Source organism: Labeo rohita, chromosome 2, assembly GCF_022985175.1.
Source record: "Labeo rohita strain BAU-BD-2019 chromosome 2, IGBB_LRoh.1.0, whole genome shotgun sequence".
NCBI lineage: Eukaryota > Metazoa > Chordata > Actinopteri > Cypriniformes > Cyprinidae > Labeo > Labeo rohita.
Genome location: NC_066870.1, coordinates 1 through 59793, shown reverse-complemented (window position 1 = coordinate 59793; position 59793 = coordinate 1). Strand labels below are relative to the sequence as shown.

The 59793-nt window shown below is 39.1% G+C and overlaps 1 pseudogene; it reads right to left on the bottom strand.

The window, feature by feature from the left end:
- Nucleotides 1-4952: 4952 nt before the first annotated feature.
- LOC127176300 (GTPase IMAP family member 8-like) lies at nucleotides 4953-44415 on the bottom strand (annotated as a pseudogene).
- Nucleotides 44416-59793: the final 15378 nt, after the last annotated feature.

The following is a 59793-nucleotide window of genomic DNA, read 5'->3' as shown; positions in this document are numbered from 1 at the left end:
TGATGAAGTTTGAAGCAAATCGGGTAAAAATGACCATGTGATATCAAAGCATTTTTAAAAGAGACACACTTCCTGTTGCCAGTTGGTGGCGCTATAACTTTGACTCCTAATAGTCACATCTATGTGATCGGCATCATACAACGAACAAACCACTAAAGTTTCATCCCAATCAGACAATGTGTGCAGTAGTTATTAGCCATTTCCTGTTTCTCATTTCTCGCCATCATTTCAACGCCTCGCCACGGCCAAACCGTTCGAGATATCAAAAATCCCCTCACAATTTTTCATCCCCAATGTCTTGAAATCAGGTTGACCGAGTTTGGTGGCAATTGGGTAAAAAACCTAGGACGAGTATATCAAATTCCAGAGCATGCGTTTTTGACAAAACCCAGAATAACCAACTTCCTGTTGGGATTAGCTAATGACATAGAGGGCAAAAGTTGTTCAACTTGATGAGTTCTATATGTGTACCGAGTTTCATATGTGTACGTGCAAGTATGTGTGCTACATGACCCTCCAAATTCCAGGGGGCGCTGTAGAGTCCCCTTGCCACGCCCATGTACCAGTGTCTGCCCGGCCCTAATGGCCGCGGATTCCAAGGTGTGTGCCAATTTTCAAGAGTTTTTGAGCATGTTAAGGGCCCCAAAACCCCCCAAAACCTTGAACAAAAAAAGTCGTAATAATAACTAGATAAAAAAGTTCGTCAAGACAAACTTTAAGTTGGCTTGAGAAAGCCGGACCAGAAAGTTTTAAAAAGTTTGAAAATTGTAAACCGTGATTAGCATGATTAGCATGTTTCTAGCATGATTAGCAAAGTCACTAGCATGTTTCTAGCACGATTAGCAAGTTGCTAGCATGTTTCTAGCATGATTAGCAAAGTCGCTAGCATGTTTCTAGCATGATTAGCAAGTTGCTAGCATGTTTCTAGCATGGTTAGCAAAGTCGCTAGCATGTTTCTAGCATGATTAGCAAGTCGCTAGCATGTTTCTAGCATGATTAGCAAGTCGCTAGCATGTTTCTAGCATGATTAGCATGTTTCTAGCATGATTAGCAAGTCGCTAGCATGTTTCTAGCATGATTAGCAAAGTTGCTAGCATGTTTCTAGCATGATTAGCAAGTCGCTAGCATGTTTCTAACATGATTAGCATGTTTCTAGCATGATTAGCAAGTCGCTAGCATGTTTCTAGCATGATTAACAAAGTCGCTAGCATGTTTCTAGCATGATTAGCATGTTTCTAGCATGATTAACAAGTCGCTAGCATGTTTCTAGCATGATTAGCAAGTCGCTAGCATGTTTCTAGCATGATTAGCATGTTTCTAGCATGATTAGCAAGTCGCTAGCATGTTTCTAGCATGATTAGCAAAGTTGCTAGCATGTTTCTAGCATGATTAGCAAGTCGCTAGCATGTTTCTAACATGATTAGCATGTTTCTCGCATGATTAGCAAGTCGCTAGCATGTTTCTAGCATGATTGATAGATAGATAGATAGATAGATAGATAGATAGATAGATAAAGGTTTGAAGATAGATAGATAGATAGATAGATAGACAGATAGATAGATAGATAAGGTTTGAAGATAGATAGATAGATAGATAGATAGATAGATTAGTTATTAGTTAGTAAGAACATAGATAGCTTAAAGCTTAATTGAGTATCAATGGCTTCTAGCAGTTTACATTAAACATAGTTCAAACAGACATGGACTTTTGGTCAATGAAAGTCTATGGGATTTTTTATGATTTTTAATATTAATTTTTAAGAAAACCGTAACTCAAACTAGTCTGAAAAGATATAGCACACTAAGTCAGAACAGTATGAAGATCTGACCCGAGTTTGGAGTATGTAGCTTGAACGGTCTAGGAGGAGTTAGTGTCCAAAAAATTTGCGGTCAGAAAAATAAGAAGAAGAAGAAGAAGAAGAAGAAGAAGAAGTTTAAATAGGATTTCAGTAAGTTGGCTTTCCCAAGCCAACTTAATAATAACAAAGAATCCTTCGAAAAACAATAGGGCTCTTGCCCTTTCAGGGCTCGTGCCCTAATCATAATAAAAAATCCTAAGAAAAACAATAGGGCTCTAGCCCCTTTCAGGGCTCGGGCCCTAATAATAATCCTTAGAAAAACAATAGGGCCTTCGCCCTTTTAGGGCTCGGGCCCTAATAATCCTAAGAAAAACAATAGGGCTCTTGCCCTTTCAGGGCTCGTGCCCTAATAATAATAATAATAATCCTTCGAAAAACAATAGGGCCTTTGCCCTTTTGGGCTCAGGCCGTAATAATAATAATAATCCTTAGGGGATCAATAGGGCCTTCGCCCTTTTAGGGCTCGGGCCCTAATAATAAACGGAGCAATTCCAATAGGGTCCTCGCACCACCGGTGCTCGGGCCCTAACTAAAGCAAATTGTAAGAATACAAGAAAATACAAAGACCATTCAGGTGCATAATTCATGTTGCACTGCATTCCGGGAGCCATGAATGAGTTTTGATTGGTTCACCCAGAATGCACTGCAGCCTGAAGCTTTTTGTTTATTGTTATCATTGTTGAGATTCAAATGCTGATTCTTGATGAATGTTTGCATCTAAATCACACAGGTGTTCAAAATGTTTTTAAAATCAATCAACTTATCTGATTTCAACAGTACATTTAACAACAATATTGATATAACATATCAAATGCAACCACAAATTCTTGCTTTTGGTTCTTGTTGTGAATCAGATATTATACAAGTAAATCTCTATTAATGACCAGCCAAAACCGCTCATGTTTTGCCATAATAAATGTTCTTCTCTTTTTTTCTGTTTTTTTTTCTTCAGTAATTTTGCTTGTTAACATTTTCATTAAGTTCAACTCAGCTTAAAATAAAATGAACACAAAATGTGTTGTCCTTAACTAGACACACAGATGTGTTAAGATATAACACGTTGTGTTGTTTTTTAACACATCCGTTTAAACAGTGCATGATTGTTCATAGCAACTGGCATTCCCTGGCATACAGCTTTTCTAACATAAAAAGTGATTTACAAAAATAAAATCAGTATATTGTTTTCTGTGAATAAGTGGGCAGGATAGTTTTCATATAATTTTGTACCAAAACTCTAGTTTAGAAGATCCAGTGCTCAAAAGTGTTAAATCATGTCTTCATGACAGATATATCAGATCCAGCCCCAGCTGCCAAATCTTGTCAAAAAAAATATTTTTTTTTTTTTTTTTTTTTATCTTGGTAACAGAACAACTAGACAGCAAAGTTGTCTAACACCCAAAACCCATTAACGGCAAGTCTTTTCTGGTAACTAAAACTGTACTGAAGTCCTTTATCAGTCAACAAATTGAATGAGTGAAGCCAGGAAAGAGCAGAAGCAGGAGACGAAGTGATGGTGATAAAAAGGAGTTTATTGAACAAACTTAGTTGCATATGTTTTAATGCTCAGACTTTGACTAGCACAAATCCAACAATTGTTACTGTACCACAAGCAACAGCAATGAAACTGCTTCATAACATCATCTTGTGAAGTTAAAAACCTTGAAATGAGACATTCTCTGATCTCTTACTCATGAAACCATATCCATTAAAAACCATAATCATAATACTAATCAACAATGGAAAAATAAAATATAGTAATATATAAATGACAAATCAATGAAAAAGTCAATGAAATGAGTATACACAGCAATAAATCCAGTGTGAAATTAACTCTCCTGGGAGTACATGTGAGACCACACTCAAAAGTGTGAGAGTTTTAAAATCAGAGTGTCAAATTAACACTGAGGCAGAGTTAAAGTTAATGAGGTCATTAAGTGATTAACTGAGTACTGATTGACCATTATTGAAGACACCTGATGTTAACAAGCAGAATCACCAAAGACGAAAATCACAATTTTTGTCACCATTACAGTGGTCAGTGTTTGCTTTAGACATATCTGACTTTTTTTTTTTTTTTGTCTTGTCATGTGCTGATGGGTAAGCACACAGTGTAGGCTGCGTAATTTGATTTGCATGCTATTCATGCAGTTAGGGTTAGTTAATATGTTTAGGGGAAATATATCGCTTTAACGCTCAGAGCGTGTGATATTTATATTTATATTTATTTTTTATACACAGCAAAAAGTCTAGTTTTAAATTAACTCTCCTGGGAGTTTATTTGACTCCACACTCAAGTGTTAAAAGTAACACTGAAGCAGAGTTAAAGTTAATGAGATAATTAGTGATTAATTAAGTGATGATTGACCATTATTGAAGACACCTGATGTTAACAAGCAGAATCACCAAAGGAGAAAAACAAAATTTTTAAGTAACCATTATAGTGGTCAGTGTTTGCATTAGTTGGGCTCTTGATCCTTAACATTAGATATTATTTGAGTTATAACAGCCAGACAAACCAGATGAAAGGTGATTATGTGGTTTTGATCATGTTTTGCTGTAAGATTCATGTAGTAACCTGTAAAACTGAGTTAACTGATTAAATCAACCCTGTGAATAATAAAGTATCTATAATCAGACAAATGTTTTTAAAACTTTAGATGAAAAATGTATTTACTTAAGACACACAGACATGAAGAATCAGTGTCAGAATCACAACAACGGTGACCATCAAAAAAGCATGTTGTAGCCAATCAGAACTTATCCATGGCTCCCATCATGCATTGCGGCATGGATAAATTATGAGCTGAATTGTCTTTGTAATTTCTTTTATTCTTACTATTTTCTTTTGTTTTTGCTGTTTTTATGTGACTTTTTAGTTGTTTTGTGATGTTCTGAGTTGATCTGTTTATCTGAATATGCCGTTTGTCACCATTGTTGAGATTCATATGCCTGTGTGTGCCCAAACAAAATACTTTTTCAGTAGTCTTCTTCTTCATTTATTATTTTTTAATTTTTTTAAATCACAACAAGCAATCTGTCAAAGTGATGGACTGCCTTCAGATTTTTATGTCACTGATCAATGGAAAATTTTCACTTAATGCAACCTTACACATTTTGTCTTTAATAATGGCATAAATGAGGGGTATCTACACCCCATCCCCCTGCAAACTACACCCTTGTTTGTTGTCTCTCACAGAATTACACAATGCAACTTTTCATACCATTCAGATTTTTTGATGCATTGCTCTGGTTTATTTTCCATCAATTTCTCATCAGGTTTCTGTTTCCAGATTGTCTTAAAGTATTCCTCTGTTCCCAGGGAAATGTCATGTCTGAAGTGTCCTCCATTTTCTTCCACCATCTTGTCTATTATACTAATCAGATCTTTGAACTGTGGGAAACTGGCAGAGTTGTTGTCTAAACAGAATAATTTGTTTTTATAAGGCTGAATTAGGGTTTGAAGACCAGGATCACTTTCCTGTAAAAACTCGTTAATGGTTTTCTTTTCCTTCACTAACTGATCGTTATGAGTGAAGATGATCATGGTGTATTTTTCTAACTGTTCTCCAAAAATTACTTTGAGATCTTCTACCAGATTTTTGTCCTCCTCAGTGAATCGACCAACATTAATCACAAAGATAAAGGCATGTGGTTGAAGGGGCGAGTATGTTAGATATTTCAGTATTTCAGAAATAGGGTTCTCGTTACTGAGTTCAGTATTATAAAATCCAGGAGTGTCGATTACTAAGATCTCTTTACCAAACCTAACCACAGTTTCTGACTGACACTGTTTTGTCTCTGAGCTGATGGAGGATTGGAAGACATTTCTGCCGATGATTGTGTTTCCAGTGGAACTTTTCCCAGATCCAGTTTTTCCCAGCAGAACCAGCCTGATCTGGTCGTTACTTTCAGGAGTCAGAAGTAAAACTTCATCTGTTTTTCCTGAAACTACAACAGAAAACTCAAATTAGGCATCTCATGAGTGTGATATTTCAATACAACACCTCTTCTCTTTCTAGACCAGGGATGGGCAAATGGCAGCTCGAGGGTCAGGGCCCGTATTCACAAAACATCTTAAGGCTAAAAGTAGCTCATAACTTGCTGATTTAGGAGAAAATCTTAAAAATAATAGGTGTGTCAGCCCTAAATTTAGGACTCCTCATGTCACATGTCACAAAGCATTTTAGGCTTAAAACTAGCTCCCAAAGCTGTGAAACATTAGGAGTAGTGAAGAGGACTCCTAAGACCAAATCCCAAACTATCCTAAAATGGCTGTTGCCAGCAATCTGCCTTGGAACATAAACATTTTAGAAACATTTGATGATAATGAGTTTTTAAAAAGGTATCACCCTAATTGTGGGGGTATTATGACTGTTGTAGAATTTGTCAGGGACAGTTTTCCTTTGATTATATAGAAGGTGACCAATTACCAATAGAAACCAACAGGCACCATTACAGTTACCATTAAAACCAGTATAATTCCCATTATATTCAGTAATAGTCGGGTTTGGACCAAGCAAGCGAACCAAGTGTGAAAGCACCCTCAGACTTTTATACTATATATATGTATATATTAAACATTTTCTAGTGATATATGTCCAAATGTAGGACATCACAAGGCGAACACTCGTCGCGGGTTCCCTCTTACGTATTCCGGGGTTCTCTTGTGGTGCACTCTTCACTATTGTGCCCAAGAGCAGAACTTACTTAAGCCCATATGTCTTACTAACAAGAAGCTATGCTTAACCACAGGTCAACAGCTGTAGTTCCAACCACATAAGATTGTGACCCTGTTTGTGAATGATCGTTTAAACTATGGTTTCGGGAAACTCTGAATCATTTATCTATTTTGGTAATGACAAAACTTGCGACCATAGTTGGCTAAAGATGCTTTTGGCAAACATACCCCTGGGCTGGAGTGGGACTCATTTTCAGCCCTGGAGTTTCATGCCTTAGACCAGCGAAAAGGCATATGTCTTTTTAGCTTTTCTGTTTCTAATATTGTGCAAAATAGTACAATATTGTTTAGTTCTTTTCTTTTCTTTTCTTTTCATTTGGCCTTAACACTTTTTTTTACATATGAATATGAAATTTTCCAAGGAAAATAACTAATTGTAGAATATACTTGTAGAATCACAAAATCAATGTTTCCCTGCCTTGCCAAATGTTGGGCTCATGATCAATAAGTTGCATTTGGCCAAACTGATTTGCCAGAATCAAAACGCGGATGGTGGGAATTGCAGTTAGCGCGAGTCCCGCTCGCTGTGAAGGGGTCGTAAAGCCTTTCTCAAATTTCTACGTTCACAAATAAAACAATAATTTGTGCAAAAAGAATGATTAATTATTAATTGAGAATTTGTCATATGGTGTATGCCTGTGAGTACGGGACAATCTGTGTTATAGCTTTCATACGGGATGCTTCTTTGATGCCTTAATTATGGGCATCATGTTTTAACCCCAGTGGCATGACAGTATAATAATAATAATAATAATAATAATAATAATAATAATAATAATAATAATAAAAGTACATTCCTAAAAAAAATAAACAAATATAAATGAAAAAAAAAAAAAAAAGAATATTAATTCATGGCCAATATAGCATAATTTTTTAGAACAAGATTTTGGCCAAATGTTTTAAATGAATGGGGAAACTTTCAACAAAATTAAGTATTTTTTTCAAGATACTTAAAATGTTTAAATGCATGCAAATGTTTTGAGAGGGGGGAAAAAAAGATAAGTCACGTAGGCCTTGCGTCACATTTTATTAATACATTCAGAAATTATGTAGGCTAAAATACCAGTAAATAAAGCAGAATGTTTACAAAAATTATAAACATTATAAAGATATCTATTGTTACAATCACCAGCTGGATTGCACATGAACTCCATTAGAGCGCACTCCAGCCCAGACTCTTGCTATCGATTTCTGGACTCCATTTCCAAAGTGTTTCTTGCCCCTCATGTGATCTTGTCATGTGTTACCCTTGTCTGTGTGTCATGTTTTGATTGGTTCCTTGGTTGCATGTGTCTTGTTCTCATTAGTTGGTTTTGTCATGTGTTCTCCCTGTTTAGTATAAAAGTGGCCCTCACACACTCCTAGGTGCTGATTATTGTTAGTCTGTAGTGTGTTCCCAGTGTCTGTGTTTTCCCCTGTTTCCCTAGTTTCTAGTTTTATTGCCTTGCCTTTGTGTTTTGATCTTGGACTGTTATCTGGTTTTTGTGATCTATTGCTACCTGCCCTGACCTCTGCCTGTTTTTGGATTACCCCTTTCAGATTACTTTGAATGTTTCTGTTTGCTGTTACTGACCCTGCCTGTTTTGACGACGCTTGTCCTGCATTTGGATCCACACCTCAGTTGTCACAACTCCTATGTAACATCTATAGGCTAGTTGCCTTAACCTTTTATAGCCTTTACAGCCTTTTTTTTTTTTTTTTTTGTATCTGTAAATGATTTAAGTGAAATATAGTTTGTGTATGGGGCCATATATTTATTTTGATTTCTATAGTTTTATTCTGTTTTCTCTGTTCAGAGAAAACAACACTAAACAAAATAGTTTCATTCTGTTATATACAATTTTATTACATAGCAGTAAAATAATGCTTAAATTATGCTTAAAATATATTAAATGAAAGAATTCATACAGACCTGCCATTGCTATATTTATTTATTTATCTATTTATTTATTTATTCAGTTATTCAGTTTTTTTGTTAGTTAGTTGGTTAATTGATTTATTTCCATCTGTTCATGCAAAATTAACGCTAATGAAATCCTAGTGTTACTGACTTTTAGAGTAAAGAGTTAAAGTTTTGGTGTTGAATTTTAGAGGATTAACACTAGCGGGTGTAAACTGTGCCCTCTGGCCGGTGTAAATATGGAGAGTAACCCTTATTAACACTATTGAGTGTTATTTATTCACATCTGGGACATTTGCTCTCTGTGCGCGCCTCATCCATCTGAAATATTTTTCACAGTCACTGATTTCTTTGTTCGTGATGCGGAGCATATAAGGACGGGAGACAGTGAAATAAAGTGTTTATTCTTACTCACAAAATGTGCTTTATAATATCATATCGTTTTATTTACCGTTAACGGTATTTGTGTACTTTGTGTAGCTAAACTTTTCTCAAAGACATTGTCAAAGACTCCAAAACATTGTTCAGTGGAATGAGAAGAGCTTCGTTAGGACGAGATCAGTATCGTGACTATTTCTGTTATTAAAAGACCCATTTTCCAGTAAGACTGACTTTTCTTTTTTACTAATATATATATATATATATATATATATATATATGCTTTCTCTAAAGGATAGTTCACCCAAAAATGAAAATTGAGTTATCATGTCTAATGCCGTATGCCTTTCTTTCTTTCTTGGACCAAAAAAGGAGAGCAAAAAAATGTCCGACGTCAAGCTATTTAACAAGATGCAAAAGTGGTCCTATGTGCTAAGTGCTGTATATTCAAGTATTCTGCGGGTATACAAAAAGGTCTGGTGAGAAACAAACTGAAATTTGACACATTATTTTGCAAATAACCCAACTTGGTGGTTGGTTTCTGTGTGTTCTTTTTTTTTTTTTTTTTTTGTATTGTAATTCATACTCGTTGCTGACATTTCACCTGAAAAATGAATGTTAAATTATTTTTTGTTTTGTTTGGTTTTGTTTTTTTCTCCAATTTTACAGGATCACATTTGTGATGCTACAAGTGGGAGTGGACATCTTGCTTGGCTGAAAACTGCAAAGAAGCACATTTTGTCGTGCTGAAAACTCTCCAAAGAGGTCCAAACACCATTAGCAAAGACTTTGTTTAATGAGCATTAACATGCATTCAGTGTGGATGGCAGTGAATGGGATGTTGTTGTTTAAGCTGATAAATGTAAGCATTATAAACCGTATAACATTAAGAGTACATTTGGACCAAAGACGAATATGTATTTTGTACTGATTTGCTTTAACAGTATGATGTTTTAATTTAATTAAATGTTTAAACATGTTCTTTACATGTATTGAAAACACTGAATGTGAAAACTTTTTGGTTCATGGAAAAAGATTTACAATATTTCAGTTAAAATAATAATAATAATTGTAAACGTGTATTGTTTTGTGGGTTTATTCATCTGCATTAAAAGAAGTATTTACAATATTTACATTAAATCAACATTAAATAAATACACTAGGTTTGTAGGATTAATCACCATAAAGTTTTAAATGTGTACACTTGCGAGTAATAATTTCTCAACACCTTGAGTGATTAAAATGAAACACTAACACAGTGTTTGTATAATAAACACTTTTATCAGTGTTGTTTCGACACTAACAAAGATGAACCTGTATGTTTACCCGGAAAGTGATCATTTTAACACCCATGGTGACAAATCTCCCATATTTTTTGCTGTGTAGCATTAACGAAAACTTGTAGTTACTCACTAAGCAACTCTTTTCTGACTGAAAAAAAAGTACATTTGTTAATACTTTGTTCTCTTAGTGTAAACAGCCTTCACCAGCAACACGAGATATTTAAACTTTTAAATTAAACTGAATTGCTTTTATGGTCTCATTAGTTTGTCTGTGTCTGGTTTGTAGTAAATTATGCACAAGACAAGGGGAGTGTGGTAAAAATACTGTATGTTGGTTTTCTGGTCGTAGTTCTTACCACATTAAGCTATGTTTTAGATTGCATTTTTAGATGATCCCCAACGTATCAAAGCATGAGAAAAATAGACTGTAGAGTAATAGCCTACTTTTTCAATGATTTTTCCGTGATCAAATTGTCATGATAAACACGTGATAATACTATTGATAACGGTATCATGAATATTTTATTGGCCTTCGCGTAGTAACCCTAACCCGCTTCAGTTCAGTACATTACATGACAGCAAAGTTTCCCATTTAAATGAGCATAACTGCACAAGTTTTAGTTTTTAAAATGTTTAAAAACAAAAACATGAAGGGGAGTCACGTGACGCGTTAATGGTGGTGCAGCTTTGAAAAGACACTCTCCACGCCACTCACTTATTTCCAGGTCTTCGAAGGACAACTTAATGCTAAATTACGTGAAATCATCGAAAATGTCGACCCAGACCACACTTGTTCATACTCGGGATGACACAACCTCTCCTATTAAGAAGAAACTCAGGGAGTCCTCCACCGCTATCTCCCGAGCTGAGCTGGATGACGCCATTTTGGCCGGAGTGAAACAAGCCTTGAGCGAACAACAGACTGATTTAGACAGAATCGTTACTGCCGCTATCAAATCTGCCATAGATGACGTGCTGATGCCTCAGATTTTAGATCTGAAATGCGAGATTGAAAACACCAATAAAGCAGTCACCGCCGTAACCGGACAGATTGAGCAAGTGGGAAAATCGGTATCTCTGCTCCAATCCAGATGCGATTCCATTCAAACTGCTGTCCGTAAAGAGATCTGAAATCTAAAGTCGAGGACATTACATTAAAGATTGCTGATATTGAAGACCGAAGCAGAAGATCCAATGTGCGGCTAGTCGGCCTCAGAGAAGGTGTTGAGGGAGATGACTGTATCGCCTTTTTAAAGGCGAACCTGTCCAAATGGATACCTTCCATCGCGAACAGAGAGATAAAAATTGAACGTGCACATCGCATCTACTCAGACAAGCCGTCTAACCGCCCTCGGTTAGATTCAAACTGCTGGACTACACCGATAGACAAGCCATCCTCAAAGGGGCGAGGGCCGTATACCCGGTCAAGTTCAGCAGCGAAACGCTTCACTTCTTTCCGGATTACAGCGCAGACACTACTAAGAAAAGGAAGGTAAAGCACACTCGTTGTTTGGAATTTTTGCGACGGAAAGATATATCCATTGCTCTACTCCAAGAAACCCACTTAAAAGACGGAGATGTTCATCATTTTCAAAATAAATATTATAAGATTTTGGCATGTTCATGTGCGCTTAACAAATCTAAGGGTGTTTTGATTCTACATAAGAGATCATTAAATTTGACTTTGGATACTTTGGGAAAAGATGATTGTGGTCAATTTGTATATGCAGCTATTAGAATGAATCATACTAAAGTCCTCCTACACAGTAAAATTCACAGAGTAAAATTAACTCTATTCAGAGAACATTTGGTCCCTCTCTAAATAGAGTTAAATTAACACTGAAGCAGAGTTAAAATTAATGAGATAATTAAGTGATCAATTAAAAGGTGATTGAGCATTAGTGATGAATAACAAGCAGAATCAATGAAGAAAAGAGAAACACAAGAACTACAACTGACTTCAGACACAGATTAAATCAACTGAAATAAAAGACATTAAATCTCTCAAAATCTGATTAAACAACTCCACAAACAGCATCACCAGCTTCAGTCATTACTAAGCAGACTGGCTTAATTGTAATAATAATAATTAAAAAAAAAAAAAAAAAAAAAAAAAAAAAAAAAAAACATGATGCCACCATAATTGTGGTCAAGGTTTGCTTTAGTTTGACTCTTGACCCTTTTAATGACTCACAATAATTTTGCTTCTAAGCAAATGTAGTATTGTTTCACAGCAAATATTTGTGTGTTGCTGAATCAAATGTTTGAAACAACAGATTATTTTACACTTTCTGCTTATAGCTCATTTGTGTGAACATTATAAAGTGATCTTTCTCTTTGGTTTATTGCTGAAAAAAGGTCCTATTAAACAATCACCGCCATAAGAGGTGCATTGGCTCAGGATTTTAGACATGAACACTTATCATATGATCCTCAACAGTGGTGACAATAATTATTCATACTGCAGTGCATGATGGGAGTTTTTACTATGTTGTTACCCAGCATGCATTGCAGCATGAAGCATTTTGTTGATTGTCACCATTGTTGAGATTCATATGCTGGTACTTGATGTCTGTCTGTCTCTGAGTAATAGTGGTGTTTACTTATGCTTTACATGAACTTAAAATAATTATTTACTATTATATCATTTTTTTTTCTTTTGACTGCTTAAGTTTCACGGGGTTGGTTATGGTTATCTAAATGCATAAATTGAGAAAAAGGTACCTTGGATGTAGTCAAATCATTTCACAATTAAAATCTCAACATATAAAATCAATTAAAATATGCTTAACGTAAAGCACTGACCACTCTGTTTTACAACATCACATGTACAGTTAAACAGAGATCTAACACAAAAACTGAAGGGTCAAGAGCTAAACTAAAGCAAATGCTGATCTTCATGATGGTGGCATCATTTTAACCACTAAAACATCAACTTTTGATCCTCTGTAAATCTCAATAAGATCTTCTGTAGACGTGTGACAGAAATAAAGTCAGTCTGGTTAATAATGAGTGAAGCTGTTTGTGGAGTTGTTTAATCATCATCTGCTGAGATCTTGAGAGATTTAATCACTTATTTTATTTCAGTTGATTTAATCTGTGGCTGAAATCAGTTGTAGTTCTTGTGTTTGTCTTTTCTTCAGTGATTCTGTTTGTTAACAGCAGGTGTTCATCACTAATGCACAATCACCTTTTAATTGATCACTTCATTATCTCATTAACTTTAACTCTGCTTCAGTGTTAATTTAACTCTGTTTAGAGAGGGACCAAATGTTCTCTGAATAGAGTTGATTTTACTCTGTGGATTTTACTGTGTAACATCCATATACGCATCCATATACGCACCAAACGTATGTGACCACCAATTTATGGACAATATTTGTGGAACCTTGATTAATTTCAATGACTATCAGATTATTCTAGGTGCAGACTTCAATGCTTGTGTTCACCCTGAGTTAGACCGCTCTTCCACTGACCCCACTGTGGCAACGCCATCTTCAGTAGCTCTTAAGAATTTAATTGCAGAGCTTAATCTTGCAGACCCATGGCGTATTAAAAATGGTAATGCTAAAGCCTACACATTTTATTCTACCCGTCACAAGTGATTTTCTAGAATTGATTATTTTTTGGTTGATCCCTCTTTGGTCCAACACATTAGTACTATTGCCATTTTGCCTATTTTGATATCGGATCATTCACTGGTTACTTGTAATATCACTATAGGTGTTAAATTCTTTAAAATCAATAGATGGTGCTTTAATAACACACTATTATATGACATCTCCTTCTTAGATCAACTTAGACGAGAATTAATTATTTTTCTGGAAATTAATTCCAACTGCCATAATCCACAGATGTTATAGGAAGTTACAAAATGTTTTTTAAGGGGTAACTGCATTTCATACTCTTCCAAACTTAAAGTCTCTAGGAATAAACAGTTTGAGGAGTTAGAAAAAAAGATTCATGATCTAGAACGCCAACTGGCTCGTGCTTTTTCTGATAAGCTTAATCAGGAGCTCTCTTTATTGAAAGCAGAATATACTTCTCTATAACTATATCTAAAGCTGAGTTTATTATTCACAGAACAAAGCAAAAATACTATTTTAATGCAGATAGGTCTAGTAGATTGCTTGCATTGAAACTCAAAGAGTGCAAATCTAAAGCCAGCATTGACTCTATTAAAACTGGCTCTGGTGAAATCACAAAGGCTGTTAATGATGAGTTTAAACAATTTTATTCTACACTGTATTCATCTGAGGTTTCCCTTGACAGAGGAAAATGTAGTGATTTTCTTAGTTACTTGAATCTTCCCACTTTACCAATATCTGCTCAAGAATTGCTAGATGCTCCTTTAACATTGGAGGAACTCCACAATGCAGCTAAACTATTGCAGAAAGGTAAATCACCTGGCCCTGATGGAATTCCTCCAGAGCTCTATTTATCTATCTGGGACATTGTGGGCCCCCTAATTTTGAAGTCCATGAATTATGGCATTGATCACGGTACACTTCACAGAGATCAAAATGTAGCCATCATTACTCTTTTGGTTAAAAAGGGTAAAGATCCATTAAGTTGCTCTAGTTATTGTCCAATATCTTTGATATCAGCTGACGTTAAGATCCTGGCCAAAGCATTGGTTTTATGATTAGAACCATATATTGACAATCTGATCCATTATGACCAGACTGGCTTTTTGAAGGGCCATCTAGCATCCGATAACATGCACCGATTGTTACACATTATTGATCATGCCCGCACTAGTAATGTTACCTCTGCCATTTTTTCTTTGGACTCTCTCAAAGCATTTGATAGACTTGAATGGGACTATCTATGGGCTGTTCTGGAGCGATTTGGATTTGGCCCCAAGTTCCTAAATATTATTTGACTGTTATATCAAGGTCCTTCTGCTTCTGTAACAACAGGTTCCTGTCAATCACAACCTTTTTCACTTCAAAGGGGCTGCCGGCAAGGTTGTCCCTTATCACCAATTTTGTTTGCAGTCTCATTAGAGCCTCTTGCACAAGTTCTTAGACAAAGCCAAACAATAACACCTATAACTATCAATAACTCCCATCATCACATCTCATTGTATGCTGATGATATTATGCTTTATCTCTCAGATTTAAATTCCTCTCTACCAGAGGTTTTGCAATTGTTCAGTTCCTTTAGCACTATGTCTGGCTACAAAATAAATTGGGATAAGTCATCCTTAATGGCACTTAACAGTATTACTAAAGCAACATCTTTACCTAGTGGCCTTGCCTTTGCTAATTCATGTACTTATCTTGGTATTAAAATTGTTGATTCTCTGTCTAGGGTTGCTCAGACAAATTTCTCTGAAATCAGTCAAAAAATTAAGCAGGATATACAGAGGTGGGACAACTTAAAAATGTCAATGCAAGCTAGAATCAGTACGGTTAAAATGAACATTTTACCTAGAGTTAATTTTTTATTTTTCATGCTCCCCTGTTTTCCTCCCTGCAAATTTTTTAAAGAAATGAATACATTGATCTCTAAATTCATCTGGGGTGGTAAGCGTCCTAGAGTCAGTTTTTCAGTACTACAGCGTGCAAAACCGCATGGTGGTCTTGCTCTCCCCAATTTAATGCTTTACCACCTTGCTTTCCAAATCAGGGCCATGCGTGTCTGGGTGGACGCTCACTCCAAAGTACCCTGGAGGAGTATTGAGTCTGACCATGTTCTTCCCCATAGGCTTCAAGATCTGCCTTTTGCTGGTGTAGGCTCAAGAAGTTTACATCAGAAGTTCGGTAATATTATTTCAACTACGTTAAAAACTTGGTTTAATGCAGAAAAGATTACAGGTCATGTTAAAAAAATTTCACGTCAGTCTCCTCTTTGGAACAATACCCGCCTATTAACTGGTAATCAACCTTTCAGTTACCCTCCCTAGTCCATAAAAGGTGTGTTCACATTTGGTGATATATTCAATGGTAGTGGACTTCGCACATTTCAGGATATCCAAGCAGACTACTCCTTGCCAGGTACCTCCTTTTTTATGTATTTGAAGTTAAGGTCTGCAATGAAAGCATATGGGGTACCTTGGAACTCTAACTTAGATGATCACCCATTGTTAAAGTGGATCATAAACACTGGAAAACTCAGGGCACAGTCTCCTTGATCTATAAGCAACTACTTGAATGCTCATATAAGTCTTTGAAGATATTAGCTGTGTGGGAGAGAGAACTCTCCTGGTTGGGTTATAGTCCTGATTAGAATACAGTTTGGTTAAATCTTTGTCTTACCTCCAAAAACCCCTTGCACATCCTTATTCATTTCAAAACCGTACACAAAATGTATTGTACCCCATATAAGCGATATTTGATGAAACTCTCATCAAATCCTATCAGTCTGTGTAATAATAATTCTAAAGGTACCTTTTTGCACATGTTTTGGGACTGTTTAGTAATATCTAATTTCTGGAAACATGTAGTTCAAGGGTTAAAGTATATCACAAAGTTGCAATTTGATCTTGATCCTTGTCTTTTGTTGTTAAATGATGATTCTTCCTATAAGTTTACATTAGCTCAGAGAAGAGTGTTAATGTCTGGCTTCACTGCTGCGAAAAAAACAATTATACAGCAATGGTTTACTCCTGACATGGATCTTAGAAGATTCTGGCTGCTTTCTTTTCACCACATTGTTTGTTTAAAACGTAGTACTGCAAGGATTAATGGGGCTAGAATACAAACTGTCACCTATTGGAGTAATATAGTCCAAGCTTTGAAAGAATTGTTTTAAATTGAAGATTCATTATTCTGTTTGGTAATTTGCTGCCGTGGTTTTTCTGTATGTTCTTTTTAAGTTATTTTTTGAGTATTAATCACTGCACTTGTGATTTGGTGTTTCTTTTTGTTTTATTTTATTTATTTATTTATTTATTTATTTATTTATTTATTTATTTGGTACACATGCTCACTTCAGCTCTTAAGCTCTTTCAAATGTTATTATTTCAAATAAAGCTCTTCGAGTTCATCTCCACGTGTGAACAGAATCATGATGTACTTCTGAACTTCAGGACCAAATAAACCTTTAATGAAATACAGGAACTCTTCCTCATTTTTCACAGGTTTCTCTAGAGGAACGGTGAGCAGAACTGCACTGAGACCTGCTGAACACAGAGAGACCAGCTGATCTTTCAGCATTTTCAGCTGCTCGTTATCCAAATCTGGATCCAGTAGATCTGGAGAATCAATCACAGAAACCTGCTTCACTCCGATCTTGGTTTCTTTATCACGAACTACACCAAACTCATCTTCAGCTTTGTGGACTTTAAACTTTCGTTCACCCAGAATAGTGTTTCCAGATGAGCTTTTCCCAGACCTACTTCTGCCCATCAGAAGAATCCGGATCACTGGATCATCTGGACTGGAGCTGCTCACTGGCATCTCTGAAAAAGACAGAAAATATAGAATGTGACTGTAACATGGGGTAGTGTAGAAGATTTATATTAATTAAAACTATGAATTAATCAAGTACAATCAATGTGAATATGTATCAAGATATTTTAATATTATAATCCTGTGTTTGCCTGTGTGTATAGAGGCTGGCATAAGAATGGTATAGAGGCTTGCAGGAGAACAGAATGTACTGACATAGATGTTATGGTAAAGCTACACTATTAGATAAAGCTGTGTATGGGGCCTCTGCCTCCTGACTGCTGGAAGATAACAGACGATGAACAAAATGTATAGAAAACGTATTGAACACCCTCTCTCGGCCTTATTGTACCTGACAATAAAGTCTATGTTCTGGTATCAAAACCTTAAGACTATTTTCACAGAAAAGTGGCAGAAGACACCACAGTAATCGTGGCCTAATGGTTAGATAGTCAGGCTTGTGACCCGAAAGTTCGCCGGTTCAATTCTCACACCAACAAGAATTGAAGGCAGGGATTTATAAACAGAACCTTCATCCAGCTTCAGTACCACCAAACCCCTGATTGCTCTCCAGGCACTGAAGCAAAAATGGCTGCCCACTGCTCCAGGTGTGTCCTCACTACTCACTGTGTCTGTGTGCACATTCAGATGTGATGGTGTACAATACTCAGAGTAAGTATACCATACTTGGCAACACATCACAACTGTCACTTTTCACTTTTTTCACTATAAGGCAAATATGTACTAATTTCAAATGATGAAGGATTAAAAAAGATCTAATGCAATAATAATCAATTCAATAATCAAACAAGATTGTGTCCATTCTCAAATTTATTGACCTGTTGTTGCTTGCATTTATAATTTATATTTCAGGTGAGTATGAAGGTGATCTAGATGGTTCTGAGCAGCAGGTCTGTGCTTGTTCTGCATTTGCTTCAACATCAGTCATTTATGATGACATTCAGAAGACCCAAATGACTCCTTGAGAACATCACAAACTTACAGATGGTACTCATCCAATCTAATACTTCTACCGCCGCTGTTGCTGCAACGGCATCTTTAGAAATGTGTATTTGCTGCCTTTTACCGCTAAGTGGCGCTTTAACCACAGACTTTCAAAAGTTAGAATGTAAACACGTTGCCGCTCATTCCCTCACATTTTGCACTCTGCCAATGGGCTCGTTGATGGCTGTGGTAGTGGATAAATTGGTTGCAGTTGGTCTACAATCTAAGGTAAACTAGGAAATTTAGTACTTTAGTGTGTTTGTGGCACTTTTGTGGTTTGTGGAATAATAGAAAGTCATGAAAATGCTAGCTCCCCATAAAAAAAAAAAAATTAAAAAAATAAGAGATTTGTACCTTTCTGGGCAGAGGTGGTAATTTTACCAAACTAAGTTTTGAGTGTGTTTGTGTTTCAGCGACACTTGTTTATTTTAATTAAGAGCTCTTCAGTCAGGATGCAGCTATTCATGTGTATGCAGTGATGTACTATACCCAAACCCCTAGGGGGAGCTCTTACAAAGAAAGATCTGCTCGAACGCATTTAGTAATATAGTTTATGCAGAAATGAGCAGAGGACATAAAGATTGAGACACTCCATTTGTAATCGCTGTGTATTCTTTATTTTCTTTATCTTCAGGTAAGGTTAATCTCATATATTGCTATATTACATTAACTGCTCCGTGAACAGTTTTCAGTGACACTATGATGTATTAAGTGAGTCCTGATTACGAAACAATGTTTGAATTATCTGTGAATATAGTGTGATCCGAAACCACGGTAGTAAAATCTGTGAACGAACCAGATATGGGTGCTATGTAAAGGAATGAAAATATTGGTTCTAAATAGTAATGGTTATTTTTGTTACTTCTGTTCATATAGTTGAACAAGGCAGTTAAGTGTAATTTGAGTTTATTAATACACGTGGAGTTCATTGGTGTCCACCATTTTGTGTGGATCGTATACCGCTGTGTCGTTAGAGTTAACAAAAACACAAGGGAGGTAATACTGTTTATTTATGGAACAAAAGATTTGTGAAATGCGACATGAGAATATAATTAGTGTCATGGTTAATTCAGAGTATGTCATTTATGCTTTAACTGAGAATGTGCATAATCTAAACAAGTTCAAACTGAGTTTAAAAATTGTTTTTGTTGTTACTTGGCAGGATATATGTTTATATGCTTCATGGAAGATGAATGTGAATGCTTACATTTAGTTAGTGAACAACAGAGATGATTGAAGGAGATTCTGAGTTTTGAACGTATTTAGTAATATAGTTTATGCAGAAACGAGCAGAGGACATAAAGATTGAGACACTCCGTTTGTAATCGCTTTGTATTCTTTATTTTCTTTATCTTCATTGCCGTACTTTCATCCATTTTCCAATAAATGTATTACACTGGAAAGACGCCTGTTCCATTGCAGACCTGTAACATGTTTGTTACTCAGGACAAACTCAAGCAACATGGTAAATAGCAGTAAGCCTGTGCTTACATTTTACTTTGTTACACAATACAATGTATTTCAAATGTACAAATTTAAGAGGTGTGCAGTATTAGTTAACAGGACAGAAAACTACAGTAGGCTACTCCTGTGCATGACATGCCTAAATTAAGAAATCGTTGAACTTTTTTTTTATTATTATTAATTCCTTCTTTAATTTTAGTGAAAAGGTGAGCACACTGTACTATTTTGTTCCCATTATTAAACAAGAAATTAATAAATATAACCTGACCATGATTTGGCCAAAACAATGATACGTCCTGGGTTACGTAAGTAACCCTAGTTTCTCGAGGAAACAAAATGCTGCATCAGAGAATGCCTTGAGAACACCTTCAGCTGACCACACTCTGAAACGTGTGTAATCAGTCCTATAGGGAAGCGAGATGTCACGGGCAGGGTGGTGTAGAGACCAGGAAGCTATAAAGCACGTGCAGCGAATGCAGCCGGCAGCTTCTGAACAGCAAGCGCTGCAGGGATGCCAGAAGAATGGCTCAGAGACGCAGCTTCTCGCTCCCTCGAGGAACTAGGGTTACATACGTAACCCGGGATGTTCCCCTTCGGGAACTCAAGCTGCGTCGAAAAACACATTGGGAACAATATGCCCACGCCACCAGACTTGCAAATCTCTGCCCAGTGTGTGAGTGCACAACTAGGGCGGAAACAGGGAGCCAGAGTGGTTCAGACACTGAGGAAGAACCTCACAGATGCGGCGTGGACCAGCCCGCGGCATTACAAAGGTCTTGTCAGGAACAACTGACAGGAAGACCTAAGCCACACTGCAGTAGAGTGAGTCTTGACCCCCAGAAAAGGGGAGATCAGAGGACTCAAATAAGAAGAAATGGTATCTCCATCTGTGGACGTGCGTGTCAGTGTTTGCACTAGACACATACACTAAGCTTCACTGGTCGGAGAGGCAGAGACCTGAGGTACGATGGGCCGTGGCATGGAGGAAGCACTAAGCACGTACCCTAGAATGGGGTAGCAGAAAAAGCTTGGCCACCAGGCACAAGGCTCTTCAGTGAAGAGATGGACTGAAAAAGTCTTTTGTTTAGGCACACACAGACATCAAGAACCAGCATATGAATCTCAACAACAGTGACAAACAGCATATTCAGATAAATAGAATCAACTTTGAACATCGCAAAACAAGCTACTAAAAAGACAGAAAAAGAAAATAGTAAGAATAAAAGAAATTACAAAGACAATTCTGCTCATAATTTATTCATGCCGCAATGCATGATGGGAGCCATGGATGAGTTCTGATTGGCTACAACATGCTTTTTTGATGGTCACTGTTGTTGTGATTCTCACGCTGATTCTTCGTGTCTGTGTGTCTTAATTATGTTTTACAAAGTTTTTGATCAAAGTAAGTTTTAAAAACCTCAGTCAGATCACTACATGAAGGTTATGTAAAAACATAATCAAGGCCACATAATCGCCTTTCCTCTGGTTTGTCTAGTTGTTATAACTCAGTTACAGCAGCCAAACAAAATCTAAAGTTAAAAATGTAAGTGTCAACAGCCCAACTAACAAACACTGACCACTATAATGGTGACATAAAACTGTGATTTTCTCCTTTGGTGATTCTGCTTGTTAACATCAGGTGTCTTATAATGGTCAATCAGCACTTAATTAATCACTAATGATCTCATTAACTTTAACTCTGCCTCAGTGTTAATTTGACACTCTTCAGTGTTACTTTTAACACTCTTGAGAGTGGAGTCATATAAACTCCCAGGAGAGTTCATTTAACACTGGGCTTTTTGCTGTGTGGGCAGTGGACTGAGTTGAACTGGTGATTGCCATATCAAAAGTGAAAGGCCACTTCAAAATGTGCAGTTTTCTCGCTGAGCGAGCTCTTAGAGTGAAGGATGGTTTTCGCAACCTCAGTTGTGAAACTGAAGGCTATGAACTCCCTGGAGCAGAGCGATGGGGTGAAGAATGTACAGAAGAAACCTCGCTGAGGTCTGTACAAAAGCAACCAGTCCAGGAGGAGCTGGGTGAGTCAGAGAGGTCAGAGGGGATAGTGTGAAATCTCCTAAGTCGCAACAAATCGACTTAAGACTGGCCAGACTTCCTCGAAAGAGTGCCACCACGTAAGGTGGAGTTTCGCCCCGGACGACTGACAGGCAGTCTGCTCCCTGGTTGGGACACCAAGCGGAGTGGAGGCTTCAGCAGAATGACTCTCTAAACGAGTGGAAGCCTAACTACACTCAGCCTTGATAGGGGAACTCTTAAGAGTGGAGGTCTCAGTATACCGACCCTCTAAGCGAGAGGAGACCTAGATACACTCAACGTCAGAAGCAGTTTGTGAGGCTTCAGAAAAAAGGTCTACAGATATATTACTGCCACAAGACAGAGCTCTGAAGAGTGAAAACTTCAGCAAGATGACTCTCTTAGCGAGAGGAAGCCCAACAACACCCAACCCTATTAGAGCCCAGTGGGCCTTATTGACTCTCTTGACTGCGGTGAGGAAAGGCTCAACATACAGTCACAACCCCAAATTCTTTCATGTAGGCAAGAACAGCATCTCAATGCTGGACCACCAATCGCTCTGATCGAGCTAACAACAACAACAACAACAACAACAATGTTGCATAGAATGTGAAAGAGTGGAGTGAGAGTGCGAGGCCAAGGGGAAGCAACCCCAAGCAATACACTTTGCCCCCAAAGCGTACCATAGGGACTTCCTTCGTGGAAGAAGGAAACTACTTCTTGGTAAACCTTCTGCAAAGCCCAGACCACAGATGGTGGGCTACCTACTCATGACCCAGCAGGGGAGATAGCACTGTCTAGGCAAAGTTCAGGGCAACCATCACTTTAAACCCTAAAAAGGGGAGTGATCCCAAGCTAACACATAGGTATCCTCAGATAGCCATGTGCCTGGAAGGCTACCAGAAGGGGGAGCGGAGGTTACCCAGAGCACGCAGAGTAGGCTGTTACTTGGAACCCTAACAGGGGGGCAGCACTGTCTAGGTAGGGCTCTTTTCCCCGGGAGCAGAGCGATCGGGGGAAGAATGTACAGACAAAGCCTCGGCGAGGTCTGTACCAAAGCAACCAGTCCAAGAGGAGCTGGGTGAGTCAGAGAGGCCAGAGGGAATAGTGCGAAGTCTTCTGAGTCGCAGCAAATCCACTTAATACCAGTCAAACTTCCTCCAAATGAGTGCCACCCTCTCAGGTGGAGTCTCCCTCAGGCTTTGACAAGTCACCTGCTCATCCTTCTTCGGAACAGTGAAGTAGCGGCTGTAGAACCCGGACTTTCTGTCAATAGGAGGGAGACCTCCTTTCTCAAGGGAGTGTACTTCTTGTTCCATGACCAGAGCCTGCTCAGGAGCTTCCAAGTAGACGAAACCCGGTAAAATGGAAGCAGGAAAACTAAACTGGATTCTGTAGCCTGTAGCTCGGTGCCCTGAAGCAGCGAATGCTGCGAGATGCGCTCGCTGAAGACCACTGTGCCATGAAGCACCGAGGTGGCAGGGTTAACAGATTGATCTCCCGAGGGCACTGAGGAGAGACGGGCGCCAAAAGATGAGGTGTACACTGCTCTTCCTCAGAGGGGCCTGCTCTCAGACGTCCTAGACGGCAGGTGTCCAGAACGCATGATGACCTCTTAGATCCAGGAGGAGTGTTTCAGAGCATGAAAGGCACAGATGTACCACATGAGCTGGCGGCCGCTCCACAGACCATGGGCTGAGCGGCCACTCATGACAGTTCACCAACCGGTGAGGGTGGCATCTGCCGTTAGCATTAAGCGATGACAACGAGTCCCCAACACCGGGCCCTGAGACCATAACCAAGGCTTCTCCACATGTTTAAGGCACATAGGTAGCACTGCATGACCTTGATCATGGAAAGTTAAAGAAAAACTCCTTGGTTCTGAGTCACCACTGCAGGGATCTCATGTACAGCAGGCCAAGAGGTATCCCGTTGGATGCAGTTGCCATCAGACCCAACAGTTTCTGGAACCGTTTGACAGTGAGTGACAAGCCTACTCTTACTCTCTTGACTGCAGTGAGGATCTACTCAATCTGAGCAGGAGAGACGTGCCTGCATCGTGGTTGACTCCAACACCACACCCACATAAGTGGTTCTCTGTAACACTTTCCCCGGCGTTCAGTCGGGGTGAGAGAGTATTAAATGGCTGCTCTACAAAGGCTGCTCCCGCCCAGCAGCCTATGTCACTGTGCCCACACATCAACCTCCTCGGAGGAAGAGAGGTGTAGCACCATACTCTCAAATGGTGGAAACACAAAGCATGCTTCCGAACCAAGAGAGCACAGTAAATAAATTTTATTCCTCAGAGTTAAATGGGCACATTATGAATGAACACAGACTGCCCCCTCAAGAGCGGACTGTGCATGCTCACCTCCCAAACAAACCACACATAAATCGTGTGAATTCCCGCCCCCGCGAGGGCAGGGAGAAATAGGCGATCTAATATGCAGTCTGCTCAATTTCCTCGGAGAAAGACAGCTGCAGCAGCATGAGCTCTCACTCAGAGCGGGAAGAATCGCAGTGCAGGCTTCCGAGTCCCAAGAGAGAGCCACGGGGAGCAGCTCGAGAGCTGACACAGCCCGCCTCGCCACGAGCTCTCACTCAAACGGCAAAGAAACCGCAGCGCGGGCTTCCGACCCCGAGAGAGAGTGCTAGATCTAGGGAGAACGGCAGAGAAAAGACGAGCCCGTCTCTATGCGTCTGTAAAGACGTGTTAGAATCTCCACGTTTCCCCACCTGAGATAGCCACAATGCAAGCTAACACCATTACTGCACACACTCCAGAAACACCATCACAAGTAAGTCCACGCTTAGCGCTCCCGGAGAAGTTTGACGGCAACCCGACAAAATGTAAAGGATTTACACTACAATGCTCTCTGTTTGTGGATCAACAACCGATGCTGTATTCTACCGAGGCTGGTAAGATCGCATTTGTTTTTTTATTGCTTACTGGCAAAGCACTAGAGTGGATTACGGTGGTGTGGAAAGAGGACGGAAGTAGTTTTCCTACATTCGAAATATTCTTGCAACGCTTCCGTGAGGTCTTTGATTATCCTAAAGAGGGCAAGAACGCGGGCGACCGTTTACTCTCAGGGGAAAATGACCGCGGCTGAATATGCTCTCGCCTTTCGCACTCTTGCCGCACAAACTTCATGGATCGATGACACACTTAAAGTACTGTTCAGAAGAAGATTAAACCATGAATTACAATCTGAACTGGCCTGTCGTGATGAGGGAAGAAATTGAAATAAATTTATTTAACCCTCTGGGGTCTGAGGGTGTTTTGGGGCCCTGGAGAAGTTTTGACATGCCCTGACATTTGTGCTTTTTTTAGTATCTTAAAAACACATTAATGGCTAAAGTCTGGTTACACTGTAATCAGCACAAACTGGGCTACAATAATATGTAAGCAACATGAATGTACATGTTTGTGTGTTTGAGAAAACAATGTTTATGCGTGGTTAGTGAAAATCTTTTTTTTTTTTTAGTCACTGAAATAAGACCAAGAAACACATTCAGAACATTCGTGCACAAGACTTTTGAGAACTGGATGTGGTAGGCTAGAGTTTTTTCTACAAAATGATGTGAAAATCATCTCATTCAGTCATTCACAAAAAACAATATACTTATTTAAATTTTCTAAGAGGTGTTTTGTGATCGAAAGGGAATATGCGAGGGAGTGACAATGGGCACTGAATATTTAGTGATTCACACCTGAGAGACAAAAGGCCCTCCCCTAATGGCCCATCAATGAGACTGTGACTGTCAGGTAAGAAACAATGAGAGAAGATTCAGAGATTGGGGTTTTAGATTATCTGTATTTTATTTACAACACAGTATAATATAAACATACATTATGAAGGTCAAAGTCACATTATTAAGCACACTGATCTAACCACAGAGATGTGAACAGACGGCGTGTTCTACCTGAAAACTATTTTCTGAATTCTGTTCAACAAGTAACACAAGTAAATAATATCTGATATTTAAGTGCTTGCAAAACTCATCATCAGTAGTCAAGGAACTTGTTTTACCAACAGAATAACAGTGTAGTTGAAGATCTGATGTTGGTACAGTGCTCTCAGAGGAAAGGTTTGCAGGATTAATCTGTTGTGCAGGTATCAGATCACAAACAACTAAAGCAAAACAAAAAAACATATGTGAGCGTGTTAATATCAGGAGCAGTTTAAATGATCCTTGCTAAATAAAAGCATTAGTTCTATCATTTCTATCCCAAAAAATATTCATATAGGTATATAGTCACTAACATAAATAAATGAATAAATCAGTGCACATGTTGATAGGCCTGGAGCAATATTGTTACATTAGCGATCACTAATATTGCCCATGTGATTTTATAGTTATCATATGCACACATGCTTTGTATTTATTATTATACAGTATAAAAACAACATCTGAGAAACTAAATTACTATTAAGCACATACAGGCTTGATTAGATAATTTCAGAGTATTCAACAGTAAAGACTAGTCTAAGCATTCTTAAACATTACTTTTATATCGTTTTATATTACTTTTAGATGCATTGAAAAGTTGCCTATGATATTTCAAAATGTTGCACTCGATTTCACATATTTTAGTCAGGAATTATAGTTTTGAAAAAGTCCAACTAGTAAATGCGTTCAAGTTTATGTCTCAACAACACATTATCTGGTGTTAATAAGAAACATTACTTACACTGTGTAAGATCCTCTCGTCATCTGTCTGTAGTCGCGCTCGCGTTCTGTTTGTGAGATAAACAAGCTCAGCCTGTTCCTCTCAGCGCGTCCTCATCTGGAGTAAATACAAGGCTTTTTCCTCTCAGCGCTTTCTTCCAAAAACGAAAGTATCCGACACAAACACGTTGCCGCTTTGTTTACGAGTTGATGTGGGCGTTCATTTCGCGCATCTTTCACGTGGATGTTTGTAATAACAATAGAGCCACCGCGCGTGGGCGTGATCTAATTAGCGGTAATGAGCGCAGATGGGGAAATTCGGTTTCATACGGATTACTTACACACAGAATATGTGTTTTCGATTAAACTTACTTAATTTAAAAGTAGACATTCCAAGCTTTCTAATAGACATATCTCTGGTGTTTGTGTGTCATTTATTCGCTGAGTTTTAGTTCATTTTAGTGACGCGTTTCAACTGGATATTCACGGAGACTGAGAAGACTGAAATGACACGCTGTATATTTACTTTATTTACAAAAACCACGAACATTTGTTAATATGTTGAGCGTACACAAATAAAAGTAAACTTTCTACAGATTCAGGTGATGTATTACTTTTATGTGTCCAATCAAAATTGAGGGAGCAATTCAAGTTCTTTTTGCTCACATCTGGAAAATATGCGCGTGCTCCCGCCTGCGGGTTAGCCGACCCCAGGGTGTTAACTCGCTATACAGATTGATAATCTCATCTGGTCACGTAAACCCAGCCCTCGCAGCACTCGCCGAATTAATGTCCCTGCAATGACAGACAAGACCGAACCCATGCAAGTGAATGCATATCATCTGGGAGAGGAAGAGGAGAGAAATCGTCGCCTGACCCAATGTCTATGCCTGTATTGAGATGAAAAAAAGAAAAAAAGATGGGGGTCTTTGGCCATGTATAGACTATCAAGGGATTGAATTAAATAACAATCCAGTTTCGTTATCCCCTACTGTTGGTTCCTGCCGCCCTGGAACAACTCCAGCCAAATACTACACCAAGCTTGATCTTCGCAGTGCTTATCCGCATAAGAGAGGGGGACGAGTGGAAGACAGCTTTCTTCACTAGTACTGGACATTATGAATATTTGGTCATGCCCGTCGGCCTGGTGAATCCGTAATCTCAAGTGGTCCAGTGCAGCCATTCAGGCATTTGAACAGCTCAAACAACGATTTGTCACTGCCCCCATTCTGCACCATCCTAACCAAGAACTCCCCTTCGTTGTTGAAGTTGACGCCTCCAACACTGGTTTAGGAGCTGTCCTTTCCCAAAGACAAGGTACACCTGCAAAACTGTATCCATGTGCCTTCTATTCTAGGAAATTAAATGTGGCTGAAAGAAATTATGATGTTGGTGACCGGGAACTCTTGGCCATGAAGGTTGCTTTTGAAGAATGGCGTCACTGGTTGAAGGGAGCTACACACCCCTTCACAGCCTTGACTGATCACAAAAACCTGGAATATCTGAGGACGGCCAAAAGACTCAACCCCAGGCAGGTGTGTTCTTCACTTGATTCAACTTCATATACACATGAGCAAGCTAACTCTAAATCCGCCAGTAGTCGCTCGGTGGGGGGGCTCTGTTACAGAGACGAACTCCATGATTCCCTCCTCCGACCATCAGAGGAGGGCTTCATCGCCTAAATATTGACTCACACATACACACACACACTCACCTTCACACTACATCTCCCATCAGCCCCGTACCTGGTACTGATCACCCAGTCCAGTTGTAACCAATCCACTGGCCTATATAAGCAGTCCGTTTTCCCTGCCTCTTAGCAAAGTCTTGTTCGACCACGGTTAACAATTCTGAGCGTTTATACCCTGTTGTGACCCAGGTTGTTTCTCGTTACTGATTCACTGCTGCTTGCCTTTTGGATTTTTGAACAGTTTCTGATTTATGATTTCTAGCCGCCTGCCCTGATCTCCTGCCTGTTAACCGACTACAATTGTGTTTTGCTCTCTGACATAGTGTTTTTCTGGTATCGGATCTTTTGCCTGTCTGACCATGACTTTAAATAAAGCCTGCATATGGATCCCACTTCGAGTGACGCTTCGGTACAATCATCAAGTTGTTTTTAGTTGGCAAAAAGGCAAAGCTGGAAAACTGCTTAGGAATAAAGTTCAGAATCTGAAGCTATCTAAATAAATATGAGCTGGGTAAATCAAATTTTCCTCAAAGCTGTGTAAAGGATGCAAAAATTGTTGTCAATGTATAGCTGACTAACTGTAGCTAAGCCATGTTCCTTCCAGATGTTAAAAGCCCTATCCATCAAAGAGGGTGGAAATGAAATAGTACAAGGGTCTTTAAAGTCTAACAGAACTGAGACCAAATTCTTAGTGAATGTTTAAGAACTGTTTTTCCTTTTATTAAAGTAGTATACTTAAATGGAACTGGTACACTTAGTAAGGATGTTAAAGTTGCTGGAGAACAAAAGGCAGTTTCCATCAGTACCCACTGAGACTTATTTAATTGTAAATTTTGCTGCACTCAATATAACAGATTCCTAATGTTCACAGCCCAATAATAGTTTTGAAAATTTGGCGGAGCCAGGCCACCCAAACACTTTGATGACTTTGATTAAATTCGTTTTGACTTATTCCATATGAAAGAAGAAATATTTCGCTGCAAAACTGTAAAAAAAGATTTTGGAATAAATATAGGAAGACACTGAAAAAAATATATAAAAATTTAGGAAGAAAATTCATTTTGATTACATTCACCCTGCCTATCAAAGATAGAGGATACCAGGATACAAAGAGAGACTTAATATAATTATGCATTGGACTAATGTTGGCACTGAATAGGTCAGAGTATTTACGGGTCACCTGAATCCCCAAGTATTTAAAACGATTTCTAACAATGGAAACAGTTCACTTTTACAGAAATTTTGTTTGTATCCGGAGAAACTGCTGAAAGTATCTAAAATAGAAAGAATTTGAGGAATTGAAGAAAGAGGGTTAGTGTTACACGGACGGTCTCTGTGGCTCCCTCTATCCCCCACCAGCGGGAGCTCTCACCGGAGTTTTAGAAATTACCCTTCCCATAATCCCGTGCCTGGGACTGCCACTTCCGGGTCTCCCGGTTCACTTCCCCTCTGTCGGCCATTTTAGAGCGCTTCGCGGTCTCACACATCGCGAAGTTTTGTTAGTCATGCTATCAATCCTGAGCGTTCTTTTCTCGGACTGCCTACTCGTTGCCAACCGGACTGTGTATCGTGTGTGTGAACCTTTGCTGCCTGCCTTTTGTCGACCCTCGCGTTTCCTTTGGATTAACCCCTTTGATTGCCGCCGGCCCCGACCTATTGCATGGACTTTGACTACCCGATTGGATTTGCCTTCACCACACCTGTCCGCCGTTGTTGACCCGAGCTTGTTGTTTACGTCTGAGTATTTAATAAAGCTGTTGCAAATGGATCCAACGCCTCCGGATTCGTCATTGACTCCGTTACAGAAAACCTCGCCAGCTACGGATCCAGCGACAGCAGGTCAGATTGCATCCGAGGTTTCCGCCCAGGCCTCCATGTTGTCACGCCATCAACAGCAACTGGATCATCTGACCGCCCTAACCGAGCAGCTGGTACGGGCCGTACAGGGACTGCAGATCGCTACACCACCGGCAGTTTCTCCTCCTCCGGCCGCCAGTCCGTCCCCGGCCGCGCCGCCCGTCACCGCGAGTCCCCGACTGGCGTTTCCGGAAAAATTTGACGGTTCGCCGGGTAAGTGTAAGGGGTTTCTACTACAATGCACGTTGTTCGTAAACCAGCAGCCACACCTGTACCCCACCGACGAGGGTCGGATTGCGTTCGTTTGCTCATTGCTTACTGGGAAAGCTCTGGAATGGGCCACTGCTGTTTGGGATCTCGGTCAGCCTACTTTCCCTTCTTTCGCCGCCTTCCTCAAAAGCTTCAAGGAGGTCTTCCAGCCCAGCCCAGAGAGCAGTGAGGCCGGGGAACAGATAATGGCATTAAAGCAAGGACGACGCACCGCGGCTGAATATGCGCTGGACTTTCGCACGCTGGCGGCGCAGAGTGGATGGAACGACGGACCCCTAAAGTTGCATTACCGTAAGGGATTACAGCCGGATCTACAGGTGGGGCTGGCTTGTCGGGACGAGGGGCTGTCGCTCAGCCAGTACATCGATCTGTCCATCCGCATAGACAACGTCATGCGCGCTCGCAAGCCCAGTCGAGCAGTCACCATGATCCCTCCAACCAGTCCCATCCCCGTGGCCTCACCAGAACCTATGCAGCTGGGGGTGACTAAACTGTCTGCAGAGGAGAGAGAGCGGCGCCTCAAGAACAACCTCTGTCTGTACTGTGGACAGGCGGGACACATCCGAGCCACCTGCCCCACTCGACCACCTCGTCCGCCTGCCTCGGTGAGTTCAAACAAGTTGCATCTCAATCGTTGTGAGATTCCTGTGATTCTGTGTTATGAGGATAGATCTGTTCGGGCTACCGCCTTGATAGACTCCGGCGCTGCCGGCAATTTCATCGATGCGGACTTCGTAAAAGCTAATCGTCTACCCATTCTCTCCTGTGTTTCCCCTGTGGCAGTGGCCGCCCTCGATGGGCGACCATTAGGAACTGGACGTATCGAACACACTACAGGGGACCTCACCCTCCACACCGAGCCCCATCACAAGGAAACCATCCGGTTTTTCATCATTACATCACCCCGAACACCTCTCATCCTCGGTTACCCCTGGCTTCACCAACATGAACCCTCCATCTCCTGGTCTGAGGCAATAATAACTCACTGGTCCTCCCGCTGCCAGCCTCACTGCAGTCAGCCTACAGTACAATCTTCTGTTTCACCCGAGACCCTCAAGCCCAAGAGTATCATCCCTGATGAGTATCAAGACCTTCTCGAGGCCTTCAGCACCGTCAAAGCTACTCACCTACCTCCTCACCGCGCCGGAGATTGCGCCATTGACCTGGTCCCAGGAGCAGTTCCTTCCAGAGGACGTATCTTCCCTCTCTCGCAGCCTGAATCCGAGGCCATGAACAAGTACATCCAGGAGGAACTCGCCAAGGGCTTCATCCGACCTTCCACCTCACCAGCCTCGGCCGGCTTTTTCTTCGTAAAAAAGAAGGACGGCGGTCTTCGCCCTTGCATCGACTACCGAGCACTCAACGCCATCACTGTTAAATACCGCTACCCTCTCCCGCTGGTCCCATCGGCCTTGGAGCAGCTAAGAACAGCCAAGATTTACACCAAGCTAGATTTGCGCTCGGCCTACAATCTCATCCGGATCCGGGAGGGAGACGAGTGGAAAACCGCCTTCTCGACTACCTCGGGGCACTACGAGTACCGGGTGATGCCCTTCGGACTGGCCAATAGTCCTTCTTATTTTCAAGCCTTCATTAACGAGGTTTTCCGGGACATGTTAAATCGATGGGTCATAGTCTACATTGATGACATCTTGATTTATTCAGACTCCTACCCGGAACACGTCCAGCACGTCAGGGCCGTGCTCCAACGACTCGTCCAACACCAATTGTACGCCAAGCAGGAGAAGTGCGAGTTTCACCAGCAGAGCATCTCTTTTCTGGGGTACATCATCAGTCCAGAGGGGGTCGCTATGGACGAGACCAAGGTCTCCGCTGTACGAGACTGGCCACGTCCCAAAACCCTGAAAGAGCTGCAGCGTTTTCTAGGATTCTCAAACTTTTACCGTCGTTTCATCCGGAACTTCAGCTCAGTGGCCGCCCCTCTTACTTCAATGATAAAAAAAGGTGATACTCGTCTCTCCTGGTCACTTCCCGCCATCCAGGCCTTCGAAGAGCTCCGCCAAAGGTTCACAACGGCTCACATACTCCATCATCCGGACCCCAACCAGCCTTTCCTCGTGGAGGTCGACGCATCCAGTACCGGTGTCGGAGCGGTCTTGTCTCAACGACAGGGAGCACCTCCCAAGACAGTGCCCTGCGCTTTCTTCTCTCACAAACTCAGCCCAGCGGAGAGAAATTACGACGTGGGGAACAGGGAACTTCTGGCTATCAAGCTAGCACTCGAGGAGTGGCGGCATTGGTTGGAGGGCTCTCTTCATCCTTTTACAATCCTCACAGACCATAGAAACCTAGAATACCTTCGGTCAGCCCGGGTCTTGAACCATCGACAGGCCAGGTGGTCACTCTTTTTCACCCGTTTTCACTTTGAGATCACCTACCGGCCAGGGTCACAGAACACCAAGGCAGACGCTCTCTCACGGATCCATGAGCCCGACCACACAGTATCACCACCTGAGTCCATTCTGCCCCCGTCTGTTATTGTGGCTCCTGTGGCCTGGGACCTAATGACGGAAATTACTGAAGGTCAGACCCAGGATCCGCCCCCTAATGACTGTCCCGAGAACTTGACCTACGTGCCCCTCAACCTCCGTACTCGCGTGCTGACCGAAGTTCACTCGACCCCCAGCTCCGGTCATCCTGGGATAGAGGCCACTATACAGCTGCTCCACAATCGATTCTGGAGACGGCAGACGCTCTGTGCAACTCAGTTTTCCGCTTCTACGGCCTGCCCGAAGATATCATCTCCGATCGGGGTCCCCAGTTCACCTCCCGCTTATGGTCAAGCTTCTTCCGCCTGTTGGGTGTCAACATCAGCCTAACCTCCGGCTATCACCCCCAGGCCAATGGGCAGGCCGAGAGACTGAACCAGGAGTTGACCCGGTTTCTACGCTCCTACTGCCAGGACCACCAGGAGGATTGGAGTCGTTTCATCCTCTGGGCAGAATACGCCCAGAATTCCCTCCGTAAGCCATCCACTAACCTCACTCCTTTCCAGTGTGTGCTAGGGTACCAGCCTCCCTTGTTCCCCTGGTCTGGGGAGCCCTCAGAGCTACCGGCGGTCAACTCCTGGTTCCAGCAGAGTGAGGAGACCTGGAACCGTGCTCATGTCCACCTACAGCGAGCCATCCATCGAACCAAGACCCAGGCAGATCGCAGACGTCGGGCGGGTCCTCTCTACGAACCTGGACAATGGGTCTGGTTATCTACCCGAGATCTACGCCTCCGTCTGCCCTGCAAAAAAGCTCAGTCCCAGTACGTTCACTTCCTCTCTGTCGGCCATTTTAGAGCGCTTCGCGGTCTCGCACATCGCGAAGTTTTGTTAGTCATGCTATCAATCCTGAGCGTTCTTTTCTCGGACTGCCTACTCGTTGCCAACCGGACTGTGTATCATGTGTGTGAACCTTTGCTGCCTGCCTTTTGTCGACCCTCGCGTTTCCTTTGGATTAACCCCTTTGATTGCCGCCGGCCCCGACCTATTGCATGGACTTTGACTACCCGATTGGATTTGCCTTCACCACACCTGTCCGCCGTTGTTGACCCGAGCTTGTTGTTTATGTCTGAGTATTTAATAAAGCTGTTGCAAATGGATCCAACGCCTCCGGATTCGTCCTTGACTCCGTTACAGTTAGATAAAAAAAAGAAGGTCATCTGCATATACAGAAACCTTTTGCACTGTACCTGCTATATCGCAAACCTGTGCATTGGAACGTAGGGCAATTGCAAGGGGTTAAATAGCTACGGCAAATAACAATGGGGAAAGGGGACAACCCTGTCTTGTGCCCCAATGCAGTTTGAAATACTCTGAAAAGACATTAGTGCGTACAGAAGCTTTAGGGGCTGCATACAAAATTTTAATCCAAGAGATAAATATGGGGCCAAATCCAAATTTTTCTAAGACCTGTAAAAGATAATTCCATTGAACATGGGCCTTTTCCGCGTCAAGTGACAGTATCACCTCTGGATCGTCTGGTTGGGAAGAATACATTATATTAAAAAGGCGTCTAATGTTAGAAAAGAATATCTGTCCCGAATAAAGCCAGTTTGATCAGGTGAAACTATTTGATCCACAGAATTTTCTAAAAGGATAGATAAAAGTTTGGCTAAGATTCACAATTTAACAACGAGATAGGACGATATGAACCACATTCTAATGGATTCTTGTCTTACTTTAGAAGCAGCGAAATTGTCGCTTGATAAAGACTTGTAGGCAGACAACTATGCTGAAGACTTTCTGAGAAAACCAAATGTAAAATTGGGCTTAGCAAATTAGAAAAGACTTACCAGATTTCATAGATGCTAAAGCTTCCTTAATTTCTTCAATTTGAATCTTTTCCTTTAAAGAGTCACAAGACAACTTATTAATAGTGGGAAATTCAATTCCATTAAGAAAAGCGTTCATTGCAAAAGCATCTGGTGGGGATTTCGAGGAATATAAATTAAGATAAAATTGCTTGAATTCAGAATTTATTTCTTTGTAGTTTACAGTGGTGGCTCCTGATTTTAACCTTAGCTTGGGAATCATACGTGACGCTTCAGCCTCACGAATCTGCCGGGCAAGCAATTTCCCTGTCTTATCACAGTGTCCTATGCTGAGCATGCAGAAATAATTTTTCAGCCTCATTGGTTAATAGTATATCATATTCTGCCTGTAAGAACTGACGTTCTTTAAAAAGTTCAGGGGAGCGATCTGAGGCATACTGGCTATCAATAAGTGCTGTGGAGTTGGATATTTCTTTAAGACTTCTTTTCTTCTCTTGATTTTTATGGGATGAATAAGAAATTATTAGACCACGTAAATAAGATTTCAAGCTTTCCCAAATAGTAGAGTATGACATGCCTGGCATAGTTTTGACTTCTATAAAACTTGATATTTTGGAAGAGATAAATTCAATAAAATCCTTGTTGGATAAAAGACCTGGATTAAGATGCCACTGAGAGTATTTAGGTGGCTGCTGTGGTATCTGAAGTTCTAATATAATTGGTGCATGATCAAAAATTACAATACCTTGATAAGAACAATCCTGTAAGTATGGAAAAAATGTATGGTCCAAAAAGAAATAACAATGCGAGAATATGTCTGGCGGATATGCAGTGGTGGAGGAAGTACTTAAGTTTAGTACTTAAGTAAAAGTACAACTACCCTGCAAAATATATACTTAAGTAAAAGTATAATTACTACATCAACATCTTACTTAAGTAAAAGTCCTAAGTACATAATTTTAAATTTACTTTAAAGTATTTTTTTTAAGTAAAAGTACACAATCGGTTGTCTCAATGTCTGGGCTGTTCAATTGTAATAATCACAAACAATTTCTATTGTGTACTGGAAAGGGTAGTTGTGCAAGCTCTCTGCAATACTGACACACTGTAATAAAATTATTACTCATTAAATAATAATTAAGCTAAGCCAATTATGACATACAATGTATTTTATTTTTACTATACTATTAAGAGCAGTAAAAAAAAACTCAAAAGTACACAGGTGAGTGTTATTCTGAACACTTTAATCAAATTTGTATGACCAGTTTATTCTGCTCAACAACAGTTGCTTTAGTCCTTTACCTTGGCCTGCATGGGGAAAACGTAGCTAAAACTGCATTTGAGGCTTATACTCCATTGATTACAGAAAATCCAAGCATTAGGCTAATAATGTATAACACATTAGAATGAGAAAAAAATAAGCACCAAACAAAATTTGACAAGGGTGAGGGCTTCTCTTAAAACATGCAAGTAATATTGCTATTTAGAACTCTGATCAACCTAACATTAACAGGACAAAAAAAAACAGAATCTATGTGAAAAACAATGAAGTCAATATAAAGGCAGATGTTACGATAAGAAACTTAAAAACAAAGGACCTTCAAATAAAAATTTTGGCCAGGCAATCAAAGGTCAAAAGGGCAAAATGCCCCATAGAACATGAGAGTATTAGAGCCCTAATACTGTATTTGGTTCCGCATAGCATTACCAATAGTTTTTGTTCAATTTCAACAAAAGTTGGTTCTCAAAGCTTTTTGATCCTAGCCTGCCTCTTTTTGCAGAAAAAATGTGCCCTGCTGTGCTAAACATTCGTTCGCATGCTGCTGATGCGGGCAATGGTGTGTTGAGCTTCAGGGACAAATTAAAAACTGTGGGCACTGACTTGAGTATGTCCATTGAGGTAGAAGAGTTGGCCAGATAGGCATCCAACTGTTTTGTGGTTTCGTGGACATTTCCCTTCATAAGGCCAAAAAAGTCTTCCTCCTCAGATCCAGAATGGCTACCAGGTGATGATAAGGCTGGCTCTTCCTCCATGTGTCTCTTGATGTAGTCCATGCCTGCACAAAAAAAAAAATCCAAACATGAATGAAGAGTATTTCTGTCTAGCCTTTTAAAATACCAGTTAGCTTTGAAAATAACATATATTGGTTAAAATGAACCACTACCCATTATTCTATTAACAAATGAATGCTTGACAAAGAAATTATTTAAATGACTTACCCAACTTTAGCAAGTTTTCATTGCTTGTCCATGATGTGCGAAACTTAGGAAGTAAAATTGAAGCAGATATGAGTTCTGGGTCATTCATCATTTTTCCAAACCGCTGCTGTATTCCTTCCTGAAGAGCAGAGATCAGTGGCTGGCAGAACTTGGATGAAGTTTGGAGGCGGTCCAGCTTCACAGTTAGGAGGGTTATAGTGGGTACCAGCCATCCCATGTGGACATCCACCTCTCCCTGCAATATGTTGAGTGCCTTAGAGACTGGGTTCATGGTTGATGCATAGTCAGACAAGAAAGCAAGTTCTGCAGGGCTGAACCTGTAAAACACCATGTGAGAACATGCATGTCAGCAAGATAAGCATAGGCTACACTATTGCAGTTCAATTAAATGGAGTAAATCATTAGTAAACAACATTATTTCACACAATCAATAGCCTACCACATCACAACTACGTATCTGCTCCATGACAAACTTACATTGGGACTTTAAGTGCAATGGTCACTGCTCTGACTGCTCCTTCTCCACTTTCCCTAATTATCCTCAGTATTCGCTCAACTGCAAGGAAGAGAGAGTTCCACCTGATCTCAACTGGACAGATCAATTGCAGCTTGCACTCCCTCTCAATAACCTCTGCAGCTGTAGATGACCGGGCACTCTTATTCCAAAGAGCTGAGCACTTGGCAAATGCTGCACGAGATATCTTCTTGTACATAACATTTGATTCAGCTTTTCTAGCATCTACGGTTGAGATCAAATTCAGAACATGACAGGCACAACGGTGATGCTTTGGAAGCTGATATTCAGAACACTCATCTTCTTCCTCCATCAAAGCTTCCACTTCAACACCCTCTGTCTCCTCTTCTGCATCCTCCTCTTCACTGTCATTCACACCTTTACTCTCATCTTCAGTTGAACTTCCTTCATCTTCACATGCATAAACTCGGAAGGCCTTAATAAAGTTTGAGGCATTATCTGTTGTGGTCCTAACAATTTTTTCACGGATGTTATACTCACTGTGAATATCATTAAGTGCACTGGCTAACACATCATAAGAATGTGTCCCTTTCAGCCTTTTACAAGCCAGAGCCACAAACTTTCTTTCTAGGGTATCTGGCTCTATCCAGTGGGCAGTAACCCCAATGAAACTTTGCCTATGAGCTGTCCAACAGTCTGTAGTCGTGGCGATACACTTAACAGTCTGCATTGCATTCTTCAATTTTTCTTTCATTTGCTTTGTGCACTTATCAATTCTCTCTCTCAATGTTGTACGTGACATGACTGTGTAATCAGGTTGAGTACAATGTATTAAATCAACAAACCCAGTCTGTTCTACTACTCCAAAAGGGTGCAAACCCTGGACAATAAAGTTAACCACTGCAAGGTCTATGGTCTTCTGAGATGCTTTGGTGTCCTCAAGTTTTCGCTGCTTTATTGAAGAACCTCCATCAGCAAACAATGTCCCCTTCTTTTTAGAAGAAGTTGCTGCCAAGTACTCCTTCAGAAGTGGTCTGTGCTTTCTCTATAAAAGATAGTGACAACAGAATTAATACACGTTTAGCATTAGTAGTATTAGTATTTAGTAATATAGTCAATCTACAACCAAAATAAATCTCACAACATAATATAAAATATTTTTTAAGGGTTCAATAATTAATCTAAACCACTACTATTTAAGTGCAAGTGCAAACACTAACCTTACATCTTACTAGCATATTACTTTGTTATGACTGGCAACATGTAAGTACCACACAAGCAAAAAGCTACTGTATTTGCCATGTTAAACTAAGTGTTTGGACCCTAAAGTTTTTTTACATTTACGTTAATACAAAACCACAGTGTATGGGGCACTGAAACGCGAAACCAACGTGATTACATCTTTAGACTAAAAAGACAAGCTACTGACACTTACAACCAAGCATATCACACGGGTAAAATTGGTTTGATATTCGCATATACTTTCGCGCTAAATTGCTATATATATATATATATATATATATATATATAAATATAAATATAATATATATATGTTTGCAAATTCTAAAAAAATTCACGATATTGACGAAAAACAACTGTCATAGTGCAAAATTGTTCACAATCGAATCAAACCTAGATAGTTTTAACTGCATGCTTACTTGCGAATGTCAACTAAATACCCAATGTTGAATGGTAAAGAAGCTAGGGGCTGTATAAAAGTTTGAACATTTTTTCATCGAGTCAAAACAAACAGCTATTTTAGCCAACTACGAATGTACAGATATAGCAGTAGTTTGCTCATCTCCAAAAATGTAACGTACTAGCAAGCTATCATCCCTGCTGTGCTAATAACCAGCTAATGAAGTTGCCCTGTTAGGGTACCACTAACTTACGTCAAACAAATATTATACTGGTGTGATATTTTTGTTATGTTGACATCCATTTTTCTATAACAGTCATAGCACCATGTCATAGCAAGTTAGTAACTTAAATATTAATAACTAGCATCGCATGTCTTACCTCTATATGTTTCTTCAAATTTGAAGGGGAGTTTTTAAACGCCAACAGTTCTTTGCGTTGAGGTAGGCACTTGACACATTGAAAACGCCAGGAGTCATTCTTTGAACCTTTAAATTCAAATAACTTGCTTAAATAAGGCCAGGGGTGTCTCTCAGAATCAGAGCTGCAGGGCACAGGCTCAAGCTCAGTCGACGTTGTTGGCTCTTCGTCCATGTTTGATATTTGGTGTCCTTTTCTTCGATTTACATCAGTTCCGCTTGTGTTGTTTCAAAACGCGCGCTCACTATTTTCGGCGTGAGTTCTTTGACCAATCAGATCTCCGATCTGTTTCAACGTGCATTGGCCAGCAACGCCAAAACGTCAGTCGACCAAAATTTTTTTATGCAAGATTCGGAAGGATGTAACGACACGCATTTTAATAATGTAGTGGAGTACAAAGTACAGATAATTGCTGAAAAATCTACTTGAGTAAAAGTATAAGTATGCATTATTTTTTTTACTTAAGTAAAGTATAGATACGTAAAAATTTACTTAAGTACAGTAACGAAGTACAAATACTTTGTTACATTCCACCACTGTGAATATGAAAATTTTTATTTTTTTTTTTCAAAGGGATGCAACTGCCGGAATGCATCACATATACCATACTTTTGCATAAATGTGTGGATAACTGAGGCACATTTTGACAGAGCTATGATCTTTTTGGAAGATCTGTCAAGAACAGGAGACATGACGCAATTAAAATCCCTAGCCAAAATAAGTGGGTGTGAATGTATAGTAGGAATACAAGATAGGAAAGAAGAAATAAAAGTAGGATTATCATAATTGGGAGCATAAACATTTGTAAGAGTCAAAGGGGTCGAGAAAAGTGTTCCTGATGCAATAATGTATCTTCCTTTATGATCTACAATGGTATCAGAGGCTACAAATGGGACAGATTTATGCACTAAAATTGCACAGCCTCTAGATTTAGAGTGAAATATTGAATGGAAAACCTGCCCTACCCAATCCCTTTTTAATCTAAAGTGATCAACAGAATGAAGATGCGTTTCTTGCAAAAAGACAAAGTCCACCTTCAAGCTCTTCAGATGGTTTAAGACTCGGTTAAGCTTAACAGGATTATTGACAGCCTTACAGTTCCAGCTGACATATCTCAAAGAGTTTGCCATGTGAGAGTGTTTTATGAAAGAGACATCATATTTAGGGAAAGAATGAAAACAAAAGGAAACAAACACAAAAATACATAAAAAACAAAGAGAAGATTCCCAAAAGGAATCATCAAGTACACAAAAATGCATACATGTGTAAAAGACAGCCTAAAATGAACACCATGAGAAATGAATGGACTTAGAAATTAACTCAACTTTGAAACAGAATCCCCAACCTTCCCTCCCTGCCCGCCCTTACTTCCCTTACCCACTCCCCACCTACGAACCAAGCTAACACTACCCTTGACGGAGTGTACGCCTCCCTGGGTTAATACCCGACAATACGTGTGAGTCACGTTTAATGGAAACTTGAACTCTGCAAACCACTAAATAATGTTACAACCTAAACAGGAAACTAAAATTTTAACCCTCTGGGGTCAAAAAACGCGCCGGCGTGGTTTGTGGCAGTTTTTCTGATAACGCCAAAAAGAACTTCAATTACTCCGTCATTTTTGATCGTACAGATAAGAGCAATATATCAATAAAATCTGTAAGGAATCTACTTTTATTTGTGTACACTGATAACAACAACACTCTGTGATTTTGTGAAATAAAGCAAACAAACAGGGTATGCAGTCTGCTGCGTTGTTCTCTGTGATCGTCATTAAGAAATGCGTCACTAAAATGAACTAAAACTCAGTGAATACAAAACACAGAGACATGAGAGAGATATCTATAGAAAGCCTGATATGTCTACTTTTAAATGGAGTAAGTCTTATTGAAAACAAATATCATGTGTTAAAGTAATCTGTATGAAACCAACCCCATGTCAACCCCATTATAATTCCTGACTATGTGCAATCAGGTGAAACGTTATGAAGTATTAAGTATTCATTTCATTGCATCGAAATGTTTCAGGATGCCAGGATGTTTTTAATGTTCTATAAAATAAAAATGATGGGATATAAATGTAATAGTGTTTACACTGTAACACTGAATGAAAGAGTCTAAGGTTGTTTAGACAAAACTACTGTCACATACTGTGTTCACAAATAGATGTTTATGACGTGCTTAACAATAATACATTAGTTTCCCAGACATAAAATGGTTTTGTATTGTATAATACATACAAAGCATGCTTGTGTTTATGACTATAAAATCATATTTATTTATTTATTTATTGTATAACAATTTATTATTATTTATTATGTTTATTATCAATACTCTGTTAATGAGTAGATGTTTAACATGCTAAACAATCATACTATATGTATATATTACAGATGCTCGTGATATTAACATGCTCACAGATGAATATGAAGCAAAGCAAAGCAAAAGCAAAACATGAATCAACAACAAACGCTGCATCAGCGTGAGCATAACTCAACACTGAACACAAAGGTTGTGTCGATCATTTGGGGAGGTGAGCTGCAACCAGGATGACACAGAGGGAAAGGCATGTTTACCAACACACAATCCCAACCGCGCCAGCTCTTACAGAGAAATTACTCTTTTAGGAGGAAGAATGCTCTTCAAGATCGCCGTCGAAGCACGCAGGGGAACTCTCACAACACTTATCTGTGTTTGAGAAGGGAGAGACCACTGCTTGCGCCATGAATCCAACGACGAAGAGGTGAATGGTGCAGCTTCTCGCAGAGAGACGCTGTATTCGACTCCGAAGAAACAGAATGAGTGAGCAGAGCATGCGCTGCCCTATTTATACCCAGATGTCCGGGGCGTGGCCAGTTATGCAAATCTGCACACCCAATTTCACCGGCCTTTTCTCAAACTATCAGAGGTGTTTGGGCTCCCAAGGGCAACCCCTAGTGTCGTACACTACTCGACAGAACTCGGAGTGTACGACAGATAGGGAACAGTATGGTTGCGAGAAGAAAATCTGCGGAAGCATTGACTTCAACATTACTACCCATGAACTTCACATAGTAGAGTCGACAATTAAGGCGAGACCGCAACTAGGTCGTTCACTAATGATCTAGAAGGGGCCTGCCAATGACCTACAAAATGAAAAAACGAGTTCATGGTATATTCCACCATCTGTCTCCACAGTTTAAAACCAACAGTCCCCTAATACCTTCCATTCCTCCTACTTTTTCTCTCCTTGTCTCGCTTTCTTTTTCATCTTTTCTCTTTATTAAACATTGTTCACATTTCAGATCCTCTAAAATTATTTGCTTATTTTGATTTATTTTTTTTATTTTTTTGTCTGTTTGTTACATCCTCTTGATTTTTTTTATTCGTTTATGTATTATTATTATTACTATTATTTTTTTTCTTTTTTTCCTTTATCTCTAATTCTTTTTTATCATTTTTTTATTTATATATATATATATATATATATATATATATATATATTTTACAGAGGATGACAGGGTAATTGACAACAGTATCAAAGGAATGAATGAATAAATCAATAATTTAAGGAGTAAATTAATAAGTTAATAAATATAATAAACTTGAATAACTAAATTGTGGTTGAACTTTATATACATTTGTAATCACAGCACTTAGCATGTTTAATGTAGCAAGTGCTAAATAAATTATATTTAAAAAAAAAAAAAAAAAATATATATATATATATATATATATATATATATATAGATGTGACGAATCCGGCCTCTGTGGTTTCCCCCAATCGTCACCAGAGGTCACCATCTCTTGAATATTGATTTTGCCATTCACAAAACTCCATTTCCCATAACCCCGTACCTGGCACTGACCTCACTGACAACTATTTCCTGTTCCCTTCCTATATAAACTTCCGGTTTTCGCACACACATTGCAAAGTCTTGTTTTGCCTTGGCTGACATTTCTGAGCGTTTTTAATTACTCTGTTGGATTACTGTGTTTTGACCCCAGGACTGTTTCTCTCATTTACAATTCTACTCTGTCTGCCTTTTTGACTCTCTGCACTGTTTATGGACTGTTGTTTATTCAGCTAGCTGCCTGCCCCGACCTCTTGGCTGTCTTATTACTCTGCCTTTGTCTCCCCCTCTGACATACCTGTTCGCTGTTTATCGACCTCGCCTGTTACACTGTGATTGTTCTATTAAAATGCGCCAAATGGATCCCAACTCTGCCGACCCTTCATTACAATATAAACTACCTTTTTCTGATCTATCGCTATATGATTTTTTTCTATTTTATAGTTTTTTTTTCCCTCAATCCCTTATTCACTGTTTAATTATTAGTACCAATAACCCTACTGCCTCCAATAACCTATCCACTTCAAATAAGATATTAAGGTGTTCCATTGTTATCATTTATAAGAGAATTGCACATTAATATTATTTATATTATTCTTTTATATTATTCTATTATTATTATTTTATTTATTTCTCTATATATCGGCTGTGGAAACATTATTCATGTATTTATCTTTGCTTTTGAAGTAATCCTTTTTTTTGATTGGTGTTACTGTTGTTGTTTGTTGTTGTTTGTCTTGTTGTAGTTTGTTGATTTTTCTGTAACGTATGTGTATGTGTAAAAACAGTCACTTACCAGGAAGAGTTTCAGGCCCAGTCGCCATTTCCACTGTATGTGAAGATAGACTGATCACAACAAGCCCAAGAAAAACTATTTTTAGAAAACAAGTACAATTCATAAAAACAAAAACAATATCATGTAAACAAATCACATCAATCACATAAAAACACACTGTTTCAGAAAACATGAACTCACCAGACGTCAAGCTGCTGTTCAAGGTTGTTCAGATTTTCTTTCACTTTTGGTTCTACAATGAAATTACTCCTCCCTTCTGCAGTTGCATTATGGCAAGCCATTTTAACATTTAATCTAAAAGCCGTACTAGTATCAATTTTCATGCTACAAGTACTTATTTTTTAGACACTAGTATCTTTTCCATCAAGTACTAGTGCTTATTCTTAGGGTGTACTCACACTAGGCATGGTTGCCGTGAACCGGGCCTGGGTACGATTGTCCCCTCCCCCCCCCCCCCCCCCCCTCCCCCCTCCCCACTGCCCACTGCCCACTGCCCACTGCCCACTGCCCACTGCCCACTGCCCACTGCCCCTCTGGCCTGCACTCACATAGGGTTTCAGCATTCATGCCGGAGCACGCTTACGTCATTATGGTACGACGGTTTCAGGATAAACAGGAAGAGCGGCGCTCTCGCTGAATGCAATGGAGTCCATCGCTCTGGTTACTTTCAGACCAGAGATATCCTGAACTTAATAGATACTAGTACTTTTTAAATTTGCATTTCTGCCCAGTATGGTAATTGTATGTTGAATATTAATGAACCAGCAACATACAGGACAGAGATTAGACAGGAAACAGAAACAAGGAGACGGATGCACTTTTTTAAGGAAACCACATAAAAAAAGAAACAATCATTTGTACTCAAGCGCATAGAAAACATATTTTTTTTCAGTTTTGTAAACACTGTAATTTCGTAAACATAGTAGCCTAATGCCTTTGTTGGTCATTGGTTGCCCTCTGGTGGCAGGATGGAGATAAGACACCAATTTTATCATTATTAATTTCCTCTTGTTCTTCCAGTAAAAACAATAAATATCACATGATCAACTTTTTGCATTTAGCACAGTGCCACAGACACTGAATGTTTTTACATTAATGTTCTGTACACCGCATACAAAATCCAACCCTTATGGTTTTCAGACAAACATTTACTTTATTAGGGAGAAAAGGCCAAAAAATACTAATTAAAAAAAAAAAAAGAAAAGAAAAAACAGGTTTGCTGTACTAGTAGGACTGCACAATTTGTTGTTTTTATATACCAATATAACTCATAATGATTATGGTTATTATTTTTAAATAAAAACATTAAACAAAATAAGGAATATTACTTTTGTAATAACACAATTTCACTATAATAATACAAAACAGAATAAATATAATAATAAAAAAAAAAGATAAAGAAAAATAAATTAGGCTTCTCTACACTGGAGAAAAATGTAAGGATTTGCAAATGTTTACCTCAAAGTTCTTAATTATTTTTGCTGTTTTTACACAAATTAGGGTTTTGTGAGCAATTATGAGTACACAATTAATTTATTTTTCATTCATACTCGCCCTCGCACAGAAACTCCACAAGTGAGACTCACTGATGATGTTCCAGGAAATCCCTTCTGTGGACAAAGGATTTGCTGTAGATGTAGGCTAGTAGCTGAATAACATGCAGATAGATGTTTTACTGATGAAACATGAATAAACAATTATCGCGACAATATATGGATTTTATCTGTGCTCTTTAAGCCATCTCAGGTATTTGTATAAGAATAAAGTATATTTAAAATGTATGGTGACACATTGCTGCCACACACACATTATTTTTTCCGCTCAATTATGTCGTAATAACAAGATCTTATGTCGTTTTAATGACATTTTTTCTTAATAAAACATATATTCTCATAATAACGAGATGTTTTCTCGTTAACACCACATATTTTCTCATAAAAGCGAGATGTTATGTCATTAAAACTACATAATTATCTTGTTAAAACAACATAATTATCTCGTTAAAACAACAAAATTATTTAGTTAAACAACATATTCTTTCTCGTAATAACAACACGTTATGTCATAAAAAATTATGTTTTCCTATTATAGAAGATTTGATTACATTACGTGAGCGAGCTAAGCGATTGTCCACGCTGCTGTCACCACAGTCCTGACATAAAGGAGGATCTGCAGGAGGGATAATAGAAATACACTGTTTTAAATTAATTTTCCTGTAATGGTTTTTATTATAGTGGCATGTTTATTAGGATTAATCTGTCTGCAATATAATGCTATCTAATAACTTCACGCATTATTTAAGATCATCAGATCAAAACTGTTATTTCTGAATAATCTGGGCTTGGGATATTTCTTTATTTAATAATAATAATTAATAATTAATAATTCCTTACATTTATATAGCGCTTTTCTGGGCACTCAAAGCGCTTTACATAGAAGGGAGGAATCTCCTCAACCACCACCAGTGTGCAGCATCCACCTGGATGATGCGACGGCAGCCATATTGCGCCAGAACGCCCACCATGATTTATTTTATTTGACATATTACCATACCACCGTAAGCATCATCCTGGGACGCCCGTGGCTTTGCCGACATCATCCAGAACTCTGGGACCCTTGTGACGTCATTCGCTGGAGTGAACAATGTCACACTCAATGCCTCGTCGACTTACCTTACCCTCAACCAGTTCCAGTTCAGTTGGTATCTACCCATGTGGAAAGCCCGGAAACATCCTTCACTCCTGAGATCCCAGCTGAGTACATGGCGTTCCGGGATGTATTTAGTAAGCAAGCAGCCACCCATCTTCCACCTCATCGGCCATGAGATTGTGCCATCGATTTGCTGCCTGGAGCCCAACTCCCCATGTCACTGTAAAACCCAATAGTTTACCTTACTTAGTTACAATTAGTTATCTTTACTTAGTTACTATACTTACTAGGTTTTATTAAGTTACAGCTACTTTCAAGGCAAATCAAACAATTTACTTACTTGCTTTGAGTGATGTTTACTTAAAATATCCAAGTATCCACAAAGAAACCAATGACATTAATAAACCAGTGAGAGGCAGCAGTGCACTAATATGTTGCTAATGTGCAACATAAAATACAATACAACTGAAATATTTGAGGGAACATCACAATTTTTTTTTTTAATACTCACCATTATAGTGAATAGTGTTACTTTTGGTTGGGCATTTGGAACTTTGTTTATATTACTATAGTTTTCTTTCTATTGTTGCAGCAATGCAACATGAAATCAGAGTTCTTTGATTTCAAAAAAAGAAAAGTAATAAATAGGTTGCTTTTAGAAGGTGACCTATATTCTAATTAAATCCTTAAGTTGCATATTTTTTATGTTGATTAATGATCTTTTACAATTTTTCTCTGTTTTACAAACACTACAAGAAGCTTGTAACTGTGTTGATACAATCTTTTAATATTTGGGGTAATGTGCGTGAGTCACACACAGACTTCAACATTCAGCATGTGAATCACAACAATGGTAACAACTCAATTTTATTTATTTTTATTAACTGTATCAATAACCATTTTATGAGCTTTTTTTGTTTGTTTTTTGTTGTGCTACTACTGACACAAGACAGCAAATGAAATTGGCAAATACAAACAACAACAGTAAAGCAAAGCAATTGCATAATTTATTCATGTCGCAATGCACTCTGGGAGTCAGTAAGTAGCTATTAGAGGAATGGAGTAATTAGATAAATTAAAAGCATTAAGTAAATTCAACTTAAAATGGTTGTTAAAATGACTCTTATATTTAAGTAATGATTACTTCAAGTTTTCCAGTAAACGTGTCGCGATTTTAGCTCAAAGGGAAATGTATATAAATAATTACAATTAATTACATGTAGCTTGAATCGGAATCGTAAAGGGACATTAATTTGCAAAGCAGAATCAGAATCAAAACTCATGTAATTTGTGCACAATAGTTTATTAACGAAGGACTAACACATAACTAATCTAAACAAACAAACATGAAATCACTCATACATGGGGGAATGGTCAGTGAGAAGCAGTTAGAGAGAGACAAGGAAATGAAGCTATGAAAGAGTCAGTTAACCACCTGCTGTGAAACCATCAGTGCTGTCTACAGCTTATACTAAACCTCTGTATGTTTAGTTAAGTGTACGATACTTGCATTGCCTTGGTCGTCGAACAAGTGTCCAGATGCAGTCTCTGAAAGTCTTGATGGTTTGGAGCAGTGGTGGTTTTGGAATTGCAATCACGTTCTTCCGGGTCTGAAGAGTTGATGAATTCCAAAGATGTCCTGACTCACTGGTGACTGGGAGTTTCTTCCCATGTGAAAAGTGAAGAAGAACCAAGAGCTGAGAGAGACCCAGCTGAAGTCCTGTGATCTTTGGGGAATGGAAAGACAAGGCCGCAAGGCCTGGCGCACACTTAGGGAAGTCCTGAAGAGTTCTAGCTCATCTTCTTAGGTTCTCCAAGAACCACTGACTGGCTGAGGCGAGTCATGAAGATGAATTCCAGGGTTGAGTGGAACTGTCTGGCTCTTTGTGGTCGAGAGCCACAGCTCTGTATGTTGGGCCTGTCACACTGTAAAACCCAATAGTTTACCTTACTTAGTTACAATTAGTTATCTTTACTTAGTTACTATACTTACTAGGTTTTATTAAGTTACAGCTACTTTCAAGGCAAATAAAACAATTTACTTACTTGCTTTGAGTGATGTTTACTTAAAATATCCAAGTATCCACAAAGAAACCAATGACATTAATAAACCAGTGAGAGGCAGCAGTGCACTAATATGTTGCTAATGTGCAACATAACAACAGAAGAAGAAGAAAAAGTTTTTGAGATGGGGCAATTTTTAGTAGACTTTTCACTCACATCTTTCTTTCACTACTTGAATTCACTCATTTCCCAAAGTCATCTTGAATGTTGAATTTTCAATACAACTGAAATATTAGAGAGAACATCACAATTTTTTTTTTTTAATACTCACCATTATAGTGAATAGTGTTACTTTTGGTTGGGCATTTGGAACTTTGTTTATATTATTATAGTGTTCTTTCTATTGTTGCAGCAATGCAACATGAAATCAGAGTTCTTTGATTTCAAAGAAAGAAAAGTAATAAATAGGTTGCTTTTAGAAGGTGACCTATATTTTAATTAAATAATTAGGTTGCAAACTTTTCATGTTGATTAATGATCTTTTACAATTTTACTGTTTTTCTATTTTTTATAAACACTACAAGAAGCTTGTATCTGTGTTGATACAATCTTTTAATATTTGGGGTAAAGTGCGTGAGTCACACACAGACTTCAACATTCAGCATGTGAATCACAACAATGGTAACAACTCAATTTTATTTATTTTTATTAACTGTATCAATAACCATTTTATGAGCTTTTTTTTGTTTGTTTTTTGTTGTGCTACTACTGACAAAAGACAGCAAATGAAATTGGCAAATACAAACAACAACAGTAAAGCAAAGCAATTGCATAATTTATTCATGTTGCAATGCACTCTGGGAGTCAGTGAGTACCTATTAGAGAAATGGAGTAATTAGATAAATTAAAAGCATTAAGTAAATTCAACTTAAAATGGTTGTTAAAATGACTCTTATATTTAAGTAATGATTACTTCAAGTTTTCCAGTAAACGTTACTTAAATTTTTTAGGGCAACCAGTTTCCTTAAGTTTTTTAAGTAAATTCAACTTAACCGGGTTTAGAGTGCAGGCCCGCCGGGCACGCCCTGTGCCGGCTCAGGCTCCCCGTGGGTTTCTCCACACGGGCAGCAATTGGAAGATGTTGCAGACGAAGAAGACAGAAAAGAGAGAGAGAAGGAGAGAGGGGTCGATGCCTTTAAACTCTCTGGAGGCTGTGCCTCCAGGAGGTCCATGAACCAATGGTAACTTTCACCTTTGGAGGGAAAGTTTATGACTCTTTGTCTGTGAGCATGGTATTTTGCATATGTAATTCGATTGGGTGTTGATGCAAAAACTACTAAGGTTTCTTAAAACACTAACATGTTGCAAAGGTATCAAGATCTAATTTACACCATCTTTTAGATCATTAAAATACGAACTCAAAGAGTCCAAGCATGACATAGGTGGGTTATACTACTAGTCATCTATCATAATACATGCGTAAAACAGTAGAAAGACAAATACAAATACAACAGACAAAATTAAAATACAATGCAGTAGTACTGTACACAATGACCTGGGCTATGTGTAATAGGAAGGTCAAAGAAAGGTTTGTCTGTGAATGAGTAGGAAAGAGTCCATTTCTATAGGCATTGTGTCTTTCCTATAGAGAAATGTAGTGTGCTCCGTTTGCATTCCTTGAGGCAATAAAACCTGTGATATCAGATTGTTGTCCTGGCAACTGAGCCCTTTTGGGGTGTAAGTTGCTTTGGGGGGGGGGTTGTCTCCAGAGCTCCAGCATGTAGCTGGCCTGTTGTGTTTAAAGGCTAATTGTTAAATGTAACAATTAATGTATGTCTGATTGGTCCAGACGCTACAAACGTTACTTAAATATTTTAGGGCAACCAGTTTCGTTAAGTTTTTTTAAGTAAATTCAACTTAACCGGGTTTAGAGTGTGGGATGTATCAACCCTTTGTCCATCCCGGAGCATCAGGCGATGGAGGAGTATATCGCAGAGACTCTGAGTCAAGGATTCATCCAACCATCTACCTCGCCGGCCGCTTTGAGCTTCTTCTTCGTGGGCAAGAAGGTCGGAGGTTTACGTCGAAGAGCTTCATGGAGCCAGGGTCTTCACGAAGCTGAACCTGCGGAGTGCATATAACCTTGTTCGTATCCGTGCAGGGGACGAATGGAAGACCGCCTTTGTAACACCTACGGGGCACGGGGTAGTACCGGGTCTTCCAAACATTTATGAACGAGGTGTTTTGGGAGTTCCTCCATCGTTTCGTTGTGGTCTACACTGATGATATTCTGATTTACTCCCGGAACCTGGCCGAACATCGCCAGCACGTCCAGCAGGTCCTCCACAAACTCCATAAACATGGTCTATATCTTAAGTTAGAGAAGTGTGAATTCCATCAACCATCCGTACAGTTTCTAGGCTATGCAGTTAGGGCGTGCAGATGGACCAGGGGAAAGTCTCCGCCATACAAGAATGGCCCCAACCTCATAGTGTGAAAGAACTTCAATGTTTTCTAGGTTTCTCCAATTTCTACCGACGGTTCATCAAGAACTACAGCTCCATCATGGCTCCGTTAACCTCCCTCCTGAGGGGTAAACCGAAGAATCTCACCTGGAACCCCGCTGCTCAAGCATTCCAATGGCTCAAGAACATCTTTTGCTATCTCAAGCATTCGGCGAGCCTCCTCTCCTCCATCCCTGCGCTTTCTACTCACGTAAGCTGTCTCCGGCGGAGCAAAACTACGACGTGGGAAATCGAAAATTACTAGCCATCAAATTGGCCCTGGAGGAGTGACGTCACTGGTTAGAGGGAGCAACTCATCAATTTACCATCGTCACGGATCACAAGAACCTCCAATATCTCAGAGAAGCAAGACGTTTAAACCCCAGACAAGCATGTTGGGCACTATTCTTCACACGCTTCGACTTCAAGATTACATACCGCCCCGGTTCCAAGAATGTTTCTGCCGATGCCCTCTCTTGTCAGTTCTCCTCTGACTCCCCCTCTGAACCTGAACCTATCATTCCATCCAACCTGATTGTCAGCCCCATCCTCTGGGATCAGGATCATAACATCCAACAAGCCACCCTCCAGGAGCCTGCTCCACCAGAATGCCCAGAAGGGAAGATCTACGAGCCCTGCACCCAACGCCAACCCCTTCTGGGAGCAGCTCACCAGTCTCTGGGCTCTGGACATACAGGCAGCAAACAGACCTTCTCGCTCCTTCAAGCTCATTACTGGTGGCCCAGTATGCTCCATGATACCATCAGGTACATCCAAAGCTGCTCTGTTTGTGCTATGTCTACCTCTCCCTGTCAACTACCCACAGGAAAGCTGGTACCATTACCCATCCCACAGAGGCCCTGGTCCCACATAGGAGTTGACTTCGTTACAGATCTCCCCAACTCAGAAGGTAACACCTGTGTACTGGTCATTGTCGGTCGATTCTCTAAATCGTGCAAGTTTTTCCCTCCAAAAGGACTGCCCACAGCACTGGAGACTGCAGAACATCTCTTCCAGCAGGTGTTTCGTCACTTCGGCCTCCCGGAGGAGATCGTGTCGGACCAGGGACTTCAATTCATCTCTCATGTCTGGAAAACTTTCTTTACGCTACTTGGTGTTTCTGTTAACCTCTCATCTGGTTATCATCCACAGACCAATGGCCAGACAGAGAGAAAGATCCACGAGCTGGGACGTTACCTTCGGGCATACTGTCATGAGGACCAACACAGCTGGAGCAGGTTCCTCCCGTGGGCCGAGTACGCACAGAACTCCCTCCACCAAGATACCACCGGCTTAACACCTTTCCAGTGCGTACTCAGTTATCACCCTCCGCTGTTTCCCTGGACGGAGGAGCCCTCTACTGTTCCAGCTGTAGACCACTGGTTTCGAGAGAGCGCGAGAGTGTGGGACTCAGCTCATCACCATCTCCAGCGGGCAGTTCGTCAACACAAGAAATTCGACTTACGTCTGTGTCTGTCCCCGCTACATAGGTCCGTTCAAGATCCTGAGGCAGATCAATGACGTCACCTTCCAGCTTCAGCTCCCACCCAGGTACCGCATTCACCCCACCTTCCACGTCTCCCTCCTAAAACCCTTTTTCCCTCTGCCACAGATAATACGGGAGCTGAAGCGGAACCCCCTCCTCCGGAAGTCCTAGACCAACCCTCTATCTTCACGGTCCACGAGATCTTGGACTCACAGCGTCGGGGGGGGGCCACCTGGAATATCTCGTCGACGGGGAGGGGTATGGGCCTGAGGAGCAATCCTGGGTAGTTATATAATACACTAAACGTTAAGTTTATGATTTATGACCTGATTTATGACCGGATTTATGACTCCTGTCAGCGTTGATGGACAGGTAGTCATATTTCCAATGTGTACATGATCAGATTTATGACTGAATTTATGTGTTTATGACTCCTCTGTCACTCTGACTGGCATGTCACCAGGGTCCTGCCACCTCTGAGTGACATGACAGTGGTTGTGTAAATCAAAAGATCAAAACAGATGTTAGATTTGACTTTAATTAGATTTATGAGTGGATTTATTGTAAAAATGTCAATTTGGTGTAAAGCTGCTTTGCAACAATATATATCGTGAAAAGCGCTATACAAATAAATTTGAATTGAATTGAATTGAATTGAATTAAATTGAATTTATGATGTTTTATCTCTCCCGCTACCCTGGTGTTTCATGGTGTTGCTTCTTCCAGACCTTTTGCTAACAGTCTGGGAGTTTTGGGTTTCATCTTGATTGTGGAAAAATGGCAGAGCAAATGTGTGTGTGCAGTGGGGTCTCCTTATAGGAATGTGACACCCATCCACCGCACATACAGTGTTGGGGAAACCTGCTAAGTCAAATTTCAACTTTGACATTTGCAGCCTTTGGCCTCTGGGCCAGGAGATGTGATGGGTCATGTATGTATTAACATAACAACAAAACTCATGGAGATGAATAGCAAGAGTAGATTTTGAGATGTTGAATCTGTCTGCTACCCCACGGTATGACTCCTGATTGGCCAATGTCCAAAGGCAGAAAAGAACACTCTGTGTGACTGGCAGTTTTCTTTGCTGTAAATTCATATAAACAGGACCAAGAGTAGTAATGACATCCTGTATAGGTAGAACATAAGGTTTCAGGAGAATATACCAAATTGTAGTTAAATTATGTTGACTTTATGTAGTTTGCACCTCCACTTGTTCTTTGGAAAGCCTGAAATGACTGCAAAATTCTGAGGGACTGTATAGGGGGACAACCTCCTCCACAAATTGTAGTACTTTTGGAACTAATCTATACAATAAAAACATGTACTTATTATTATTGTACTTATTATATACACATGTATTGTAATTCAGTGTTTTTTGTAGAACTGGGATAGATTCCAACAATTAAGGTTTACACGACTGTTGAACATGCAATATAAAAACTTATTTGTATTTGTACTATAAACACAAAACAAGTAGCTTACTCTCCAACAGCAATTACAGCTAATTATTTATTGTTTACAGAAGCCTAACATAACACCACTAAACAAAACATAATTTGATTAAGTATAAGCTTGATTTGTAAAACAGTATTTGTTCAGTTACTTTAAAATGAAATGATTTACACATGCACATATATTGTTTATAAACTTACCGTCATTGTTCATTCTGCTGCATTTCTTCCAACAAAAAAGGTATTTCTATAGCTTCCAGTTCATCTGCAATAAAGTAGGCAAACGCCACGTGATCTGCCATGTTTGAGGAAGCAACGAGATCCCCAACGTGTCCGACTTGACGGCTCCGTTTTCAGCTCCTCCCCGACTGCCTTCGGCTAATCTCGCCGATCGGTCTGCGCAGCGCAGCATGAGCTGGAACACACCTAAAGTCAGCGGAGGCTGCGCGCCGTCTCCCGGTAGCTTCGGCAGCACGGTAACTTTAACTCAATGAAAAACTATATTAATGAAACAGCACAGTGAACGAAATTGTGTGCACTCCAACTAGTCACGATGTACTGAAAATTAATAAAGTATACGAAATCAAATAAATGGAGTTTGTGTCTTAACTACCCAGCAAACACAAAACGTTTTTACAACATTTCACAACGTTGTATTTTGGTTGCAATTAGGTAATGTTGTAGTAAAACGTTTTAAAAACGTTTTAAAAACGTTTTTTTTTTTTAATAAAAAACTATGTAACCAAAATAAAACGTTTTAAAAACGTTGTAAAAATATCAACCTGGAACGTTTTCTTTAAGTAGTAAAAAAACGTAAATATCACGTTCATCTACTACGAAAATGAAACCAGACCAAACTACAACTTTCGGGGGACGTTTCATTCAGGTGTTAAAATAACGTAATATGCACGTTGGAATAAGACGTTTTAAAAACGTTATGAAAGTACCCAAAATACAACCTTGCAAAAACTACGTTCTTAAAAGTACTTGAAAAAGGTATTTAAAAGGATTTAAAAGTAATAGGTGAATCCTTACTTTCAGGTGTATTTGCTCGTTTAATAATATCACGTTCATCTACTACGAAAATGAAACCAGACCAAACTACAACTTTCAGGGGATGTTTTATTCAGGTGTTAAAATAACGTAATATGCACGTTGGAATAAGACGTTTTAAAAACGTCATAAAAGTACCCAAAATACAACCTTGCAAAACTGTTCTGTTTGTGTAAAAATATCAGTAAAATAAGTGATATTTTAACATTAACTCGATTTAGTGACTGAGTAGCAGATAGCCTGAGCAATATCAAAAGGACTTAAAAGTAATATTTGAATCCTTACTTTCAGTTGTCTTTGCTCATTTAATAATACCGTATTCATATATCACGAGCTAACAGCTCAGTGTGTAAACCAGTCTATGGAAAGGTGGGAGAGAGGTATTAACAGATGAACAGAAATGACTGGTTGGTTAAAAAATATTTATTTATTTTTTACAAACGTCATGACAGTATGCAACCGTGCCAAAACCCCCATTGTACGTGATGTTTGTTTTTAATGTGTTTTGCTATAGATAGATTACTTTTATTCTACACTTTGTTTACAATTTCTGGTATGTTTTCCGTTAGGTAGTTAAATAAGTAAATAAATACAATTTCTAAAGCTATTATTATATTATATTATATTATATTATAACCTGTTATAAACTGACTTCAAAAATTGTTTTACATTCTCTGCTAATATGATTTTATATTCTCATTCCATTTACAGTTTGATTACCTACATTAGGCCTACACTATCCACATACACAATACATTATCAAGTTTCAGGACATGTTATCTGTCATTCTGACATCTGTATGTTGTACTTCATGTATGTATTTATGTAAACGCTACATTTTAAATGGACACGCGCTTTGAACATTCGAGTTGTATTTAAACTGCAGCGGAGAGAGTGTTACCATGGAAACGGGGAAGCAGCTTCACTGTCTCCATCTGTCACACTGATTTACGGTAAGTTTTGTCCCTAATAAGACAAAAATAATACATACAACGGTTCCTAACACTTTCTTACATGTAATAGACACGTTTCTGTTGAATATTTACTTTATAGAAATGGTTTAGTGTCTTCGGAAAAAGTCCGTTAGCATCTCAACCGTTAGGCTAACTATAAGATAAGGCTAACTGCAGAGTTTAGCTCTTATTTCATAAAGTTTTCGCTTTTATATTATGTGTAGATGACAGTTTTTTTTTTATAGTTTTGTAAATATTTCTGGAAATTTGTCAGTGGATGAACGGAAGTGAACTATTTAACCTAAATGTATGGGCTGTACCGTTAATCGGTGACGTCACTTACATGGAGCGTGAAAATTAGCTTAATTTTAAACACGTTTTGATCACACTAAAAAGATATTGATAAAAATTGTACTGTTTTGTACAAAATTGTAACTTTCAGGAGCGTCAGTAAGTTATGTATTATGTAAGAAGGATTTTACTTCCAAACAAACTGTGATGTGATACTGTATGAGGATTACTAGATTGAAATATTCTTCATATTGTTCTCTTTTCTGCATTTCACCTATTTCACATATTCCAGTTTGTTTATTTCTAATAATGCTGACCTTGTATATGACATATTGTTGGCTCTGTGTCAAATTGTTTATGTTTCTAACATTAGATTCTTCATGCTGATGGCAGTACTGCAGTAGAGTTGGAGCAGACCTCCTGCTGAAGAGCATCTCCAATGTGCTATGAACCATCTGACTAGAAAGTAAAACCTCAAACATACATTACCATTTATTACGTTTTTTTAAAAGTATATATCAATTAAATATACTTTTTTATCTTGTATGTCCTACAAGGCCATCTCGTTTAACTCATTAAGGACACTTGGTATACAGCAACCTACAGAGGGGCCCAACGTAATGAGAAAACAAGACGCAGATAATAATAATAACAACAACAACAACAAAAAAGTACTGAGCACTGTGAATGTAAGAGACTCATTTTATATTTATAACAATTATTGTTGATGTTAAAATTGTATTTCAGGGCAGTTTGTGAAGACAGACAAACAAGAGATGCTGTGTCAACCTGGACAGAAGTCAGTTTCAGATCCACCTTCCACACCAGATTCTCATATGGATTGCTGTCTACTAGCATATTATTTGTTCTCCTCAGAATTTAGTGCATGCAGACATTATTCAGGAACATGAACACGAATATTGCAAGAATAGGGAATGTGCCGTATTTCAGATATGAAGGTTAATTGCTCTTAAGCATTAAAAAATATATTTTTACTGTTTTTTTTCCCAAAGCACCTATAAGACAATTCACACTGGATCTCACGAGTCGGAGTTGAAAACCCCTGGTTTAGATAATTCACTTCTTTACAACCTTGTTTCTTTTTGGGGTTGTACTGAATTCTGTGACCCACCTAATTTTGTGAACCTAGGCACTGCAGTTAGCTAATCTGACCTACTACTAAACCCAACCCTGCACGTTTTCCATGTCCTCAAACACACCTGATTCAGATTTTTGAGACTCCAAGACCTATTGATTACCATTTGTATACCACCATATTGATTACCATTTGTAAACATAGTTAAAACTTTTTTTGTAGCAAAACCATTATTAATTTGTGGTTACCATAAAATATTTTAAATGTTTCTAAACTACCCTCGGCAGTAGAGTCATATAATTCGGTGTGTCACAGAATTCAGCAACTGAATGAATCAGCACTAAAAGAATGGTTTTCTAACTAAGTCAGTAAGACGGTCTCTTGCTGCCACCTAGTGGCATAATAATGTAACTTACAATTAAAGCACTGAATAATCGCTACCTACATACATTTTTCAAAATCTCAAGTATTCCAGTATTATAAAAATATTATTTGAACAACAATAGCCATTATAAACTGTATGTATTATATATTATTTGAACAAGTTCTAAATTGGATGCCATATACCTGTAATTTGTGCTAATAAATCACTAACAATATAATAATTAGTTTTAGTGCAAACGAGTAATAAGATTGCAGTGTGATTATTATTATAACTGCAATAAAATAATTTGTAACTAGCTGAAATTGAATACATTTTACAAATGAAATGTTGCTTTTTTTCTGTTAAAACATGCATTGAAATTTTTTGGACTTTGTACTCATATTCAAATTTGCCAGTCATTGCATAATTTTCATATGTTGTACTTTATTTGAAACCATTATGCTTTATTGGTATATGTTCATGCATTTGTCTTGTTTATTGGCTTATTTATTTATTTTTGTGAACTACCCATATGACATTACTTTTTATATTTTGTGAATAAATAGATGAGTGATCATTTTTGTGTAGTATAAATTATTAGGCCTACATATGTTAACCTAGCCTTATAAAACCGACGAAGTCAGCAATGCTACAAGGTAAGGTGAAATGTAAATAAGTGCTTTTAGGATCAATAGTCAGATTTAACACTGTAAAGAAAACATTTTGATGGCAGCATGTGAAGTACCAGTTTGGACGTGGTAAGTACGTTATAAATACGTTTTTTCACAACGTTGCAAAAACGTTTTTACAACGTCTCCTTCCAACGTTTTAAAAACGTTATAAAAACGTTTTTGCAACGTTGTGAAAAAACATATTTATAACGTTTAAAAAACTTAAAAAATTGCAAACGTTTAAAAATTAAATATGTTGGAAAAAAACGTTATTACAACCTTTTTACAACGTGAAAAAAATGTTTTTATAACGTTGTTGTGTTTGCTGCGTAAATACATTAATCAAATCAATACAAATTAAATCCAAACAATCAACGTAGGTATGTGTGTGTGTGTGTGTGTGTGTGTGTGTGTGTGTGTGTGTGTGTGTGTGTGTGTGTGTGTGTGTTACCCTCACTGCTGTGTGGCCACACCATGGCCCATCACAGGTGGAGTGTGTAATTTGTGCAGAGTGATTACCATTATATTCAATTAGGAAACCCTATGTTCTATAGTGTGCTTCGTTTTGGTTGTTGCTTTGGTTTTTTTGTCACTTATATAGTATGCCCAATAGGGCTGTGCAAATAATCGCATGCGATTATGATGCGCATCTCTTCAGTAATGCCGGTTCCGTGATTAGTCGTACATTTCCATCACGTGCAGTCAAGAGCCGAAATTCACCGATAGGCCGCGCAATATTGCGTTCATCAATATATATATATATAAGATACAGCTCCGATAATGAACCCAGCAGTTTTCTGATACTCTTTTACCTGGGTGTATTTCTGAAGCGTCATTTCTTTTCCCAAACCAGTTAAGCGCAAACCACGCCCTCTACGCGAAAACCCCGCCCCGGAGCCATGACTCACGTCTCTAGCTCGATTTTATTGGTCAATCCGGTTACGCGGTCACCTGAGAAGAAGTTTAGAAATCAATCAAGGTAGTTGATGATGGATGCATCGCTGACAAACGGTAAACGGTTCTTTTTAATAACATTTTATTTTTAGAAGAATTTGTTGGTTTCA